At 39.9% G+C, this 72,089-nt stretch overlaps 2 long non-coding RNA genes across 2 annotated transcripts; one reads left to right on the top strand and one right to left on the bottom strand.

Annotated features, from left to right (window-relative positions):
• The first annotated feature begins 31,797 nt into the window (after positions 1-31,797).
• On the top strand, positions 31,798-44,947 carry LOC127535919 (uncharacterized). The gene is made up of 2 exons (XR_007944851.1): positions 31,798-32,196; positions 40,941-44,947. It is a non-coding gene; the product is annotated as an uncharacterized LOC127535919 (long non-coding RNA).
• Positions 39,548-41,077, bottom strand: LOC127535918 (uncharacterized). The gene is made up of 2 exons (XR_007944850.1): positions 40,961-41,077; positions 39,548-40,223 (listed from the first exon to the last, which is right to left on the bottom strand). It is a non-coding gene; the product is annotated as an uncharacterized LOC127535918 (long non-coding RNA).
• Positions 44,948-72,089: the final 27,142 nt, after the last annotated feature.

The raw sequence follows: 72,089 nt of genomic DNA, 5'->3' as shown, positions 1-72,089 counted from the left end.
CTTTTTAGGCATTTACGGATCATGGAAGGACAGTCTGGCATCTTATCAGTCTGAGGTGTCTGCTGCAAAGGCTGCATATTATTCCAACTTTATTACGGAAAACAAGCACAATTCTAGACTGCTATTTGACACGGTTTCTCAACTCACCTAAAACCACCAAGTTATTAGCAGCTCTGATCTGTCTGCCCATGATTTTCTGTTGTATTTTAATGACAAGGTAGAGGATATTAGAACTAAAATTCCTCAGTCTGTAACTGACAATGTTGAAGGCTTAGCTACCTTTCCTGTCTGTGGTGGCGTTGGTTTCCTGAATTTTGAGCCTGTTTCTTTAGAAAGCCTCACCAAGGTTGTCATGGCGGCTCAGTGTACAACCTGCTCTCTTGATCCTCTGCCAGCGTGGGTTATTAAAGAACTTTGGTCCACATTAGGCCCGTATGTGTTATATATCCTCAATATATCACTTTCCACTGGAGTTTTCCCAGCTTGTTTTAAATCTGCAATTGTTAAACCCTTATTGAAGAAACCTGGCCTGGACGCTGACTCCCTTACTAATTATAGGCCCGTGTCAAACCTGTCTTTTTTGTCAAAAGTTTTTGAGAAAGTGGTTTCCACTCAGCTATTGAAATATTTGTCATTAAATAGTCTTTTTGAGCCTCTTCAGTCAGCTTTTAGGGGAAATCATTCCACAGAAACAGCGCTGTCTAAAGTGGTGAATGATTTGCTTCTAGCTGCTGACTCAAAGGCATCATCTGTTCTGTTGTTGTTGGATCTCAGCTCAGCTTTTGATACGGTGGATCATGGCATCTTACTGAACAGACTGGAGAATTTTTTTGGCATCTCAGGCCAGGTGCTGAAATGGTTGAGGTTTTAACTGTCAGAAAGATCTCACAGTGTTTTCTTTAACAACGTGCACTCTGAGTCCTGTGCTGTTAGGCATGGCGTACCACAGGGGTCTGTACTAGGACCCCTGTTGTTTTCTCTTTATCTGACACCTTTGGGTTAAATTTTGTGCTCCTTTGGGATTTCTTTTCATTGCTATGCAGATGACCTACAAATATACATGCCTGTGGTCCCTCAAAGTGTTTTTGACACTGATAAACTCCAGGCCTGTCTCTCAGCTGTTAGGAGCTGGCTATCAACGAATTTCATGCTCCTGAATTCTGCCAAGACTGAAATGATGGTGATTGGACCTGAAAGTGTTAATCCTCTGCTTGATGACTTTACTCTGTCTTTGGATGACTGTGCTATTCATTGTAAAGACAGAGTTAAGAATCTTGGTGTACTCTTTGATAAAACCCTCTCATTTAAATTCCATATTAAAGAGGTGACCAGATTGGCCTTATTCCACCTCAGAAATATCTCTAAAATCAGACCAAGTCTGTCATTTCAGGATGCTGAGGTCGTAATTCATGCTTTTGTTTCCTCACGGTTGGACTATTGCAATGTCCTTCTATCAGGTCTGCCAATGAAGAGCCTTCATGGTCTGCAGATGGTCCAGAATGCAGCGGCTCGCGTTCTGACCAGAACAAGTAAATACGAACATATTACTCCAGTGCTGGTCTCTCTGCATTGGCTACCAGTTCATGTTAGAGCAGACTTTAAGGTGCTGCTACTAACCTATAAAATTGTTAATGGAATTGCCCCGTCTTATTTATCCAGCCTGCTGAATCTGTATGTCCCTGCTCGGGGTCTCCGTTCTCAGGGGACTGGACTTCTGAATATCCAGAAGGTCTGTAAAAAGACGGTGGGGGAACGAGCTTTTTCTTTCCGGGCACCTACATTGTGGAACAGTCTGCCTGCTGAAATCAGGCAGGCATCGTCCATTAATGTATTTAAAACTAAGCTGAAGACCCAACTCTTTTCTTTTGTATAGGAATCTTAAATTGTTTAACTGATGTCATTTTTATTGTTCTGTTTTTATTTTTATCTGTTTTTATTTATCTGTTTTTATTTCTCTGTACAGCACTTTGACAGAAAGCGCTTTATAAACAAAGTTATTATTATTATTATTATTATTGTTATTTACAGATCTTTGTACAGATCTTTGGGATTTTTGTATGGATCTTTTTCCACATTTACGGACCTTAGGATACATTTATGGATCCTTGTACGGATTTTTTTCCACAAAGTTATGTGTCTTTGTACTGATGTACAAGTCTTCGTATGTATGTACAGATCTCATCACAAATTTGAAAACATATTAGTAGATTTTTTTTCCACATTTGGAAATATATTTACAGACGCACAATTTTTTAAAAGACATTTGCAGATTTGCATCCACAAATCTCAGTGCGCATTTACAGATTCTTTTACACATTCACAGATGTCGTGACAGACACACAACTTTGCACACACATTTCCAGGTAGTTTTACTACAATAGTAGACCGGCAGCTTCCCAGAGCTCCAGCAGTGGAAACCCTCTGAGCTGGCTCTGGTAGTAGCTGATACTGCCTCCGAATAAAAGCTGTGACCGTAAAAGTACGACCACAGATGGTGGTGATGTTTAGGACTAAAAACTGCTTTTCTGTTCTTCAGTATGAGTCGCATAAAGAAACAAAGTGTTGTTTTGATAGAAAATCTCTAAATTATCATCCAGCCTGCAAGCACACCAGAGACTAAAACCTTCCAAAAAAAATGTCATGGAGCTGAGATCAACAAGCAGCAGGGGGGGAAAGTTCAGCAGAAAAAGTTCCATCAATGCTCTTTAGTTTTTACATCCGCTGCTGCTGACACGCCAAGGACACGAGGAATCAGTCTGAGGCTGCAGAAAAACATCTTCCTGCAGACAAACCTGGTTTTTAGGACTCACTGGTAGAAACGTCTCTGCAGAGGGGTTCATGAACTCACTCTGGATGAATTTTAAATAATTTTGGACATTTTTAGCTCATATCAGATGAATTTTTACTCATTTTGGACAATTTATACCTTTTAAGACAAGTTTTTAGTCATTTTGGACAATTTTTAGCTCGTATCAGACAATTATTAATCATTTTGGACCATGTTTTTAATCTCATATCAGACAAATTTCAACTAATTTTAGATTTTTTAGCTCATAGACAAATTTTGAGTCATTTTTGGCCATTTTAGCTCTTTTTAGACATTTTTAGCTCATATCAGACAATTATTAATCATTCTGGTAAATTTTGTGTCATTTGGAACAATTCTTATCTTAAATCAGACAAATTTAAACTAATTTTGAACTATATTTAGCTCATACCAGACAAGTTTTGAGTCATTTTGAACAATTTTTAGCTCATATCAGAAAAAAATTAACTAATTTTCGACAATTTTTTTTAGCTCATTTCAGACAATTATTAATCATTTTGGACAATTTTGTGTCATTTTGAACAGTTTTTATCCCTTATCAGACAAATTTAAACTAGTTTTTGACAATTTTTATCTCGTATCAGGCAAATTTACACTAATTTTGGGCAATTTTTTGGTTCATATCAGACCAATTTCAGTCATTTTGGACAATTTTAACAATGTGCTGTCTGAGTCCTGTGCTGATAGGCATGGCGTACCACAGGGGTCAGTACTCGGACCCCTGTTGTTTTCTCTTTATCTGACACCTTTGGGTCAAATTTTGCGCTCCTTTGGGATTTCTTTTCATTCCTATGCAGATGACTTACAACTATACATGCCCTTGGTCCCTCAAAGTGTTTTTGACATTGATAAACTCAATTTTGTGTCATTTAGAACAGTTTGTATCCCTTATCAAACAAATTTAAACTAGTTTTTGACAATTTTTATCTAGTATCAGGCAAATTCACACTAATTTTAGATAATTTTTTGGCTCACATCAGACCAATTTCAGTGATTTTGGACAATTTTTACCTCGTAAGACAAATGTTTAGTTATTTTGGACAATTTTTATCTCATATCAGACAGATTTCAACTCATTTTGGTCAATTTTTTATCTCATATCAGACACATTTCACCTCATTTTGGTCAGTTTTTATCTCATATCAGACACATTTCACCTCATTTTGGTCAGTTTTTATCTCATATCAGACACATTTCACCTCATTTTGGTCAGTTTTTATCTCATATCAGACACATTTCACCTCATTTTGGTCAGTTTTTAGCTTGTGTCAGACTCGCTGGTAGAAGCGTCTCTGCGGAGAAGAGACTCCGGCCTCATCCATATGCATGCATACGTAGGTAGTATGAAGCACAGAACATGCGGGTCGTGAACACGCAGACACGCATGGAGCACATCGGCATGATGGTGCATTAGCATGCGGTTTACAGCTGAGCCACTCAGACGTGTCAGTCTCCCCTCCGAGCTTTTCAAGCCGCTTCAATTTCGTCTGATCTCAAAGATTTATGAATTTGGAAGTCAGCAGATAACACATCCCCTCATATCAGTGCTAAACCAGTGACAGCAGAGGGGGGGGGTGTTTTCCTGCCTTCACGAGCGTGGATAAGCCGTCAGCCAATCGGAAGCCACTGACTCTCTGGCTGAAGGCCGCCGATTCTCTCAGCTTCACATCCTTCTCCCCAAAGCAGCGAGTCAAACACGATTGATAAAGTGTAAAAAATCCAGAGAAGACATAAACTGTAGATTGTACATTTGTAAAATGGTAATTTTTGTCCTTTTATGTCTCGTTTTTGTCATTTTGTGTCTCGTTTTTGTCATTTTTGTAAAATTTTGTTTTGTTGTTGTTGTTGTTTTGTTTTTGTTGTTAGTCGATTTTTTGTCCCTTTGCCACTTTTTTGTCAGTTTTTGTCTCTGTGGTTTTTATTTGTGGCATTTGTCTCATTTTTTGTCATTTTATTTCTAATTTGTGACATTTTGTGTCTCATTTTTGTTATTTTGTGTATCATTTGTCATTTTGAGTTAAATTTTTGTCATTTTATGTCTCATTTTCATCATTTTTTGTCTCATTTTTCATTTTGAGGTAAATTTTTGTCATTTTGGGTCTCATTTTCATCATCTTGTGTCTCATTTTTCATGTTGAGGTAAATTTTTGTCATTTTGGGTCTCATTTTGTCATTTTGTGTCCTGTTTTTGTCATTTTTGCCATTTCAAGTCTCATTTTTGTCATTTTGTGTCTAATTTTTGTTACATTTTGTCTTGTTTTTGTTATTTTTTTGTCTTTTTTGCCTGACATTTGTCGTTCGTCTCATGTTTTTGTCATTTTGTGTTTCCTTTTTTGTCTCGCTTGTGTTTTTTGTCTCATGTTTTTGTCGTTTTGTGTTTCATTTTTGTCTCGCTTGTGTTTTTTGTCTCATTTTTGTCGCCTTGTGTTGCGGTGTCCACTTGCCACCGAAGGAGCAGTGGAAAAAAAAAATATCAGAATGTCTGGCCGAGCGATTGAAGCGAAAGTGAAAAACATAAATTTTCTGGTTTAAATAAAAGCAATCCAATCTGGCCTGGCTGACATTTCGCCGGGCGCTCTGGGGAAAGGACAAACAGAGATCGGAGGCTGCTATCAGATCCACAGAGGAACTTTACAGAGACAGTTCAGGGGATTCAGCATTTGAATTTCACTGAACACACACACACAGATTCTTGTGCGGTTATTTATTTCCCTTTATGGATTTATGCAGAGCTGGCCAAAGGCATAAAGAAAGTGTATGCCAGGACCCAGCAGACAGCAGTATGGCTCTGAACCAGCACGGAAACCAAAGCACAACCTCTTCTGGCCCTTTTCAGAAGTATAAATACAAATAAATTAGATGCTTGACCAGCTGTTTGTCTGAATAATATCACATTTCCATGAAAAGCTGAATTCCTTGTGTGGCATTTGATCTCAGACTCTATTCTTGAACCGCATTCATCACACGTCTTTATGGATTCACAGAATTCTTTCTGCTGATTGAAGCTCGCCTTAAGATGCTTTTCTCCACATAACAGATTCATATAAACTAACAAGAATCCACTTCAAATGGGCGATATGAGCAGAGCAGTCAATCACACCGACTGCTAGCACAAATGTACTGACAAAAGAGAATGTACTGAAAGGGTTCTTTCTTTGCATTTTTCAGACTTTTTGCAGCTTTGTAGGAAGACTCTTGACAAAGTTTACTCTTTGAAACATCACATGTAGGTTCAAAAGACATGTTTTCTTTTAAAAATGCCCCTAATCACACCATTTATTAGAACCACACACTGTAAAAAGAGCAAGAATAATCAAATTTTCTGTGCTCCAACACTCAAGCTAAGTCTTGTTTAAAAATTTGACAGAAAATACAAAAATGAGACACAAAATGACAAAAAAAGATGTAAAATAACAGAAATGAGAACAAAATGATGAAAATGAGACACAAAATGAAAAAAAGATACATAAATGAGAAAAACGCAGACAGAATGACAAAAATGAGACATAAAATGCCAAGAATGAGACAAAAAATGACAAATGCGAGGCACAAAATGACACAAATGAGACACAAAATGAGATAAAATGAGACACAAAATAGCAAAAATGAGACAAGAAATGACAAAAAGATACATAAAATGAGAAAAGTGAGACACAAAATGACAAAATAAGACTCAAAATGATGAAAATGAGACAAAATGATGAAAATGAGAGAATGACAAAAATGAGACATAAAATCCCAAAAATGAAGCAAATTGGTAAAAATGACACATAAACTGAGAAAAAGTAGACACAGAATGACAAAAATGAGACATAACATGATAAAAATGAGACAAAATGACAAGAATGAGACACAAAATGACACACAAAATGACACAAATGAGACACAATATGACACAAATGAGACAAAAATGAGACAAACTGACAAAAAGCAGACAGAATGACAAAAATGAGACATAACATGATAAAAATGAGACAAAATGACAAAAATGAGACACAAAATGACACACAAAATGACACAAATGAGACACAATATGACACAAATGAGACAAAAATGAGACAAACTGACAAAAAGCAGACAGAATGACAAAAATGAGACATAACATGATAAAAATGAGACAAAATGACAAGAATGAGACACAAAATGAGACACAAAATGACACACAAATGAGACACAATATGACACAAATGAGACAAAAATGAGACATAAACTGACAAAAAGCAAACACAGAATGACAAAAATGAGACATAATATGATAAAAATAAGACAAAATGACAAAAATAAGACACAAAATGACACAAATGGGACACAAAGTAGACACAGAATGACAAAAAGTAGACACAGAATGACAAAAATGAGACATAACATGATAAAAATGGGACAGAATGACAAAAATGAGACACAAAATGACACAAATGAGACAAAATGACACAAAATGACAAAAACAAGATTTAAAATAACAGAAATGAGACAAAATTAGACATAAAATGACAAAAATGAGACAAAAAATTAAAACAACAACAACTGAAAACAGAGACAGTTAGAGAGACAGAGCTAACTTTGAAGCTACTGGATGAACAAATAAATGAAACAGTGAACAGAGGAGCAGGTTGTTGGAGATCCATCCAGCACGGTGAAACGTCTTTCTGGACTAAGCAGTAAAATACCTTCAGCATGGAAAGCCTCCATTTTTTCCCAATTTTGGTCACAAAATAATGCAGTTTTTGCAATGAATCATTTTAAGTATCCGTTTATTCTGATTTCCGTCATTCAAACTGAGACGTCTCCGAGTTCTCTCTTATCATGTCGTTCTCTTTAGAGCTGCAGTACTTTAAAAATGAACCACGGCAAAGAAGAAGAGCCGCTAAAATACCTGCTGGGCTTCAGAGGAAGTTGGCAGTGACACTGAGCGCTGATAAAACCCGTCTGTGATATATTAGATAAAAGCAGAGTGGCAGACATCAGGATCAGTGGTACTACAGCAGCTCTGTCAGCCTCCCAGGCTTTTACATCAGATTCCTGTTGACGAGTGACTGATAACAGCAACAGGAAGTAGAAACCTGATGATGTTATTACAATTCCTCCTTAAATGTGCACCGATAAAATAAAAGAATGATCATCTAGTAGCTCTGTCAGTAATATGATCACATTTTTGCACCAAGAATATCTCAGATTTCACCTTTTACTGACACCAGATCACCACAAAAAGGGAAATGATAACAAAAAGATGCAAAATTGCCACAGAAACAATGAAAAATCAAAACAAAAAACACACAAAATCTGTACAAAAATAAGTGAAATTATGGGAAATGTTGCAAGATCAGAAGAAAAAGATGCAAAATGATCACAAAGGGAAAAGAAATCACTGCAAAAAAAAGAAAGATTACCACTAAATGATGCAGAATTACAAATCACCACATGAAGATGCAAAACCGCAACTAAAATACACAAAATTATCACAAGAAGAAGCAAAGACACCACAAAAAACATACAAAATAACAACAGAGGGACAGAAAATCACCTTAAAAAGATGCAAAATCACTGCTAAAAGGTACAAAATCCTCACAAAAATACAAAAGCATAAAAAAAAGGCCATAAAAGGTCCAAAATCACCACAAAAAGGTGCAAAATCATCACAAAAAATACAAAATCACCACAAAAAGGTGCAAAATCGCCATAAAAAGATGCTAAATTGCCAAAAAAATGCAGAATCACCGCAAAAATATGCAAAATCACCACAAAAAGTTACAAAATCTCTACAGAATGGTGCTAAATTGCCACAAAAAAAATACAGAATCCCCACAAAAGGGACAAAATCACCACAAAATCATGCAAAAAATCACAATGAAAACATGCTAAATTGCCACAAAATGGGCAAAAACACCACAAAAAGGTGAAAAATTGCTAAAAAAATAATCAAAATCACAACAAAAACCAAAGTACAACAAAGACAAGCAAAATTACCACAAAACAATAAAGAGTCACAATAAAAACACACAAAATGAGTACAAAAGCAATCAAATTATGGCAAAAGTTGCAAAAGTCACGCTAAAAAGATGCAAAATGACCACAGAGTGACAAAAAGTCACTGGAAAATCAACAGGAAATGATACAAAATCACCACAAAAAGAAGCAAAGTCACCACAAAAACATATAAAATCACAACAGAGGGACAGAAAATCAGCATAAAAAGGTGCAAAATCACGACAAAAAGATGCAAAACCACCGCAAAAAGTACAAAGTCACCACAAAAAGTTTCAGAATTACTACAGAGGGATAAATCACCACATGAGGACGCAGAATCCAAACAAAAACACACAAAACGAACACAAAGAGAGGCTAAATTACCACAAAATGTGTAAAATGTAAGGCTGCAGACGAGACATTAAAGCAGAAAGTTCCTCTCCTCTGTGGGAATACTTTCTGCAGCTCCGACTCTCCAGAGCTTCTTCTGAAGGACCTTCACATCCAGCTGCCGGTGTCCTGATCTGATCCTCAGCCTCCAAAAGATGAAATGAGGAACGAGGAAAAGCCGTTACCTGCTGGAGCTTCTTCCTCCTCGCTCACATTGTACTTCCAGCATCTCTGCTTTCACTTTCTGCCACCATTTCTCATTTTTCTTGTCATTTTTCTTGGATCGTTTCTGTGGTTCTTCTTGTGCTGGTAAAATACTGATTGGTTCCCAAACATTACGTTCCAATACAACCAAACAGCATCTTCAATTACGCTCTGAAAGAAACCCATTTTCTCCCCGAGAGGCGACGGTGTGACACGAACTCCAAGTAAAGCTGAGGTAGAAGTCAGGAATCAGACGGGTTATTCTTTGTTTGAACTCACCGTTTGGTTGACTTTAAGAGAATGTCAGGATTTAGGTTAAAATTCAGACCAGATTATTTTAAGTTTAATTAAAATCGCACCTGAGTTCTGATAAAAACTGACACCAGATCACCACAAAAAGGGAAATGACCTCAAAAAGATGCAAAATCACAACAAAAACACAATAGCGCCACAAAAAGATGCAAAATCACAACAAAAACACACAGTATCACCACAAAAAGATGCAAAATCACAACAAAACACACAATATCACCACAAAAAGATGCAAAATCACAACAAAAACACAATATCACCACAAAAAGATGCAAAATCACAACAAAAGCACACAAAATCGTCACAAAAAGATGCAAAATCACAACAAAAACACACATCACCACAAAAAGATGCAAAATCACAACAATATCACCACAAAAAGATGCAAAATCACAACAAAACCACACATCACCACAAAAAGATGCAAAATCACAACAAAACACACAATATCACCACAAAAAGATGCAAAATCACAACAAAAACACACAATATCACCACAAAAAGATGCAAAATCACAACAAAAACACAATATCACCACAAAAAGATGCAAAATCACAACAAAAGCACACAAAATCGTCACAAAAAGATGCAAAATCACAACAAAAACACACATCACCACAAAAAGATGCAAAATCACAACAATATCACCACAAAAAGATGCAAAATCACAACAAAAACACACATCACCACAAAAAGATGCAAAATCACAACAATATCACCACAAAAAGATGCAAAATCACAACAAAAACACACATCACCACAAAAAGATGCAAAATCACAACAATATCACCACAAAAAGATGCAAAATCACAACAAAAACACACAATATCACCACAAAAAGATGCAAAATCACAACAAAAACACAATATCACCACAAAAAGATGCAAAATCACAACAAAAACACACAAAATCGTCACAAAAAGATGCAAAATCACAACAAAAACACACATCACCACAAGAAGATGCAAAATCACAACAATATCACCACAAAAAGATGCAAAATCACAACAAAAACACACATCACCACAAAAAGATGCAAAATCACAACAAAAACACAATATCACCACAAAAAGATGCAAAATCACAACAAAAACACACATCACCACAAAAAGATGCAAAATCACAACAATATCACCACAAAAAGATGCAAAATCACAACAAAAACACACATCACCACAAAAAGATGCAAAATCACAACAATATCACCACAAAAAGATGCAAAATCACAACAAAAACACACAATATCACCACAAAAAGATGCAAAATCACAACAAAAACACAATATCACCACAAAAAGATGCAAAATCACAACAAAAACACACAAAATCGTCACAAAAAGATGCAAAATCACAACAAAAGCACACAATATCGTCACAAAAAGATGCAAAATCACAACAAAAACACAATATCACCACAAAAGGATGCAAAAGCACAACAAAAACACACAAAAAGATGCCAAATCACAACAAAAACACACAATATCACCACAAAAAGATGCAAAATCACAACAAAAACACACAATATCGTCACAAAAAGATGCAGAATCACAACTAAAGCACACAATATCGTCACAAAAAGATGCAAAATCACAACAAAAACACAATATCACCACAAAAGGATGCAAAAGCACAACAAAAACACACAAAAAGATGCCAAATCACAACAAAAACACACAATATCACCACAAAAAGATGCAAAATCACAACAAAAACACACAATATCGTCACAAAAAGATGCAGAATCACAACTAAAGCACACAATATCACCACAAAAAGATGCAAAATCACAACAAAAACACAATATCGTCACAAAAAGATGCAGAATCACAACAAAAGCATACAATATCACCACAAAAAGATGCAAAATCACAACAAAAACACAATATCACCACAAAAGGATGCAAAATCACAACAAAAACACCACAAAAAGATGCCAAATCACAACAAAAACACACAATATCACCACAAAAAGATGCAAAATCACAACAAAAACACACGAAAAGATGCCAAATCACAACAAAAACACACAATATCACCACAAAAAGATGCCAAATCACAACAAAAACACACAATATCACCACAAAAGGACGCAAAAGCACAACCAAAACACACAAAAAGATGCAAAATCACAACAAAAACACACAATATCACCACAAAAAAGCAAAATCACAACAAAAACACACAAAAGATGCAAAATCACAACAAAAACACACAATATCACCACAAAAGGATGCAAAAGCACAACAAAAACACACAAAAAGATGCAAAATCACAACAAAAACACACAATATCACCACAAAAAGATGCAAAATCACAACAAAAACACACAATATCACCACAAAAAGATGCAACATCACAAGAAAAACACAATATCACCACAAAAAGATGCAAAATCACAACAAAAACACACAAAAGTACCACAAAGAGAAGCAAAAATGAGCAGAAAGTAATGAAAAATCACAACACAAGCAAACAAAATCTGTGCAAAAATAGATGAAATTATGGCACAAGTTGAAAAAATCGCCATAAAAAGATGCAAAATTCCTGCATAAAGATGCTGACTTAAGACAGAGAGAGAAATCAACACGAGGATGCAAAAAAAAAAAAGCTAAATTACCCCAGAAAGAGTGGAGGACTGGATTGGACCCTCTGGAGGGCTGGTTTTGGCCCACGGACCACATGTTGGACACCCCTGCTGTAAAGATTCGACATAAGAACCCAGAATTAGCGTCAGATGCTCCAGAGCTGATATAAACTTGGATTTCATGGGGTCAGACCGTGAAGCACCCAAACAGCTCAGGGCTCGGCTGTGCCTTTTCTTCTCTGAGACCTCGCTCTGCTGTGAAACTCTCCAACCCGACGCTAAAAAATAAAATAAACCAGGAGACTCAAGGTTTCCGCTGTTGACACACTCGATGCAACAAACAGCCGTGTGATGGTGAAGGATAAGCGTGAGGAGCTGTGGAGTGGAGTGAAGAAACTGTCAGAGCCGCCGAGCTGCAGCAGGAAGCTCGATGGCGGTGGAGTTTATCCGGCGCTCTGACTGATGTTTCGACAGGAAGACGCTCCGCTCTACAATGGCTGTTGACAAAGCAGCTGTTTGACCGGCCTCTGTTTTGACAGCGCTCGCTGCTTTCAAAGAACGCTTCTTCCTTCACTTTCTGCGGCGGCGGCGGCTGTGTTTCTGCCGCGTCCTTCACCTTCTCCCCTCAGGTTTCCTTTGATTCCTGTGGCAGCGAGTGTTCGGATTACGGCTCCTCGACACGTCCACGCCCAAGGCAGCGTCCTGTTGTCTAAAGAGCCTGAGAAACTCTGAGCAACGTGCAGGTCCAGTCGGAGCGCAGCATTAAATATATAAAACCCAGAGGTTCAAGGGGAGTTCAGGCCGATACGAGGCTGTTCAAACAGCTCGGCTGTGAAAAATATATGATTGTTTACCTCCACAAAGGTTATTACGGCTCATTTGATGGCTGAGAGTTAAAGGCCGCATTGTTTTTTTTCTCCAGAAGCTGGTACCTGCTGCTTTCACTCGCATAGAATCATGTCTTTGTCAGACTGTTTGAACAAAAAATCCCTGCAAAAAGATGCTAAGTCAACAGAAAAAGATGTGAAATTACCACAAAACAAAGCATTGTCAGCACAAAAACGTGCAAAATCACAACAGAGGGGCAGAGAGTCGCCACGAAAAGACGCAAAATCATCACATAAAGGTGCTAAATGGCCACAAAAAGATTGAAAATCACTACAAAAGATGCGAAATTGCCTCAAAATTATGAAAAATCCTCATAAAATGGTGCAAAGTCATCACAAAAAGGTGCTAAATTGCCACAAAAAGGTGCAAGATCACCACAAAAAGGTGCAAAATGGCCACAAAAAGGTGCAAAATCACCATAAAAAGGTGCAAAATGGCCACAAAAAGGTGCAAAATCACCATAAAAAGAATTAAATTGCCACAAAAAGGTGCAAAATCACCACAAAAAGGTGCTAAATGGCCACAAAAAGGTGCTAAATCACCACAAAAAGGTGCAAAATGGCCACAAAAATGTGCAAGATCACCACAAAAAGGTGCAAAATCACCATAAAAAGTATTAAATGGCCACAAAAAGGTGCAAAATCACCACAAAAAGGTGCTAAATTGCCACAAAAATGTGCAAAATCACCACAAAAAAGTGCTAAATGGTCATAAAAATGTGCAAAATCCCCACAAAAATCACTACAAAAGATGTGAAATTGCCTTAAAATATGCAAAACCCCCACAAAATGCTGCAAAGTCATCACAAAAAGGTGCTAAATGGCCACAAAAAGATAGAAAATTACTACCAAAGATGTGAAATTGCCTCAAAAATATGCAAAATCCCCATAAAGTGATGCAAAGTCATCGCAAAAAGGTGCTAAATTGCAACAAAAAGGTGCAAAATCACAACAAAAAGGTGCAGAATCACCACAAAAAGGTGCAAAATCAATACAAAAGAATGCTAAATTGCCACAAAAATAAGCCAAATCATCACAAAAAGTGCAAAATCACTAAAAACAGATTCAAAATTGCTACAAAATATGCAAACTCACCATAAAACTGTGCAAAATCACCACACAAAATGCAAAATCACCACAAAAAGATGCAAATTCACCATATAAAAAATATAAAGCAGAACAATCTAAGAAAATATGATTGTTTACCTCCAGAAAGGTTACTACGGCTCATTGGACGGCTGAGAGTTGTTTTTTCTGCAGAAGCTGAAACCTGCTGCTTTCACTTAAACAGAATTATTTGAGTGTAGAAAAAAGACACCAGAACAGATGAAGCTCTCTGTTTCTTTGCAGGAAAAAAGAATCCCATAAAGAAGTCGACAAACAGCAGCGAATCAATCCTCCTGTTTCCCAGAGCGAGCTGTGGATGTTTCATCGACCACAGACAGAAACTCGCCTGAATATTCCAAACAGGGATCAGCGTTATTATTACTGCAGAAACACTCATTAAACCATCACTTATGATCACTATCAGCTTAGTTTTCTGTATTCACACTGTTTCAGCTTTGGTTTAGGACTGGTTTCAGACCGTATTCTGACTGATGTAGACCATTCTAGGACTGGTTGAGGTGTGATTTCAGTCCTGGTTGTGGACCTTTGTAGGACTGGTTTCAGACCATATTCTGACTGGTTTTGAACATCTTTTTAAACTGGTTTAGGTTTGAGTTTGGTCCTGGTTTTAGACCTTTTTAGGACTGGTTTAGGACTGTTTTCAGACTATCTTGGGTGACTCTTGGACTTAACTTTAAGAGTAGTTTAGGCTTGGTTTTGGTCCAGATTTTGCACAGTTTTTTTTTTTAAAACTTTTTTAGGACTGGTTTCAGACTGTTGTGGGTGGGTCTTTTTTTTTAACCCCAAGAACGCCAAACTACCATCGAGCATGGTGGTGGCAGTATCATGCTGTAGGTCTTTCTAGAGGTGCTTCTGGGCTGGTTTCAGACTGTATTCTGGACTGATTGTGGACTTTCTAGGAACTGGTTTATGTTTGGTTTCAGTCTTGGTTCTCCTGGTTTTTGACTGTATGTTGGACTGGTTTTGGACTGTTTTTATTTCTGGTTTCAGTTTTGGTTTTGGACTGTTCTCTGACTGGTTCTCAACCATTTTTTTGGACTTGTTTAGGTTTGGTTTTGGTCCTCTTTTTAGACCTTGGTAGGACTGGTTTTGGACTGGTTTCAGACTGTATTTGGAGTAGTTTTGAACATCTTTCTGGACTGGTCTCGGTATGAGTTTGGTCTTGGTTTTAGACCTTTTTAGAACTGGTTTAGGACTGGTTTGAGACTTTTTTAGGACTGATTTCAGACTGTTTTCTGAACATCTTTTTGGACTGGTCTCGGTATGAGTTTGGTCCTAATTTTAGACCGATTTAGGACTGATTTAGAACTGGTCTAGGACTGATTTAGAACTAGTCTAGGACTGGTTTAGAACTGGTCTAGGACTGGTTTCAGACTGTCTTGGGCAGAAAATCATCTTAAAGGTGCATCACTATCACGTACCAGACTGGACAATGGAATGACCCCAAAACACCAAACCTGAAGAATGATCCTTTAAGTTCTGTATCTTAAGTTGATGGACGTGCTTCTTGATTCGAGGTTTGATTAATCTTCTTACATTATTTTTGATTTATTAACAATTTATATCCAATATTTGCATTTTTTAGTGAGTTTCTTTGTCTTCGTGTCATGACTACAGATGTTAAGATCAGGTGTTTTTGCCTCTCATCTTATCTGAGCTCCAAACCATCGACTATTTTAAGGTTATTAAACTCAACACAGCGTTTATGATTCATAACTGAACGTCTCTGCAATGCATTATGAAAAAAGAAACTGCATTCTCTCCCGCAGTGATGTATTCTGTTTCCCTCTCTGTGATCTTTTTGGCCTTGTTGCTATCTGGAGGAAATTTCTCTCTTTTAAAAAATATCCCTCAGTGTTTTGTTTTGCTGCAGCCTTTGCTTCGGTTACCTGAGTGAACCCGCCGCTGTGGGTTTGCTTTTTAGATGCACTTTCGAACTGATATAACTGAATGCAGGTTTCTTCTGCAAGTAGCTGTTGGATTGACTTCTCTTTTAAACTTTTTCTATTCTGCAGATATTTAAGGCTTGTCCTGCCAAAAGTTGTGTCTCCTTCCACTGTCCAGCCTGGTAGGTGGTGGTGATGCACCTTTAGGATGATTTTCTGCCAAAGATCAGTCCTAAACCAGTCCTAAAAAGGTCTTAAACCAGGACCAAAAACAATCTTAAACTAGAATGTTTAGAACCGGTCAAAATGCACTCTGAAACCAGTCCAAAACTGACACCAGTTTCAGAAACAGTCTCAAACCAGTCACATCACATCCCAAACCAGTCCCAATAAAGTCCAAAACCAGTCCAGAATACAGTCTGATATCAGCCCAGAAGCACTTCTGGAAAGCTCCAGAACATGATACTGCCACCTCCATGCTTGATGGTAGGTTTGGTTTGGTGTTCTTGGGTTAAAAAAGATCCACCCAAGACGGTCTGAAACCAGTCCAAATAAGGTCTAGAACCAGGACCAAAACCAAACCTAAACCAGAGGCCAGCCAGAATACAGTCTGAAACCAGTCCAAAAAAGGTCTAAAACCAGGACCAAAATCAAACCTAAACCAGAGACCAGCCAAACTACAGTCTGGAACAGTTCTAAGAAACTCAAACCAGTACAGTGTCGAGACCAAAACCAAACCTAAACTACTCCTAAAAAAATCAAAGATGGTCTGAAACCAGTCCTAAAAGGTCTAAATCCAGGACCAAAATCAAACCTAAACCAGTTTAAAAATGTTCAGATACAGTCAGAATACAGTCTGAAACAGTCCTAAAAAGGTCTAAAACCAGGACCAAAATCAAACTCAAACCAGTTTAAAAATGTTCAGAACCAGTCAGAATACAGTCTGAAACCAAAACCGAAACCAGTTTTTGAGCAGTCTGACACTGGTCCTAACAGTCAAAATCTAGTACAAAATCGAGACAAAACCAAACCTAAACCAGAGACCAGCCAGAATACAGTCTGAAACCAGTCCAAAAAAGTTCTAAAACCAGGACCAAAATCAAACCTAAACCAGAGACCAGCCAGAATACAGTCTGAAACCAGTCCAAAAAAGTTCTAAAACCAGGACCAAAATCAAACCTAAACCAGTTTAAAAATGTTCAGAAACAGTCAGAATACAGTCTGAAACCAATGAGACCAGTTTTAGAGCAGTCTGACACTGGTCCTAACAGTCAAAAACTAGTACAAAATCGAGACAAAACCAAACCTAAACTGCTCCTAAAAACAGTTCATGACCTGCCCAACACTGTCTGAAACCAGACCTCATCCAGGACCAGATCCAGAGTAAAATAAAGCCTGAACCAACTTTAAATCACATCCAAAACCCGGAGAACCAAGACTGAAACCAAACACAAACCAGTCCCAAGAAAGTCCACGATTTTCCAGCTGCCAAATAAATAAAGAAGAAAAACAGGAAGAATTGTGCTTTTCACTCAAATCAACCAGATTGAGCTCAAGAAAAAGCCATTGTCTCATCTTTTTCTAGTTTTAATCACCTTTGCACTTGAATTTAACTCCTTTAGTTGAGTTTCCAGTCGTTCCTGAGCTTTCTTCAACTGTGTGGAGGGCATCGTGTGTGTGTTTCAAATCCATAATATCAGCTGCTCGGTTTAGTTTCTCAGCGGGTTGTTTTCTGCACCGCGAGATACGATTTCTCATCATTCTCTGTAATCTGACCGACGGCGGCGGTGGCGACGGCGGCCTCGGATTTCATAACTTCAGTGTTCGTATAATTGCGTTTTTGTTCTCAGGTCTCTCTCGCAAATGAGATCTCGATCCTCGCCGAGACTTTGTGATTAAATAGATAAAAACGAGGCGAAAACACCGGACTCACGTCGCGTCGCCGAAACCGCACGGCTAATTGCTCCTACACATATATGCGAGGGCGTTCCTTATTTTCTGACACGCTTTCACTTCAAGGGATCGCCTCGATAATGAGCGTTGATGAGCGAATAATTTGGGACAGAGACACAGGAAGCAGGAAACAAAAGGACGGCCTGTTGTTCGCCGCCTCGCCTAATGGTTTCACTGCTGAATAATTAGAGGCCAACCCTGCAGCCGCTAATGGATGCTAGCATGCAAACACACACACACATGTAGGCAATTACACAAAGACAAGACGTAAATGTGATGTCTGCCACACACACACACACACACACACACACACACAAATAAATAAATAACACATACAATTACAAAAAGACGGGACGTAAATGAGTTTTCACACACACTTGTATTTAGATGCAGGCAAACACATCTCAATAAAAGGCAGGCTTAGATGAGATTCACACACACACACACACACACACACACACACACACACACACACACACACACACACACACACACACACACACACCGGCTTCTTCCTGTTGGTGAGTGAAGTGTCAGGTTAAGCAGAATGAATGGACTCGCTCTGAAAACACAAATTGCAAAGTAAACAGATTAGAGTGAAAGCAGACTCCTCCACTCGTCCTCCCCCTCCGACCAGCCACTCCGCCTCTCCATCACTCCGTCATCCATCTCCTCTCCCCTCGTACGAGCTCGCAGCCTCACGTCTCAGGCTGCAATCAACTAATTTTAATGCCACCGGCGGATTTATCGGCGGAGATGCGGGCAGTAAATGCGGCGGTTGAATGAAACGTCTGCTGACTGGAACCCACACCTGGACAAACGCACCTCTGTGTCGGTTTAGAGGGAATCCAACAGCTGTAAAACAGAGGAATCCAATTAACTGCAACTATGCGTTATAAAAACGTTGATATAGGGGCTAAAACTGGACCCTTTAAATGAAAGAAACACCCGTTTGTAGTATTGATTGGTGAATAAATGCACTTCTGGTTGGATGATAAACTGCATTTCACTACCGGTACACCTGTAAGGACAACAAAGTCCGTCCGTCCGTCCGTCCGTCCTTCTATCTATCTATCTATCTATCTATCTATCTATCTATCTATCTATCTATCTATCTATCTATCTATCTATCTATCTATCTATCTATCTATCCATCTATCCATCTATCCATCCATCCATCCATCTATTCATCCATCCATCCATCCATCATCCAACATTTGGAAGATGTTTAACTCTTTTCGTCTCTCTAGAGAACTTTGTCCTACCACATCCAACATCCAGTGAACATTCTGAGAACTTTAAGACAACTTCCTGTTAAATATATGACTAGAACTTTGGAGTATTTTCTCAGAACATTTTTAGAACAAAAGTTCTACCACCAGCTGGGTGAGGAAGAACATTTGGTGAAAACAACCTGAGCTTTTTCTAGTTTTTTGACCACAACGACTTCGTTCTCTCCCCCAGAATTAATTTCAGGTTGTAGGTTTGCTGTTCGAGGAGCTTCAGCTCATCAGATGGATCTTGACATGTTTGCAGAGCAGAACCTCCGGGGAATGTTGAAGGTGTTGCAGGAGCTCCGGGAGCAGAGCAGCACTGGAGGCACTTCAACAGTTGGCATCCACATTTAAGCCAGACGTGACGTTTTGTTTTCAGAACCAAACTCTCACGACTTTTCCGTCAGCCCTCGTATGCGCTGGAGCTGGAACCGGTCCAGACACGATCCAACCACGAGGCAGATGTTTGTCCAGCTGTTTTAGTGGTAGTAAAATCCTGGAAATCAAGCTGAGGGGCTCAACATCTGCTGGAATCACTGGAGCATCTTCTCACTTTAAAAACCTGCATTTACAAACCGGTTTATAGCCTCTGCTCTGCTTCAGCTCGTACTTTATCTCCTGTTTCTAGCGTGTTGGATGTCAGACTAGATCAGAACATCGAAATAAACCCTGACAGAACGCAATAATCTAAACACCGGACAGCATTTCTGCAGTTCACCATATAAAGTCTCAGTTCTAACAGAGTATCCTTGAATAATGTAATAATAAAATCCAAATATCAGGCATTAAAATGAAATTAGACTGTTGGGAGTGAGTAATATAACCTTCATCACCACATTCATCAGCAAACCTTCAAGTTAATTTCAGTTTCCCTCATAGGTTACTTGGTAGAGAGACATTATTTGGCAGTTTTAAATCCTGTTTTGGACAAACAAAATGCCAAAAATTAGTAACTTTCTTCTAGAAAGCCTAAACTCTAACAGGGCTTTGGAGTCATTTAGCTCTTTACAAGACAATAACGTTAAATATTAGAATTTCTGTGTTGCTGGTTGTTATTTGGAAATATTTTGAGGCATCAAATCAACTTATTTTGTACAAATTGTACTCAGAGTAAAATGTAATTTGCATTATTTCTTGGTTCCTTCTATTAGAACACATTTAATAACTTGGATTTTGTGGATTAACCAATTTTGGACAAATTCTGAGTCATTATGGGCTAGTTTTTGTCATTTAGGAGAGGTTTTGTGAGACTTTGGACACATTTTGAACCGCTTTGGAGAAGTTTCTGGTCGGGTTGAAGGTTTTGGAGTAATTTTGTTTATCATTTTATGCAAAGACCCACCTGGTTCTATTTTGATAACAAGACTTTACAATCACTTAATTCTTACAAAAAAGCTAAGTGAAACGTAAGAATTTGTAGCATTTCTTGGTTTCTTCCATTAGAACACATTTTATTACTTGGATTTTGTGGATTAACCAATTTTGGATCAATTCTGAGTCATTATGGGCTAGTTTTAGGAGAGATTTTGTGTCACTTTGTCATAGTAGATAAGTTTTAGGTCATTTTAAACCATTTTTAAGTTCTTTTGTCCAAGTTATGGGCCGTTTTGGACACATTTGTTGACCCACCTGGTTCTATTTTGATTAAAAAGATTTTATAATCTCTTAATCTTTACAAAACAACAAAGTAAAATATGAGAAGTGACAGCTTTTCTTGGTTCCTTCCATTAGAACACATGTAATATTTTGGGTTCTGGACTGTTGGTCAGACAGAACATCATGTTATAAGCTACGACACTGAGTTTTGGGAAACTGTGATGAACATTTATCACTGTTTTCTGATTAATTGAGAAAATATTACGTGGATTCATTGATTTTGGACAAATTCTGAGTCATTGTGTGCAATTTTTTGTCATTTAGGAGAGATTTTGTGTCACTTTAGCCAAATTTTGAGTCATTTTGAACAATTATTTAGCTTTTGTATCCAAATTAGGAGACATTTTGGTCAACCTTTTCTTATTTTGGACACATTTGGAGTTACTTTTGTCAAGTTTCTAGTCATGCTGAAAGGTTTTTGGGTCATTTTGAACATTTAGTTTGTCATTTTGGACACATTTGTTGACTCGCCTGGTTCTATTTTGCTAACGGGACTTTATAATCACTTAATTTGTACAAAACAACAAAGTCAAATGTAAGAATTTGCAGCCTTATTTGGCAGTTCCACGTCTCTGTTTGCTTCTGCTGATTTCCTCCAAGCTAAAATCCCGACTCTGATGATACCCTCAGAGTTTCAGACCGAACCTCCTGCTCTCTGTCTGGCGTTTCCAGTCTGTCGTCCTTCCTTCTGCGTTTTCAGACTCTCTTCTTTTTGGCTTGTCATCAGACCTGGCAACCCGCAGCAATCACACACCAGTAAACACACACACACTCACAAAACACGCACAGATTGCAATCAATATGCAATTTCCCCTCCGTGTATAAAAGATGGACCTACTTGGAGGCCGTCCCGCCGCTTTTGAGTAACGGCGGGTCTACATGAAGTGCTGCTATAATTCTCCTAACTGCGCCGCTCGCTCCCTAAATCGTGATAAAAAGGATTTCATCTCGCGGGCAGCTGAAGACACGCACGGCCGCTGATTTATCCCCGACCTCCTGTTTCGTCTCTTCTCCCTCCACAGCGAGGAAACATGAAAGCGCTGAAACGGATTATTTGATGGTGAACAAAAAGATGGTGGCGGCCCCCGACGCTTCGGAGCTTCTTCCTGGAACAAAACTCTCCCCTGCTTCCCCCCTCTCATCTTGCTTTAGAGTTTTGAAGTAAAGACTCAGGGGTTCGACTCCTTTTCTCATTAGTCTCCAGGTTTGAAGTCAGGATCTTCAGCGGAGGGAAAAGAGCTGCTCGACTGCTTTCTGAATGCAGATGGATTTTTATCGTTTTAAGACCAAGATATTCTTATTTCTTTAAGTTTTTTCTTGAATATATGAAGTCCTTGAGTCAGAAACTGTTTGCAAAAGGAAGCTAGTCAACAGGTGGACAGGAAGTCAGCCAATAAGTGGAGAGGAAGTGAGCGAATAGGTAGACAGGAAGTCAGAGAACATTTAGACAGGAAGTCATTGAACAGGTGGACAGGAAGTCAACCAACAGGTAGACAGGAAGTCAGAGAACACTTAGACAGGAAGTCAGGCAACAGGTGGATAGATTGAAGTCATCGAGCAGGTAGACAGGAAGTCAGAGAACAGGTGGACATGAAGTCAACCTCTAGGTGGACAGGAAGTCAGCAAAGAGGTTTACAGGAAGTCAGAAACAAGTGGACAGAAAGTCAACCAACAGGTGGTCAGGAAGTCAGGCAACAGGTGGAGAGATTGGCTGTGTCCGAAATTGCATACTAACGTACTACTCATACAAAGTGTGATGTCAAAGTAAGTATGTAGTGTGTTCACATTAGATAGTATGAAAAGATTGAGTACGCGAGAAATACCCGGATGTATACTATATCCGGAAAATTTTTAAGTATGCGCGGTGACCTCACTAGTCATACTCAACCGCCCCATAATGCTTTGCAAGCTACCCACTGAAATGGAAGCCTCCGCGGGATCTGTGGCCGGATCGGGGCGATTTCTATTTTATTTTATGTGGTTAAGTAGTCATCCTAATCACCCCACAGATTTGAGAAATAGGCATTTTCTGACCAACGTTTTAAATTTGTCAGACGCCTCACAACGTGCTACTGAATGCTAGCAGCTCGTTGCAGCAGCTCGCTTTGCATACAGAACAAGTAGCAGCTACCTCCAGTAGCCTGCAGCTACAACTGAAATGGTTCACATAATCTGGCTAATAACTGCATGAGGAGTGCCGGCTTGAAATTGCCACATTAATTATGCAACTGTTTGTTAGCGTAAAATCGACCTGAAGCCGGCATTCAGCCGAGATATTTGATAGCCGTACTTCCGGTTTTTGTCGTTGGAGGTTTGAAATACATTTTGGGAAACGTAGTAGTATACTACAGTGTGAACGGTCGGCATTCTAATCATACTTATAGTACGTAGTATACAGTATATACTCATTGAGTATGTAGTATGTAGTACGTTAGTATGCGATTTCGGACACAGCCATTGACAGGAAGTCATCGAACAGGTTGACAGGAAGTTGGTAAATGTAGTTTTATAGAGGGTAAATGTAGTATTATAGAGGGTAAATGTAGTACCAGAGGGTAGATGTAGTTTTATAGAAGGTAGATGTAGTTTTATAAAGGGTAAATGTAGTGTTTGATAGTAAATGTAGGATCAGATGGTAAATGTAGTGTTAGAGGACTGCTTATTTGTGTTTTTTACATCTTATTTTCTGATTTTGTTCCTACTTGTGGAGGTGTGTCAGTGAAGGCAACGCTCTGCTCCAATCACAAGAGGCACTGATTGCTAATTATCCTGGAGCCGGTGGGAGGAGGCTGCAGAAGGTATGAAGAGGTTTTTGGATTCAAGAGGAACTTGTGATGTCTTCTCTCAGCAGCAGCAGCATCCGAACCAGTCCAAGCGTTTTAAACGAGACAATCGAAACAGCGGCGAGTCGCTCGTTTGTGAGCCGCCCACAAGTGACAACGATTCAATTAAAGCGAGCCGCCCGACGCTTCCTGGCAACGGGACGGGCCTCCGGGGCCGAGCTTTAGGAGCCCAAAGTCCGGCGCATTACATAATGGACCCGACCGGCGGGAACGGCTCATTCTCATCGCCGCGGCAACAGGTGGATTTCAACAATGCACATTGGAGAGGCTCACAGATTTCCTGGAATACAAAGCCTGCTGCGGCTGCCAAGCATTTATGGTAATGCTGCATTCAGGGGAAGAATGGAGGATTAGTGAAGCCACCGAGCTGGAAGGGCTCCACGCCGTCCTGCTGCTGGAGAAACCGCCGGAGGCCCCCAGGAGCCCAAACGTGGCCCCCAGGAGCTGCCAAGGACCACCAGAGGCCCAGCTATAGCCCCCAGGAACCCACTCGTGGCCCCCTTTAGCCCAGCCGTGGCCCTTTTGAGCAAAGCTGTGGCCCCCAAGAGCCCAGCTGCCCCTAGGAGCCTGGCTGCAGCCCCCAGAAGCCCTGCCGTGGCCCCTGGGAGCTCAGCTGGGGCCTCCAAGATCCCAGCTGTGGCCCCTATGAGTCCAGTCGTGGCCTTCAGTAGCCCAGCCATGACCCCGATGAACCCAGCCATGACCCCCAAGAGCTTCCAGGGGCCGCCAGGAGTCTAGCTGTGACCCCTAAGAGCCCAGCCGTGACTCCCAGGAGCCCTGCTGTGGCCCCCAGGAGCCGCTGCAGGGTCTGCAACGTTTCATTTAGAAGAAGTTTCTCCATTTCCTTCCCAGAATTCTTTTGTTTTCCTCCTGAAAGTGGTGGTTTAATGCTTCTCTGAGTGGATTATGAAGTAAAACCGCATTTTCTTCTTGTTTAAATATGCTTCTAATGTATTTCCACTCTGGTATCGCTCACCCGTACATCTCTCTCAGCGTCCTTCAGCAATTTGAGCAAATTTTTAATTATTTTGGACAAATTCTGAATCCTTTTCTTTCATCAGATTGTTTTGTTGGACTTTATTCACCTCACACTCACAGAATCCATTTTATTTATTTATTTTTCTGTTTAACTGCGTTTTAAATGTGTTTCTATTCTGGCAACGCGCTCCTGTACGTCTCACTCAGTGTCCTTCATGCATTATGGAGAGCTTATTGAAGCTTCTCCAGACATTAAAGCTGAACATAGAAGCTTTATGAAGACCTTGGATCAGGCTGAAAAACTACATTTATACCAGAATACAGTGAAAGCACATTTCTGCAGCTGCACAAAGACGCTAAAAGTTTGATCTCAACCAACATAAACATTCAAAATCCATAAAAACTGAGATAAGGTAACATTATTTTACAGCAAACCCAAGAAAGTCCAGAAAACTTTAGCAGGAAAAACCTTCAGATGGTTCTTTGGTTCTATTTTAATTAGAGAACTCAATGATTTTTTTTAAAAGCTCAATGGGCAAATATAATGAGCCAGTCTGGGATTTGGGAAACAGATGATTAACTGAGAAAATAATCTGTGGATTAATACATTTTGGACAAATTCTAGGGCGTTACAGACATGTTTTTGCCATTTAGGGAACATTTTGTGCACTTTAGTATAGAATTTTAAGTCATTTTGGATAGCTTTGAGGTCATTTTAAACATTTTTTTAACTTTTTTTTAACTTTTTGGGACATTTGGGGAAACTGTTTTTATCATTTGAAAAATGACATTTTAGTCATTTTATTTTGTCATTTTGAACAATTTGTTTATTTTTACCACACTTTATAGACCTGCCTGGCTCTGATTTTTTTTTTTTTTTAAAAGACTTTCCAATCATTTATTTTTAAAGAATTTCTGTGTTTCTTCCATTAGAACACATTTAATGTTTTAGGCTCTGAGGCATGATGGACGTGTTTTTGTCAATTCTGAGAGATTTTTATGTCACTTTCGGCACATTTTATGTCATTTTTGACACATTTTGGGTCAATTTTGAAAAGTTTTGTCACATTTAGTGGGAAAAATGGAGTGATTTTGTAAGTTTTTTTTGTCATTTTATTATTAGAATAAAAGATATATTCAGAATATGTCCCCTTTGCAGCTCACAAGTCGTGTCCTTTTGCACGGGGTCAGCTGATCCGTCCTCTAACACACAGTCTGAATATTCAGATTTTGTCCTGGTGAAGGAAAATGTGTAGTTTTTACCACTTTAATGCAGTTTCAAATTGATAAATGTGGGCGTTTGAGTTTAAATTTCTCTCAATATTACGTTGATGCAGCATTATTATGTGAAAACACAGCTCATCAGACAGTATTTCCCTTTGCAATCTCACATGTAATGAAGTTGTGGGAATATAAACTTGAATTTAATTTAAATCTACAGTCACCTGAGATGACGCTTCAGGAGCTGCAGGGACAGGAAAGGGTAAAAATAATGTCAGATGGGGTTACCTAGACGACAGAGAAACACTTTATTTCATGGTTTTTACTTGCTTGATTGCGCTGAAGAAAGGAAAAAGCTCACTTGGACTTTATGATCGTTCATCAAGGACAAACAGAGCAGAGAATTATCAGCGAGACGTCTTCATACTTTCATGGAAATGTCTTCCTGGACTCGTCTGTTTGTCCTGGGGACTTTAGGAGGGACGTTTCCACGACAATCTGGTGCATAAAAATCCACCAGAATGAAGGAATTTAGGCGTCTGCTGTTCAGATTTAGGAATATGTGCAGATTTAACAAGTCTGGGTTGAGTATGGGGGCGAGCATGGGGCAAGTCTGGGTTGAGTATGGGGGCGAGCATGGGGCAAGTCTGGGTTGATTATGGCGGCGAGCATGGGGCAAGTCTGGGTTGATTATGGGGGCGAGCATGGGGCAAGTCTGGGTTGATTATGGGGGCGAGCATGGGGCAAGTCTGGGTTGAGTATGGGGGCGAGCATGGGGCAAGTCTGGGTTGAGTATGGGGGCGAGCATGGGGCAAGTCTGGGTTGAGTATGGGGGCAAGCATGGGGCAAGTCTGGGTTGATTATGGGGGCGAGCATGGGGCAAGTCTGGGTTGATTATGGGGCAAGCATGGGGCAAGTCTGGGTTGAGTACGGGGGCGAGCATAGGTTGAGTATGGGAGCGAGCATGGGGCGAGCATGGGTTGAGTACAGGGGCGAGCATGGGGCGAGCATGGGTTGAGTATGGGGCGAGCATGGGGCGAGCATGGGTTGAGTACGGGGGCGAGCATGGGGCGAGCATAGGTTGAGTATGCTTAAAAACAGCCACCAGAAGTTGTTGTGTTCCGGTGTTTGCAGAAATGAATGCAGATTTAGTACGAGGGAATCTTCTAATTCGTGTTAATCCTGCAGAAATGACCTGATTGTGTTTGTAGGAAACAGTCTAGCAATGGGCTTCTGCACAGTCTGCTGCACAGATACTAATACAGAAGCTTCTCTGGTGTCTCTCGGGTTTAACGTTAACTAAATGTGATTAAAGTGACCCGGAGCAGGCGGTAAATAAGCAGCCGGCTCTTATTTACAGTCGGCAGCTCGGTATTTGCAGCTTTTTGTTTGGTAAAACTCACAGAAAGTGAAACTTCTGTCAGCCATCTGCAGTGCTTTCCCCATTTCTTTTTGCTGTTTTTGTTTTGCCATATTGCGGTGCCCTTGGTATTTACTGTAGATGGATTTTGTCTATCAGAGCCGCTGAGTGATGGACCAGACTTTTAACAAGTTAGCTTTCTGCTGTTATTGCTGGCGGGCAGGCGGCTCGGTCCTGGGAGAGCTAAAGCTGCTATCTGGAGCGCTGCGTCAGACGCCAAATAAACACATCAACCAGACTGTGAGCGTTCACGACTCTGCTCCGTCTGACTGCAACACGGAGACCCACCTGTCTGGAGCCTCACCTGGTGACCAGACACGGCGAGACGATCCCAGACTGTTCACAGATCTGCTCAGTGGAGAACTCTTCTGACAAGAGTGTGGGGTGAGAATCTGATGAGTCTGATGAAATATATTGGTGAATATGGGGCGAGTATGAGGGGGGACTATGGAGTGACTTTGGGGGGCTATGGGAGTGAGTATGGGGTGAGTGTGAGGTGAGTATGTGGGCGAATATGGGGGCGCGTATGGGGTGAGTAGGGACACATATGGGGTGCATATGGGGTGAGTTCAGGAAGCATATAGAGTGAGTATTTGATGAGTATGTTGGTGAATATGGGGCTAGTATGAGGGGTGAGTATGGAGTGACTTTGGGGGAGTATGCGGCAAGTGTGGGGTGGGTGATTGTGGGGGCAAGTATTGGGGCGAGTAAGGGGTGAGTATGGGGTGAGCATGGGGTGAGTATGGGGCAATTATGGGGTGAGTATGGGGCAAGTATTGGGTGAGTATGGGGCGAGCATTGGGGTGAGTATGGGGTGAGTGGGGGCAAGTGTGGGAGCAAGTATGGGGTGAATATGAGGGCAAGTATGGGGCGAGTATGGGGCGAATATAGGGCAGATATGGGGATGAGTATGGGATGAATATGGGGTGAGGAGAGGGGCGAGTATGTTAATGAGCATGGGGCAAGTATGGACTGATTTGAGGGGAGTATGGGGGTGAATATGGGGTGAGCATGGGCAAGTATGGGACAAGTATGGGGTGAGCATGGGGTGAGCATGGGGCAAGTATGGGGCAAGTATGAGGCAAGTATGGAGGTGAGCATGGGGCAAGAATGGGGTGAGTAGGGGGTGAGTATGGGGCAAGTATGGAATGACTTTGGGGGAGTATGGGACAAGTATGGGGTGAGCATGGGGCAAGTATGGGGTGAGTATGGGGCAAATATGGGGCAAGTATGGGGTGAGTATGGGGGCGAGCATGGGGCAAGCATGCGGTGAGTATGGGGGTGAGTATGCGGCAAGTATGGGGCAAGTATGGAGGCGAGCATGGGGGTGAGTATGGGGTGAGTGGGGCAAGTGTGGGAGCAAGTATGGGGTGAATATAGGGGCGAGTATGGGGCAAGTATGGGGTGAGTATTGGGGCAAATATAGGGCAGATATGGGGGTGAGTATGGGACGAGTATAGGGATGAGCATGGGGCAAGTATGGAGTGATTTTGGGGGAGTATGGGGGTGAATATGGGGTGAGTATGGAAAACGTATAGAGTGAGTATTTGATGAGTATGTTGGTGAATATGGGGTGAGGATGGAGTGACTTTGGGGGGGTATGAAGGTGAGAATGAGGATGAGGATGAGCTCTGTTCTGTCTGACTGGAAGATATTAACTCAGCTGTCTGGATCCTCACCTGGTGACCAGACACGACGAGCCGATCCCAGATGCCTCCTCGCTCCCGTTGAATCTGCTAAACGAGTTTCCTGAAAGATGTCCGTACGCAGACTAAATCCACTCCAGAGCCCCGCAGAGCTCCGCACAAAGAAGATGGAGAAGCTGCTTGTGGCTGGAAAACATTAAAACCAATTTCAGGAGGTGATGGGAGAGAAAATAGTGTTGGATCAAAAAGCATTACCAGACAAATTTATGTGTTTTTGTGATATCTTCCCTCCCGTTGCTGACCAAACTTTTTATCTGTTCATTTTCCTTTGTTTAGTTTTGTGTTTTATTTTCTCCCACATCAATCTTAGAAATAATTCCCCGGAAGCTCTTTCTCCTTTTTTTTTAAAAACTGTTTTTCGGCTGAGCTCCTGCAGTTTCGGAGTTTGATGCAAGCCTTGCATCAGTTCCCGTTCAGATCTCCGGGGAAAGTCGGTGTCAAGTCTCCGGTGAGTTGACGAGCATCGAGTTCAAGCCACGAGTCAACAGCTCTGCTCATAAATGCAAAGATTTCTGCAGAAAAACCATGAAAACTAAACACGCTGCCACTGAGTTGGATCTGTACCACGGAAATCTGTCATTTAATTAGTCAGGGAGAACATTTCAGACACACACATCATCAATTATATCGCTTTTATTGTTCAGGTTTATTGAAAATCTCGCTGCAGATATTCACAGTTCATGCTGGTAGCAACGACTACATTAAGATGATGATGTTAACTCCAGTTTCAAGCAATGACAGTTTATAAAATCATCACAAAATGACCAGAGAGAGATTCAAACCAACAAATATTTTACGTAAAACTAGCACCAACACATGATCACAGACACAGAATGACCAGAAACGAGAGACAGAATAAACAAATGCATGATGCAAAATGAAACAGAACAAAAAAAGATGTAAAATCTGAAAGACAAGAGACATTTCTTACTTATTTTATCTTTTAAAAAAATTAGGCTGCTTTTGTAACTCTGAATACATCTTTCATACAGAGGGTCAGAGTTTCGTTCGTTAAACAAAGCGTGCATCACGATATCGATCAGTTCTTCATTAAAGTCATGAATACCAACGACTTTCATGCATGAATGAATCATTTTACAAGAAGATAACAGAATATGTTGACCTGTTTTTACAGCTTGATCTAATAATGCTGATGTTTGTGGCGTTTCTCCCTGCACGGTAACACCCGGTAACACGGTAGCACCCAACAATTGATTACCGATCGATGAGTCAGTTAAGAAAATAACTTTAAAATCTCTACCTCCAGTACATATGCAGATCAAGAATATCCCAATAAAGTCATCAATAACAACCTAACTTGAGCAAATTTCTGTTTCCTGTTTTTACAACTTCATCTAATGTTGCCGATGTTCGTCAGTGTTTCCAGCGTTTTATTAAATCTAATCTCACTTCCATGGAGACGGCTTTCCTTTTCTTCCAAGCATCAGAAGAGTCTGACTTACACTTGGAAGCCATAATGAAGGACAAATAATGAGTGAATGTAGCCCAATCCAAGGTGGAGTACAATCGGAGAAAGGAAACAAAGCCGTCCGATAGCGACGCATGACGGTGTATTCATCCACTTCCCTCGCCAACTAGTTCCATGTAACCAGTTCTGACGTAACGACGAAACGCCATAGGTCGAGGACGTCATAAATGGAGGACCTCCTGTATATTGTTATTGTGATTAAGATAGTTTTGCCAAGTTTAGATTATTTCAGACAAATAACACTACAGGGGGTGGTTGATTTACGCTGGAGTTCTGATTTCTGAAGTCGGAACTCCGGTGAAAATGTAAACAAAGCCGTAACGTGCATTACGATATTGATCAGTACTTTGGAAAATCCGTGAATACCAAACACCGGCTGATGTTGGTCGGTGTTCCCAGCGTTTTATTAAATCTAATTCCACTTCCATGGAGACGGTTTTCCTTTTCTTTCAGGCATCAGAAGAGTCTGACTGACGCCTGGCAGCCATATTGAAGGACAAAAAGTTAGTGAATGTAGCACAATCCAAGATGGCGTACAACCGGAGAATGTAAAGAAAGCTGTCTGATAGCGCTGCATAACGGCGTATTCATCCGATCCCCGTGCCAATTCGTTCCACGTAACCAGTTCTGTCGTAAACCGAGGACCTCCTGTATCAATATTCATCCTTTATCATATCCTTTTTACTGAATGACACGACTTAACTGGACTATTTTGTCTTGGTTTTGATCTTATTTATAAGTTATTTGTTTATATTACTTTTTGTTATCATTATTATTTAACATGTTTTTATCATAAATCAGTTTGCGATTTAGTTTTTTTTAAAGATACCGTACAAATGAAGATATTACTCTTATTAAAAAGTAACAAAAATACACATAATCATGTAAAAATAGGGCTTGAAAATGTCTTGTAATTACAGAAAACTAGCATATTTGTTATGATGTGGTCATTTTGTGTTGTTTTACGGCATGTTTTTTGACAGAATAGTGTTGTTAACGCGTGTAATTGTAATTCTGGACAGTCAGACCCGTCTATTAAACAGCTGCAGTCGGTGCCAGATATTAATTCCGTTCTGTCAGTATTAACTCCTGGCAGAGAGTCCGTCTGCTGCTGAATATCTGGCGGCTGTCAGACGCTCGGCTCTGCTGCTGTCACCTCCGCTCTGTACAGGAAACTATCAGTGACAGCTGCCACGCTGCTCCTCCTCCTCCTCCTTCATCCTCCTTCATCCTGCAGCTGACACCGTCCTGAACATCCTCCTCACCCGCCAAGACGACGCCGGTGCACCGAGCTCACACGCAGAAGGAAGGTTTTCTCTTCTTGGAGGTGTAAACGGCGAAAAGCTGCAGATTCAGGCGAGATTTTTCACGTCAGGCTTCAGGGTGGAGGTGTCACCGCCGACGGAAAACTAGCTCTGCTGTCAGCTGCTGCCAAACGTCTCCCATCAGAGGGTGAGGATGGGGGGAAGATGGAGGTGAGGAGGGGTTGAGGAGGGTGTGAGAATGAGAAGAGTCTGAGAAGAGTATGGGATGAGCGTGGAGGTCAATCAGGGATGGGAATGGGGGGAGTTTTTGATCAATATGGGGTGAGGATGGGGTTGAATATGTTTGTGAGTATGCTGGGAGGGGTGGTGAGTATGGGGGTGAGTTTGTTCGTAAGTTTGTTGGTGAGTATTGGCTAAGAGTAGGATGAGTATGTTGGTGAGTATGGGGTTGAGTATAGGAAAAGGATGGGGTGAGGATGGGGTGAGTACCGTATTTTTCAGACCATAAGTCGCCCCGTAGTGTAACTCGCACCAGTCCAAAGAATGCATCATGAAAAAGAAAGACATATTTAGGTCGCACTGGACTATAGGTTGCTTTTTTCTTTCTTTTTTTTTACAAAATCCATGGCCATCTTGACAGGCAAATTATAATAATAACAGAATAAAGAACAACAGGCTGAATAGATGTATGGTATGTTAACGTAACACATTAATGCTTGTTCGGCTACACGAAGCACAAACAACAAACTGAATAGGTGTCTGTATGTTAACATATTAACAGTTATTCAGATACTCTGTAGCATAAAGAACATAACAGGGAGGATGAATAGGAGGAATAAAAAACAACAAGTCCAAAAAGCAAGATACCGTTAATAAATGATCGCATTACTTTAAACCGACAACTCAGTAATAAAAGTAACGCAATCCAAAATGAACATAATCCAAAGATACCGTTAAGTAAATTTACCAAACTCCCGATCTCACTCCAAATCACTAAATCCATTGCATTCATCGCTCTTCTGCGTGGCTGTCGTCAGACTCGGGATCAGTTCTAGTTCCAGCTAATCCGGCCTTTCTGGACGGTTTCGGTTGCCACTGAAGTCCACGCTTTGTCGACCCATCCGATGACTTACAGGAAAGTTGCATGGCGCATCCTCCCTGCTGTCGTGAAGTAATGTTTACTCCTTGGTCATGCCAGTCAGTGTGAAATAACATTTAAGGACATGTGAAATGATATATTTTAATATATACAAGTCGCACCCAAGTATAAGTTGCAAGACCAGCCAAACTATGAAAAAAGTGCGACTTATAATCCAGAAAATACAGTATGTTGGTAAGTATGGGGACACTCTCTCTGCTCTCTGAAACATTTATTAATGATTAATCGTCTGTTTATTGAAGTGGACATTTAGACCTTCTGAGCAGATCTGTAGTTCAGAATCTGCTGCAGCCACTTCCTGTGAGGGGTTTCTTTCATAAATATGACCAGTGAGTGTTGGAGAATAACTGCTGTCTGACAGCCACCTGAAAACGCATCATCTCCCGTATTAATGACGGATGCTTTCACCTTTCCTGCCTCTCCGTCGTCTAAACGCCTCTTTACGCTCGTCTCCTCAGAGCCGCTTCAATGAGCCGCCGTCGTATCGCTTCCACCCGACGGGTCAGCTCTGCTTTCAGGGAGAACCTGCCTCCGACGTCCTCATTGTGGGCCGTAATGAACACCGACCTCTCGGAGTGCTTCGAGTGGAGCCGAGCGACGCCCACGTGTAAACATCTAAAAAAAATACCGGCGATACGGCGCACCGGAGGTCAGGAAATCTGAAAGATGTTATCAAAGAAAGCGGAGAAACAGACGCAGTGAGCCACATTCAGGCCTGACCAGAGCAAAAACAAGGAAGGAATCCGAGGAAGAAGAAGTGAAAATCCACAAATAGAAGAACTCTAACAGGAGAGCAAATGTACTCAGTCCATACAGACCGTTAAAACATGTGATTAACCTTTATAAAATGATGTTTTATAGATGCGACATGAAAACAAAAGAAGAAAGAGGCGCTGCTGATTGTCAGTCTGTTTGATGTTTCGTGTCACACTTGCATCAGATTCAATATTTTATCAAACAACTGAATCTGCAGCACTAATAAGTTGGAAAATGTACAAAAAAACACCCACTTGTACCTGTAAATTATGTACTTTGTGTTAAAAGAAAAGGAGTCAATGGTGAATATCAACCTGGAGATAAAAACCAAACCAGCAAACAGACAGAAAACGAGGAAAATAACCAAATAAATACCAACAATCCAGAAGAGTCTGGTTCTTTGGGGGCGTGAAGAATCCTGGAGGAGCTCCACAGACATAGTTTGAAGTTCTCGAGGTCGAGTCAGAGTCCAGACCTCAATCCAGCTGAGGATTAGAAAAGTTCTGTTCACTGAGGATCTCTGAGGAACCCGACAGAGTTTAAGAGTTTATAAAGAAGGAGGTGAAACTTCAGCATCCAGATGTTCAGACTGATGGAGACCTGATGGACAAGTTGGGGGCATTTTGGGCATATATCAAATTATTTTGAACCACTTTTAGTCATTTTTGGAACGTTTTAAGCCATTTTGTTCAAATTTTGTTTCCAGCTGGTTCTACCTCCATCCATGCTGGTTCTACCTCCATCCATGCTGGTTCTACCTCCATCCATGCTGGTTCTACCTCCATCCATGCTGGTTCTATCTCCCTCCATGTTGGTTCTACCTCCATCCATGCTGGTTCTACCTCCATCCATGTTGGTTCTACCTCCATCCATGCCGGTTCTACCTCTATCCATGCTGGTTCTACCTCCCTCCATGCTGGTTCTACCTCCCTCCATGCTGGTTCTACCTCCATCCATGCCGGTTCTACCTCTATCCATGCTGGTTCTACCTCCCTCCATGCTGGTTCTACCTCCCTCCATGCTGGTTCTACCTCTATCCATGCTGGTTCTACCGTCATGCTGGTTGTACCTCCATCCATGCTGGTTCTACTTCCATGCTGAAGTTCTTCCATGCTCTGATCCACCTGCAGCTCCAGTTCTTCTGCAGGTTCCTGGTTTCTAAGTCACCAGACGTCATAAATAAACTCTGTTGGCTCGTTTGCTGGGAGCGAAGTGTTCCGACCAGTTAGCGTGAGCATCCTGTCATGTTTACGGCGGCGTTTCAGAGGCTTTATGATGTCAGGGGCAGAGACGGGGAGGGCAGGAGCTGCTTCTCCGGTTTATTTACCAGCGATAACAGACACATCTCAGCCGCCACTCCTCCGGGATAACACATTCATGGATGAGACGCTCGGCTCATTTCACGGGAGAGGTGGATAGATTGCCGCTCTCCCTTCTAACTATCCAATCGCTCTTTGTTAAACAAGGCACAAACCCAATTACAAAGTGCCACATGCTGACAGTTTATTAACATCATCGCCGCCAGAGAGAAGCCGGGCGGAGGCGGAGGGGGAACTCCTCCTGTTTGAAGTGCGGGGATGAAAGATTGTCCTTTTATTCAGAAAAGAAGGTTTGTGTTTGCAGAGGCCGGACAGGTAATCACTTACGCTTCACGCTCGTCTGTTTGTGAGAGAAAACAAGCCGACGCCTCGGGTCAGTGTTTCCTGTTTTCACAGGAAGCTCAGGAAAGGCTAATGGAGTAATATTTCTGGGCTGCGTCTGATCCCAGCCTCTGATCACTTCATTAAACTGATGTTGATGAATGCACAAAGCAGCCGGGCGGCGAGCTCACACTGCAGATGCATCTTAATCACGGCGGGCAGCGGAGGAAGGTGGGATGCATGTAATCGCTCACCGGCTTCCTCCCCACCGCACCGTAATGAACTCATTCATGACTGAGCAGATCTGCCACTTGACGAAAAATGAAGAGGAACAGAGCTGAGACCACCATCACAGAAACCACCACAGAAACTAACACAAAAACCATCACAGAGACCACCGCAAAGCTAACACTGAAACCACTAAAGAAAACCAACGCAAAAACTGACACAAAGACCACCACAGGAAAGGAACAGAGCCTAGACCACCGCTGGCACCACCGCAAAGCTAACACTGAAACCACTAAAGAAAACCAACGCAAAAACTGACACAAAGACCACCACAGGAAAGGAACAGAGCCTAGACCACCGCTGGCACCACCGCAAAGCTAACGCTGAAACCACCAAAGGAAACACCACAAAACATCACAGAAACCACCACAAACACTAACATAGAAACCAGCATAAAAACCAACGCAAAGACCACAGTAAAAAGTCAAAAACCACCAGAAAACACCACAAAATCAAAACAAAACACCTCAAAAAACACCATAAAGACCACCACAAAACCATCAGAAAACATCACAGAAACCACCACAAACACTAACATAGAAACCAGCCCAAAAACCAACGCAAATACCACAGTAAAAAGTCAAAAACCACCAGAAAACACCACAAAATCAAAACAAAACACCTCAAAAAACACCATAAAGAGCACCACAAAACCACCAGAAAACACCACAAAAACCACCACAAAGACCACCACAGAAAACAACACAAAAAAGATGAAGAAAAACACCAAAAACACCACAGAAACCACTACAAAACACTACAAAAACATCATAAAACACCACACAAGCCACTGCAAAAGCACCACCAAATACCACAAAAACCATCACAATAACCACCAAAACAAAATACCACAAAACACCACAAAAACATAAAAAAACACCACAAAAACTAAAACAAAAAAAACACCAAGGAAAATACCACAAAACACAACAAAAACCAACACAAAAACCACCAGAAAAATCACAAAAAGCATCAAAGAAACCAACACAAAAACCAGCACAACACAGCATAATAACCACCAAAGAAAACATCACAAAACCAACACAAAAGCCAATACAAACCACAACAAAACCACCACTAAAGCCACCACAAAACACTCCACTGCTCAACATGTGGAACCTCAATCGGAAACATGAAGGTTCTAACTGGAAGGAAAACTGATTCTGCACAATGATGCCGTTAAAGATCCACTTTTAGCTCCACAAAGATCTATTTAGCACGAGAAAACTGTTAAAAGTTTCATTAAAACCTGAATTACAGTCAGAGTACAAAGGCCTCCTGAGTAAGGAATAAGTTTTATTCTATGTAACTATAAATGTGAGTGGACCGAAACTTGAACCCTGAGGAACTCCAGAAATAAAGCACTGACTTACTTAAAACCCTACAATTTGACAAATATTCTGCAGGTTACTGTCAGAATCTATCGAATATCAGGAGTCATGAGCAAATAGATCAACATCTGCATCATTTTTAACTTTTGAGAATGACTTTTTCTGCATTTTTTACTGACTTCATATTTGCATATATTCATTTTGTGCTGATTAATTCATTTTGTCTTGATTTGCAGGTTAAATTGTTTTGTGTTTTCTTGCATGATATTCCTGTTAATCTCCTTAATTATCAGATTTTTCACACCTGGGCTCTCCAGTTTTATTCTTTTGAGGATAATAATTAGTAGTAATTGTCGATTTTGTGATTGTTTTAATTATTTCTGAGTTTTATTTTACTCTGCAGCTCCTCAGTCTGAACACTGCAGCTCATGTACATGTAGTTTCCATATTAATCAGCATTCAGCAGCGAAAACTCCGCTTTTATTGAGTCATATGAACTTTTTTACGTTGTGTTGATGAGTTGTTTTAACGGAATAATTCTGGTAATTACACGCATTTATTATTTTGTGTAATTTAAACAGAATTTTTCCCATTAATTTATGTTAATTAATTTTGCAAATTCTTCCATTTTTTGTTGAAAAATTCCTTCAACAATCATGAAATCCTGCTGTCAACACATAACCTGGAGGATCCACACATCTGCCTAAAGTGACTTGAAGCTTTTTTTCAAAAATAAATAAAAAAAATGAATCAAACTTTATCCAAAATGCCAAAAACTGGACTCAACATTTGCTGTAAATGGAGAAAAAACGAGCAAAATAACTTGTAAATGTTTAAAAATGGCCAGAAACTTTTACAAAATGACACCAAATTCACCTAAAATCAAGTAATGTTGATCTTAGTTGGGTAAAGGTTGGTTATTCTTAATATCGCAGCTTAATTATTATAATAGTTGTATTTTTCTCCATAAATAATAACACTATGATTTCATATGCATTAATAAGCAGTGTTTAATATAATGTTTGTACATTTTTAACTGCTAACATGTAAATATTTACCATAAATCTCCACCACAAATAACACTCTAGGTTCTTAATTCTAATATTTACACCTGCTAGATTAAATTTATCACACAAATCTTGATCTTTTATGACTGGAAGCTCTAAAGCTTTTGTCTGTTTTGTTTTCTTCTGAAGCCATAAACCTGAATAAAGCATCAAACAGCAGCGTTCCAACTGAAGCTGATCTTTTCCTGAACTGTAAAAATGTCATGTTTTGATGATTCGCTTTTAAGTTTAAGTGTTTTTCTGCTCTAAGTGCTTCAGACTCAGACCGACCAATCAGCTGCTCCCGGTGGGTTCTCCTGGTGGGAGGAACATGAATAATTAATGAGTGGAAAGTAGAAGGAATTACACAACATTGTGTCATCACCCTAACGGACTGTGGCCCGTTTTAACGGCCGGTCCCTTTTTAACGGCCGGGGACCAAACATGGCTTCATTTCAACACCAACACAACATGAAAATACAACAACAACAATAACACAAGGTTACAAAAAGAAAATACAAAAATATCTCCACAAAAAAGATGTAAAATTACCAGAAAAGGTCACAAAATCACCACAAGAAATGAAAAATCACCATAAAAAGATGTAAAATCACCACAAAATGATCTAGAATCTCCACAAAAAGGTACAAAATTACCACAAAAAGACATAAAATCACCACAAAATGATGCAAAATCACCACAAAATGATGAAAAATCACCACAAAAAGACACAAAATCACCACAAAATGATGTAAAATCACCACAAAATGATCTAGAATCTCCACAATAAGTCACAAAATCACCACAAAGACACAAAATCACCAAAAAATGATGCAAAATCACCACAAAAAGACACAAAATCACCACAAAATGATGTAAAATCACCACAAAATGATCTAAAATCTCCACAAAAACACACAAAGCGACACAAAACGACACAATATCAACACAAAAAGACACAAAATCACCACAAAAGGATGTAAAATCACCACAGAAGACAAAATCATCACAAAAAAATCACAAAATCATCACAAAAAGACACAAAATCACCACAAAAAGACACAAAATCACCACAAAGGGACACAAAATCAACAGAAAGAATCACAAAATCATCACAAAAAGACATAAAATCACCACAAAATAATGTAAAATTATCATAAAATGATTTGAAAAAAATCACCACAAAAGAGGTAAAATCACAGAAAAAGACAAAGTCACCACAAAATGATGTAAAATCACCACAAAAAAGACACAAAATCAAAATTTTAAAAATCCCAACATTATCACAAAAATATGCAAAATCACCACAAAAACACATAAAATCACCACAAACTGAGTTAATAACTGTGAAAATGTGGTTTATGTGCAGAAAAAACAGCTAAGCTTAAAGGTCACAGGGTCAGAACTTCAGGATAAACGGAGTTTTTAGGTCAAACCACAGAACTAAATGTACTGTTTGTGGGATTCCTCTGTTCCTCCGGGAAGTTTTTCTTCTCACTTGGGAGGTAAAACGAGAGAAATAAGTCCTGAGAGCGGCGATTGTCTGCAGCTTTCGCCATCCAATCCGGTGATCTGCCGCCGTTTTAAAGACGTCCCTCCGTTTAATCCTCCTGAGAAGCTCCTGAGCGGGCAGGAATGTTCCGGATCAAACGGCCCCGGAACAAGGCGGCTCTGTCCGACGGGGGATTCTCAGGTAACCCGAGACCAGACACCTGAAGCCGGAGCTTGTCCTCCGCTAAACGCATCGATGTAATTAGTCCCAGCGCCACAAAGAGCCGGGCAGCAGACCCACGTCTCCCAGGCTCATTAGGAGACAACAGATTAGATAACGGCCGTCTAGAATGTCCTCCGCCCCGCCGCACACCTGCCTCAGGTGAAGCCCCGCCCCCTCCATGCTACCTGTCGGAGCGGAGGTCCCGACCCCTCCCACGGGACCCTCTAATGGATGTCAGGAGAGGGGAGGCCGGCGTTCAGACGGGAGGTCGGGTTTCTGAGGAGGTGAAGACCCCAGAGATCCCTGGAGATCCCCAAGAGGAAGGAAGGGAGAGGAGGAGAAGAGAGGAAGGAGGAGAGAGGAGAGGAAGGAAGAGAGAGGAGGAGAGAGGAGAGGAAGGAGGAGAGAAGAGATGAAGGAGGAGAGAGGAGATGAAGGAAGAGAGAGGAGGAGGAGGAGAGGAAGGAGGAGATTATATTATATATATATCTGTTATTTGCATTTTTAACTTATTTTTTTTCTTTAACAATGTCTAATTTTCTCAACAGAAAAACGATAAAATGCTCATAATTTCATCTTTTCTTTCTTCTCTTTTTACATTTTTAAATTTCTTTTTGTATTTCAACCTGTTTGAAGCTGTTTGTTGTTGAAAAGTAAAGAACCTTTTCTGGAAATGTAGAAAGACTTCATTAAAATATGGAGACATTGGAGGTATTTATTGAAAATTACTAATTTTATTTTTGTGTTTTTGGTGTCATTGTTGAGTCAAACAAGATTCTAATTTGGTGAAAGTCCCTGAATGTAAAATAAAATAAAACAAAATAAAATTAAGTTAAATTAAAAAGATTTCATGTAGGAATATCTATGATATTGTATGACATTTTTCTTTTGTTTTATTATTATTAATGTTAATATTATTCACTCATTATTTATATAGTTTATTTTTGGGTTAATAATGACTAATTTCCTCCACAGAAGGACAATAAAGTTCTCATCTTTTCCTCTTTTCTGTTCTCTCAGCATCTTCTTTGCAGACTCACCATGAATCCAGCTTTTTATCCTCAGAGTGTTTCTGCAGCTTTATTCCAACGCAGATGTTTGTAGAATAAACCCAGAGAACGGAGGGATTTAAACCGAGAGCAGTACAGAGTTAAACTCCTGACTGACAGCAGCTCGTAGGAGGAATAAACCAGGAGGAAAGAAGAGGAAACGACACTCGGAGGGCTTTGACTTTTCCACGAGTTCTCGGTTCTAAAGTGAACTTTGTGTTTCTCTAAATGAGCCTCTGTGGCCTTTCAGAGCTCCATAATGTATTTTAATGTATGTAAACCGAATCAGTTGGCTCCATCAGCATAAAAAGGAACTTCTGGGCGGCTTTTCCCCTCCGCTGCGTCGCTGACACGAGGCCCGGCTGATGGCTCTGATTTAAAATATGGACTCTGGTCCGTCCAGGTCGACGGGCTCATTTAAAACGAGGACGGCCGATCCCAGGAATAAATGGAGTGACTCGTCAGAAGAGAGACACAAAATGACGAAAACGAGGCGGAATGAGAAAAATGAGACAGAAAATGAAAAAAACGAGACAAAATGATTAAAACAAAACACAAAATGATTAAAACGAGACAGAAAATGAAAAAAACAAGACAGAAAATAAAGAAAATGTGATGAAATGACAAAAACGAGACAACACGGCGAAAATGAGACACAAAATGACAAAAATGAGACAAAATGACAAAAACGAAACAAAACGATTAAAACGAGACACAAAACGATTAAAACAAGACACAAAATGATTAAAACGAGACACAAAATGAAAAAAACGAGGCAGAAAATAAATAAAATGAGACACAAAATGACAAAAATGAGACAAAATGACAAAAACGAAACAAAACAATTAAAACGAGACACAAAACGATTAAAACTAAACACAAAACGATTAAAACAAGACACAAAATGACGAAGATGAGACGAAATGTCAAAAATGACACAAAATGATTAAAACGAGACAGAAAATGAGACGAAATGACAAAAACGAGACACAAAATCATTAAAAAGAGACACAAAACGACGAAAATGAGGCGGAATGACAAAAATTAGACAAGAAATGACAAAAATGAGACACAAAATGACAAAAAATGAGACAGAAAATGAAGAAAATGAGACAAAATGACAAAAACGAGACACAACATGGCGAAAATAAGACACAAAATGACAAAAATGGGACAAAATGACAAAAAAACTGGATAAAAAAACTGGACAAAAAAACGGGACAGAAAACGACGAAAACAAGACACAAAATGACAAAAATGAGAAAAAATGACAAAAACGAGACACAAAATGATAAAAATGAGACACAAAACAACAAAAATAAGACACAAAATGACAAAAATGACACAAAACAACAAAAAGGACAGACAAAACAACAAAAATGAGAGGAAACGACTGAAATGAGACAAAAAATGACAAAAACAAGCCACAGAGCGATAAAAAAATGATAAAAAATTGAGACATAAAATGGCAAAAATAGATAGAAACGACAGAAAATGACAAAAATGGGACATAAAATGAAGAAAAAGAAACACATAACGACAAAAATAAGACCCAAAATGTCACAGAGGTGGCTGGGTGGGGCCGATGAGGAAGACACGAGGCCACGCTGACGGCTTTGGAGGTAAAATATGGAGTGTGGTCCGTCTCCGTCCAGGTCGAGCGGCTCATTTAAAACTTCCTGACTCTGACGGGCTGACGGCTGATCCAGGAATAAATGGAGCGACTCGTCAAACTCGTCAAACTCCGACCGACTGAAGCCCCGACGACGCCGGCTCTGGCTGCAGGCCGCCGAGCTCCGAGAGCAGGAAGGGAGGACCAAATGGGTTTTTGAATATGGAGTGAGTCCTTTTTAAAGCCAATTCCTCCTGGTGCTGCCCCAGAAATACAGATCTGACACGTCGAAGAGGGAAAAAGAAAGAAATCAAGGGCAATCCAATCACTGTCACAGAGACGGCTGGGTGGGGCCGAGCGGGAAGAGCTTCGTTCTAGGACTCCTGTTGACACAAACTAGAGCTGAAACGACACGAAGAGGACAGAATACGACAAAAATTAGATGAAAAGACGACAAAAATGAGACAAAGTGACAGAAAAGAAACAAAACTGCTCCATAGAGACACAAAACTATGAAAACAAAACACAAACATGAGACACAAAACGACAAAAATTAGACACAAAATAATAAAAACCAGACACAAAATGACAAAAATGAGACAGAAAACAATAAAAATGAGACACAGTGTGACCTGTGTTGGGGCTTGGTTAGTGATGTTGGTCTGTTAAAGAAAGGCGATGGATGAACTCTGTGATGGAGGCGGCTGCAGAGCGTCCATGGAAACATCCATATATATGCATTTACAGGAACTTTATGGAGACATGGTGCTTCATTGTTCAGTTTTTCCCGGTAGATAATAGTGCATTTGCCTCTGTTTCGGTCCTTTTTTAACGAAAACGATCTACTCCACCAGACGATGCTGTTCGGTTGTTTACGATTGCAGGCCACAAACATGGTGGGCGCATCCCATAATCCATCGCGGTATGACGTCCATTCCCGAACTCTATCGGACTGTGGCTTCAGTTAGCTAACGCAGCTAGCCACATAGCCTATCCTGGATGGTTTCCGACCTGGAGACGGCGAGAGGGAGACCAGATAGCGCTCTGAGTGACCGGAAAAGCTCAGAGTTCCTCTGGCAACGTGGGAAATAAGAGGAGATCTGTGTCGTAGATCCATCTGCTAAAGGGCTGAGGCTAAAGGACCGGCAGGAGTCACCGGACGTTGACAGTTCGCTGGACAAAGGTACCACTGTTATAGGAGTGTTTCACTGACGTCACACATCCGGGTCAGTAAGTAGCTCAGCGCCATGGTGAGTGGCAAACTTTGATGAGTCCGTTTGTTGGCTATGGCTGCCACTCAGCTAAAAAAGTATTTTGACACACTTGATAGCACTTCAAAAGACCGACATCAGAGGAAGTTGGAGTTAATTGAGTAAGTTTCAGCACTCATAATATGAGGAAGTAGCACTTCAGACACAGATTTTTTTGTCGAGATTTTGAACACAGTTTGGTGTAGAATTCGTCCGAAAACAGCATTAATTCAGGTCGCCGATTTAACTAACAATGAACCTAATGATTGTTTTCTATTAATCAGCGTATCATTGGTCTGTCTAAATTAAATTAACTGGAATAAACAGTGGAGTCTGGCTATGATCACGCTAATGTGAGCTAACCCCCCAGTCCTGTTGGGGCAACGCGAATCCTCGCTTTGAGAAGCAGCTATTTTGAAAGGATCTTTAGCAAATAATAACGGTTAAAACACTTAATTTCCACAATTGTCTAAGTTATACATTTGTTATCTTTCATTCGGCATACATTAAAACTCCCGAACTGTCTGTTTTTGTTTTCAATAAAATAATCAAATTTGAGTAAGACTTTTGGCTGTTTCTGTTTTCAAAGCAATTCATGCCCTAAAAGTTTATTTTACCACAATAAAGTGTATTTATGGAAGACGAACTGAATGATAGAATACAAAGCAAAAGTGAAAATGAGAATTGCTTAATAATACGGGTTAAAAAACAGACACTAATTGCCAAGTGTGGTGCCTCAGCCGGCTGAGTTTCACTTCAAACTACTTATCTTGCTCGCTGACTCCTGACCACAACAATTTCAACACTCGCCACCCAATATGGCGGAGCAGCTAATGTGACGTCATCTGAAACACTCCTACTGCTTTGTTTTGCTCGTTAGTGAGTGAAGGATTGTCGTGGGGTTGTTTTGGTTGAATTGCCGGCTTAGAGACTAATTAATGGTGTGCACATCATAGGTAAAGGGACATTTCAAAGAACATAAAGACTCTTAACCTGATTCTTTATTATTATTATTATGAAGTTGGCTGACTGTCAGACTGACTTGTGACTGTGTTTGTTGTTGATGCACATTTCCTACACATCTGGGGTTTAATTAAAGTGGATTGTTTAGTTTGACTATTTCTGGTGTGGTTATTTATTTTAATGATCAATAAACTAGTTCATTCTTCATTTTGTACTGAATAATTTAGCCCAGGAATGTTTAAATTGGTACATAGATCCAAGAACTAAAGAGAGTCAAGTAAGACTTTTCATATGAGAGTATAACTGTCAAAAGAACTTTTCCTACATAAAACAGGGATAGGTGGGTAACATGAGTCTTTTTAAACTAGTTTTAAGTCAAAATGTGTCTAAAAACTGGAACCTTTTCTGGTCAAACTTCAACACATCAGATTCTACTGACGTTAGAGCCTGAAAAGTTGAAGAAATGTTGACCAAAGACTGGATTTTAGTCATTTCAAGGTCCAATAATTCTCTTTTTGAACTATTTTGAGTCATTTTGGACAGAGGTTCAGTTATTTTTGAATAATTTTGGACGACTTTCAAGCTATTTGGGACATTTTTTTTTACAGATTTCAAATCAAAATATCCAAGAAGCGGAACCCTGACTCTGCTGGACAGGGTGTAATGAGGTTATTTTCAGCCTTAGCGCCTCTTAAAAGGGAGAAAGTGGATGCTAATTAGCTTCATGTGCTAAATACGTGACACGGTAAACATGCTCAGATGCGTTAGAATCGATGTGGAGCGTGTTTATGGATGACGTCTGATGGAACCCGAGGAGATCGCTCCGTAAACGTGTTGGGATCGGTCCTCGGGGAGTCGTGCCTCCTCCAGATTTAACGGTTCGACGGCTCTGTTGGTCAATATCGTGTCAGCCGAACAGCCAGAAATGTTTTAAACGGCCACTTAAAGCCCCTTTGGACAAATTGCTTCATTTTCTTGGAAGCAACAAAGAAGTGGCGCTGCGATAAACAGGCTGGAACCAGAATCAATAGATGGAATAATGGAGCACGCTTCGGTTTAAGGGTTAAGTTTATCTCATCTGCACATTCACTGCCATGAGGGGTTTTTAAAGTCCTGAATGTCGCATTAAAACAGCATTTTTGTTATTAATTCTGCTGAATGAAATGAGCCCAAACTAAAAGCAGACACACTGATTACAGTTAAGGTCGTTTGTCGAGTACCTGAGGTGCTTCAAATGAATATTTTCATTTGTGTTGTGCTATTTTATCCTTCCACATTTATCTCACAGCTGCAGTTTTTTCGGGCTTGTTTTCTTCGTTTTCTCTCATTTTTGTTATTTTGTGTCTTGTTTTTGTCATTTTATGTTGCGTTTTTTTCATTTTATGTCTCGTGTTTGTCATTTTATGTCTGGTTTTAGTCACTCTGTGTCTCCCTTTCGTCATTTTGTGTCTTGTTTTTGTCATTTTATGTCTCTTTTTCATCACTTTGTGTCTCCTTTTTGTCATTTTGTGTCTTGTTTTTGTCGTTTTATGTCTGGTTTTCATCACTTTGTGTCTCCTTTTTGTCATTTTATGTCTTGTTTTTTTCATTTTATATTGCGTTTTATTCATTTTGTCTCTCGTTTTTGTCATTCTGTGTCTCGTTTTTGTCATTTTATGCCTGTTTTGTGTCCCATTTTTTTCATTTTATGTCTCATTTTTGTCACTTTATGTCTCGTTTTTGTCACTTTGTGTCTCCTTTTTGTCATTTTATATGTTGTTTTTGTCATTTTATGTCTTGTTATTGTCACTTTGTGTCTCCTTTTTGTCATTTTGTGTGTTGTTTCTGACATTTTATGTCTTGTTTTTGTCATGTTGTGTCTCCTTTTGTCATTTTGAGTCTTGTTTTTGTCATTTTGTGTCTTGTTTTTGTCATTGTGTCTTGTTTTTGTCACTTTGTGTCTTATTCTTGTCACTTAGTGTCTAGTTTTTGTCATTTTGTGTGTCGTTTTTGTCATTTTATGTCTTGTTTTTGTCACGTTGTGTCTCCTTTTTGTCATTTTGTGTCTTGTTTTTGTCACTTTGTGTCTCCTTTTTGTCATTTTGTGTCTTGTTTTTGTCATTTTGTGTCTTGTTTTTGTCATTGTGTCTTGTTTTTGTCACCTTGTGTCTCCTTTTTGTCATTCTATGTCTGTTTTTTGTCATTGTATGTCTTGTTTTTGTCACTTTGTGTCTCCTTTTTGTGATTTTGTGTCTTGTTTTTGTCTTTTTGTGTCTCCTTTTTGTGATTTTGTCTTGTTTTTGTCATTTTGTGTCTTGTTTTTGTCATTTTCTGTCTCATTTTTGTCATTTTGTGTCTTGTTTTTGTCACTTTGTGTCTCCTTTTTGTCATTTTCCGTCTTGTTTTTGTCACTTTGTGTCTCCTTTTTGTCATTTTGTGTCTTGTTTTTGTCATTTTCTGTCTCATTTTTGTCATTTTGTGTCTTGTTTTTGTCACTTTGTGTCTCCTTTTTGTCATTTTGTGTCTTTCTTTGTCATTTTGTGTCTTGCTTTTTCCATTTTGTGGCATCATTTGTCATTTTTAATCAAAAATTAGTCCAAAAATGAGATGAGTTCAAAATGGTCTAAACTTTTCCAGAATGGCTGAAAAGTGCGAGTCAAAATTTGTCAAAAATAATCATGAGAGGAAAACAAAACCAACTGGATCAATAAAATAAACATAATTTTGGAGTTTAGTGAAAATTCTGTCTTGTATTTTGACTCATGAAAATCTAATTTCTTGGATTCTGTGCTGAAAGTTTGGCATCAAATCGTGACCCGAGGCACAAAATCGCCTCCAGGAGGAAGAATTTACAAAGAGAAGTGATCCTCCCACCCTCTGTGCTGCTCAACAAACTCTAATATATTCCTTTTGTATGAACATAATCCATCCCTCCCTCTCCATCCACTTTGCATTAAATCCACCATTAGATCCGCTTGGTACCACCACAGCTTGTCGGCAATAAAACACATTGTTAAAGTGACATGTAATTACCCAGCCTGTCCTTTGACTAATTAAGTCTCTGCTGCCTATTATGTGGAAATGTATAAGGAAGTCAGGTGATCAATAACAGCGAAGGCGAGAGACAAGCTAATTTCTCAACGCTCGGATGGCTGATTCCTGCTGCAGGCGGCGCCGCTCTGACATCACCGATGAGCTCACAGAGTGATGTCGGCCCGCGATAAAACACCGGGCTTTTAATTTCATGCTGCCATAAACTGCCAGTCAGGTTGATGATGGCGACAGCGGCAGCGGCGGCGGCGGCCGATATACGGTATTTCACGGCTGACGATTAGAACAGGAACATATTTAAAGCTGATCGATGGACGAAGTGAAGCGACTCCACCCCTCTGGTGCTGCCAGCTGAGGAAAACCAACCAACACCAGGACAGGGGACGCTTCCATGTCTTCACACCTGGGAGGTTTGGTGTTTTTATTTTTAGAAAATGCAGATTTAAATGAAGAAATGTGTCCAAAATGTCCCCCCTGTTGTCACAGTGGTTTGAAAAGTGTCTAAAAAGTCTCTGCAATGACTCTAAAATGACTCAAAATGAATTTAAGAAATAATTTAAAAGGTCATTAAGTCATTTAAAAGGTCCTACATTAGTCCAAAAATATGTCCAAAATTAGTCAAAATTTAGTCCAAAACTTCGTCAAAAAAAATGTCCAGCAAATATGTCCAAAATGTGTCCAGAATTTATTCAAAATTTAGTTCAAAAATGAGTCCAAAATGAGTCAAATATTGGTCTAAAAATTTGTCAAAAAAGTATTAGTCAAAAAATTGTCAAAAATGTCCAAAATTTGTCAAAATTTCGCCCAAACGTTAGTCCAAAATTTGGCAAAAAAAATAGTCCAAAGAGTCAAATATGTCCAAAATGTGTCCAGAATTTATTCAAAATTTAGTTCAAAAATGAGTCCAAAATGAGTCAAATATTGGTCTAAAAATTTGTCCAAAAATTGTCAAAAATGTCCAAAATTTGTCAAAATTTGGCCCAAAAGTTAGTCCAAAATTTGGTAAAAAATAGTCCAAGAAAGAGTCAAATATGTCCAAAATGTGTCCATAATTTGTCTAAAAATTTCCAAAATTTTCCCAAAATGAATAAAAAAGTAAAAAATGTCAAATAGTCCAAAAATAGTCAAAAATGTCCAAATTTAATCAAAAATGAGTGCAAGAATAACTTACAGTTCAAACAGTCCAACATTGTCAAGCAAATGTCAAAAGTTTATCCAAAATGAATCAAAAAATTATTGCAAAAATTATTCCAAAACTGAGTCAAAATTTGACAAAAAATAGTTTAAAAAAAAGGGTCCAAAAATAGTCAAAAATGTTCAGAATTCTCCAAAAATCCACGAAAATGACTTGAAATTACAGAGGTGAAAGAAACCCCCAAAAACTCCAAATTTAAGAAGCTAAAACCACAGAAAATGCTTGTTTTTGCAAAAAATAAAATAAAATCACTCAAGCTGATTAACTGAGTCGTTGTTTATTTTGTAAAATGTCAAAAATTGTTGAAAAAATATTCAGTTTGCTGACCAAGTGATGGAAAGAAACCAGAAAACTAGAAAACATTTACATTAAAGAAGCTGGAATTGAGACTTCTAGTTTCTTTTTTAAGGCTTTACATCTAGTATCTACCAGCTGATTAATCAGTTCATTAATTAATGAGTGCAGCTGTATGACGAAGCCTGAATCAACGTCTAACATCCAACAAGAAACGGCAGAATAATGCAGATGTTTTCCATTATTATCATTGTCATGATCTTTCTTTGCATTTAGATGAGATGATTTTCCTCGTTGGAGGTGAAATAAGTTGAGCTTTAATCAGTTTAATGTCCATAAAGTGTGTTCTTTCTCAGCATGTTGTGGCTCCACGCTCATCTCTGATCTGTTTTCTATTCATGCCGGGGAGCCGCAGCTCATTACGGCCAAATGATGGAATTTTAAATGCAGCTGCAGTAATTTATAAGGAAAAAAAGATTTATCAACATATTGGAGTCGTGATCCTCCCGTCTCATCCGAGGAGTCTTTTCAACAAATGAGACAAAAATGTGTTTTTAGGACGATCAAATATGAACTTAGAGCAGAAATGGAGCTGTGAGGTCAGAACATCCTGTTCTTTCAGGAACACCGTCTGCTCCGTCACCATCTTCTCTGCTTCTTCTTCTTCTTCTCCTCCGCCTGGCAGCAAACTGATTCTTTCTCCCGCTTTCTTTTTTTTCTCTCCGAGCCATCAGGAGGAAAATGGAGCTCCTGTCCGAGTCGGGCCGAGAGGAGATAATTCACAGGAGGAGACGGGCCTGAAATGAAGTGAGGAGAGAGAAGAGGAAGGAAAATTGATGGGAGGGAAGGCGGCGTAAACACGACGGGTGCTCCTGGTCCAAATGAAAATCCAATTTCAAAAAAGAAAAAAAATAAACGGGGGAGGCTTGTGGAGTTTATGAGGAGGAAAAGAGGAAAAAAGCAAACAGCGAGAGTCAAATCCTGAGGGCCCCGAGGAGAGACAATGATCTTCAATTACCAGCTGTTCTGTTCGCAATTTTAGACAAGAGCGACGGGAATGAAGGCAAGGAAGGAAGCAGAACGGGTCCAGATAGAGAGGAACAGAGCCGTTCTAATTTTATTCATCGTCTCACATTAGCGGAACACGTCTTCCTCCTCCTCCTCCTCTTCCTCTCAGACCTGAGAGCTTCAAAGCTCCGTTTGTGGATGATAACGTCTGTAAACAGGCAGCACAGTTTCACTACAGCTTCCAAAATTAGTCCAAACTGAGTTTTAAAAAAATGTCCAAAAAAATTTGTGCAGAAATAGTCTAAAGTTTGGCAGAAAAATGGTCCAAAATTAGCTTTAAAAGAAGTGCAAAATGACTCCAAAATGAGTTTAAAAAGTGTCCAATATTTCTCTAAAATGAGTCAAAAATGGGTAAAACACACAAAAAACTAAATGAAGAATCAAAAAAATTCCAAAAATAGTCCAAAATTGATTTAAACTATTTTTGTCCAAACATGAGTCAAAAATGTCCAAAATTAATCAAAAAATGAGTCAGAAAATAATCCCCAAGTAGTCCAAAATCTGTCCAGAAAATTGTCAAAAAGTTAGTCAGGAATTAATAAAAGAGATTAGAGACAAAAAGTATTTTTCAAAATATTAGTAAAAATATTATCAAAAGAAATTGGTCCAAAGTGAGTTCAAAATAAGTCAACAAAATGTGTCCAAAATTAGTTCAAAAATACTCCAAAATTAATCCAAAATTAATTATTAAAAAGTGTCAAAATGAGGCAAAAATGAACAAAAAATATCCAAGAATTTGCCCAAGCAATAATCCAAAATTAATTCTTATATAGTCTCAAACTAGCAAAAAAGATACTAGTCCACAATTAGTAAAGAGCTTAGTCCAAAATTAATTCAAAATGAGTCCAAAAATAGTCCTAGATTTTTCAAAAATTTGTAAAAAAAAAAGACTCCTAAATGTTGAAAAATGTTGATCAGTGTCTCCTACGGACCAAGATGACGACGGGGAAAGAACGTGTCCAGAGAGAGAGGAACAGAGCCGTTCTAATTTTAGTCATGGTCTTAGCGGGACACTTCTTCTTCTTCTTCTTCCTCTTGGACCTGAGAGCTTCATCGCTGCGTTTGCAGATGTTATCGTCTGGAAACAGGCAGCACTGTTTCCCTCCACGTCGTTTGCAATTCAAATTCCCCGGCAGATTTGTGTACTCAGGGCCGAGGCGACAGTAGCGGAGGAGCAGGGAGTGGAGTCGGAGGGGAAACAAACACGAGTCCTGATTCAACATGACTGTCAGGAGAGCAAACAGGAATCGTCTCGCTGCGTCGCTCAGTCGATCAGATAGAAAAACAGAAAAGCAGCTGCTGCTCTTTCCTCACGCCGAGCCGCAGCAGCTTCCTGGTGAGCTCCTGTACTTTTCTTTTCAAAGTAACTGCATCTCAAACAAACGTCAGAATCGTCACGGCAACGTCACCTCTGACCTTCAAGTGGAAGTGAGATGTTGGAGTTAGAAGGTATGAAGGACCTAAAGTCAGAGATTTAGACTCTATTTAAACCTGCTAGATCTCCATGGCAACCAATGCTGCACAGCTAGATCTCCATGGCAACCAATGCTGCACAGCTAGATCTCCATGGCAACCGATGTTGCACTGCTGAGTCTCCATGGTAAGTGATGCTGTGGAGCCAGGTTTCCATGGCAACTGATGCTGTGGAGCAAAGTCTCCATGATAACCGATGATGTACAGCTCGATCTCCATGGCAACCGATGCTGCACAGCTACATCTCCATGGCAACCGATGCTGCACAGCTACATCTCCATGGCAACCGATGCTGCACAGCTACATCTCCATGGTAACCAACGCTCACAGCTACATCTCCATGGCAACCAATGCTCACAGCTGCATCTCCATGGCAACCGATGCTGCACAGCTACATCTCCATGGTAACCAACGCTCACAGCTACAACTCCATGGCAACCAACGCTCACAGCTACATCTCCATGGCAACCAACGCTCACAGCTACATCTCCATGGTAACCAACGCTCACAGCTACATCTCCATGGCAACCAACACTCACAGCTACATCTCCATGGTAACCAATGCTCACAGCTACATCTCCATGGTAACCAACCCTGCACAGCTACATCTCCATGGCAACCAACACTCACAGCTACATCTCCATGGTAACCAACCCTGCACAGCTACATCTCCATGGTAACCAATGCTGCACAACTACATCTCCATGGTAACCAACCCTGCCCGCAAAATTTGGATCTCATAAACACCAAACGTCTGAGAGGATACAAAGCCAGAATTAATCATTTACAATCCAATAAATAACAACTGTTAACTTTAAGTACCTTTTTTCTGCATACTTCATATTTGTATTTCTCAGGTATCATGTTTCAGTTTCAGTATTTCACATTTCATTTTCATCTCATTTTGCTGTGTAATATTTCATTATTGTGTCTAAATGACTTTTTACGCTCCTACTGTAACCGAATTTCACTTTAGTTCTCCTATTTTATATCGGTGTTGTCTCAGAAATTAATGAAAGATTAATGCAGTTTTGTCTCTTCTCTGTAAGAATCTGTGTGATATCTGAGTTTCTACACATTACAGAATCTGCACATCATCAGGATTTATGAATATTTCCTGTCGTGCCTTTTATTTTCCTCCTAACGTCTTTACATTTCTGCACCTTCTCCTTTGCTGCTGTGGGGTCAGCAAAGCTTTATTTTGTGTTAACTGCAGAGAACGACGGAATAAATGCAGATATGAATACATTACAGAAACATATAATCATGCTCGTCTGTGCCGCGCTGCCCTCCGACCTCCAGACTGAGGAAGTCGTGTGGATGCTGCTGAAGTGCTCTTTGATGCCATTCCTGGTGCGTCGGCTGCATTCAGACCAGACAGAGAATCATGTCGGGAGGTCTGCTTAAAGAGCCGGAGGAGGCGATGGAGAGGCTCCACACAATGCAGACTGAGCCTTGAATTAACTGCTAAAAGCTGACCTCACGCCGAGCAGAAACACTGCTGCAGCACTGAGTCTTTGGCCTCTCCTCTTGGACTGCAGCGGAAAAAAAAATGTCAAAAATGAGTCCAAAAATGAGTCGAAATATAATCTGAAAATTTGTCAAAAACATTAGTTCAAAACTAGTCAAAAAATATCTGAAATTAGTCCAAAATTTGTCTAAAATCAGTAAAACAAAGTTTCAAAAATGTATCCAAAATTAGTCAAAAAAAATCAGTAAGTAATCCAAAAATTAACCAAAATTGTCCAAAATTTGTCAAAAAATTTTTTCCAAAATTTGTCAAAAAATCTTTCCAAAATTTGTCAACAAATCTGTCCAAAATTAGCCAAAAAGTCTTTCCAAAATTAGTCAAACAATTTGTCCAAAATTAATTCAAAAATAGTCCAAAATTTGTAAAAAATTTTCAAAAATTTTTAAGAGTCCAAAAATAGTTTAAAAAAAATCAAAAATGCCCAAAATGTATTCAAAATTCATACCAAAAGTTGGTGCAAAATGAGTCCAAAATTTGTGAAAAATGAATGAATGAAGTAAAAACTGAGTCCAAAATTTGTCTAAAATTAGTCCAATAATAATAAAGTTCAAAATTAGTCTAAAATTTGTCCAAACAATTGTCAAAAAATTGGTCCAAAATTTTGTCAGCAATGAGTCAAAATTTTCCAAAATTAATGACAAAAAATGAGTCCAAAAATAGTCCAACATTAAAAAAAAAGTTAAATAATGTGTCCATAATTTGTCAAAAAAAGATCCAAAATGAGTCAAAAATGTTGGCTAGAAGTTGATCAGTGTCTCCCAAAGACCAACAAACACATTCTTTCCATTTCTACACCTTTTCCTGCTGCTGTGGGGTCAGTAAAGCTTTATTTTTATGTTAAGTGCAAAGAACAACAGAATAAAAGCAGATATGAATACATTATGAATGGTACATAGCATCATGTCGGGAGGTCTGCTTAAAGAGCCGGAGGAGGCGATGCAGAGGCTCCACACAGTGCAGACTGAGCCTTGAATGAACTGCTAAAAGCTGACCTCACGCCGAGCAGAAACACGACTGCAGCGCTGAGTCTTTGGCCTCTCCTTCTGGGCTGCAGCGAACTTTTCCCGCCGCCGTAACCTTCCGCTTTGTGTCTTTCTGAAGAGGATCTGTGTTTATTCTGACGGCAGCAAATGAAAAGGAAAAAGCCTCGGTGCAATAAGCTGCAGGTCCTCTGAGAATCAGGACAAAGAGCCGGGAGGCAGCAGAGACCGGCGGCGGCTTTATTACCGACTGGTCAACATTCAGCCGCTGTGAAACTCCTCCCCGCTGAACCCATCTGCCGACCCTCAAACTGAAACTGACCCGAAGCCCCGCGTGGTTTAGATCCGACAAGAACTAATTAATAGCCTGTGACAGCAGGAGACAGGCAGAGCACTGAAGGTACACCATTAGCAGGATGAAAAAAACACCAATAAAGAGCCGAACAGACTTTTAAAAATCAAAACAGACACATTTTGCAGTTCGCTGTTGTCTCAGATAAAGCAAATAGTGGAAAAAAAGATGAAAGTTGAAGGCAGAATCCACTCATTTCAGACAGCTTTCTCTTCATCTTCTAGTTTCTATAAACTAGAAACCCTTAAATTACTTTTGCAGGTGGATTTTTAACTGTTTCAAACCTTTAAATTACCTTTGTATGTGGATTTTCACGTTCTACATCTTTAAATTACTTTTGTAGAGAGATTTTCACCTGTTTTAAACCTTTCAATTACCGTCGTAGGCGGATTTTCATCTTTAAATTACATTTGTATGTGTATTTTTAATTGTTTCAAACCTTTAAATTACCTTTGTAGGTGTATTTTCACCTCTGTCAGACCTTTAAATTACCGTTGTAGGTGGATTTTTAACTGCACCATGTGTTTTGTATCCTGAAAATATCCCAGATCTCAGTTTGGATGTTTTTCTGGACCTTCTACATTCAGAACTGCAGATTATTGTGCAGCTCTGATGAGGAAGAAAAGCTGTTTTCTTTGTCTTTTAATGTGACAAACCTTCAGAGATTCAGATTTAAATGAACTGATTGGTTCCTTGGTGTTGAACAAGTTGTTTGTAGTTTACTTCCTGTTTCGTCTTTTCAATGACTTCACCATCGGTCTGGAGCTAGCGTTAGGGTTAGGGTTAATTGATGGCAGAAAAATGGTGACTTTGCCCTTCCTTTCTGTCCCTTCCTGTGGTTAAACCTTTGTATGTGGATTTTCACCTGTTTTAAACCTTTAAATTCGCCTTGTACTTCCTGTTTTGTCTTGACGATGACTTCACTGACGGTCCGGAGCTCGGGTTAGGGTTGATAAGGTTAGCATTTGGGTTGGTGTAAGTAGGGTTATCAGGCTTAGAGTTAGTAGGGTTAGTGGGATTAGGGTTTGTAGGATTAATAAGGTTTGGGTTTGGGGTGAGGTTATGGGTAGATCAAAGACCACCTTCATCTCAGAATGAGCTCTGGGGCAGAACTTAGAAGTGTGGAGGACTTTAAGTACCGAGGATCGTGGGTCGAATCCACAGAAAAAGACCTGAAAATCAGAAAGGCACTCGCTTGGCAGGCGCTCAACAAGATGAGAAGCATCTGGAAGTCTAAGATGTTGGGGGATACCAAAGTCCGCCTCTTTTGGGCGACCGTGGAATCAGTTCTTCTCTACGGATGCGAGGCTTGGACAATGACTCCGGCCTTAGACAAATCCCTTAATGGTTGCTACACCCATATGTTGAGGGCAGTCCTCGATATAAAGTGGTTTCATCATGTGCCAAACAGCGAGCTATATAAGGGAATGAACAAAGTTGGAGACACGGTGGTGGGCGGAGAATGCAGCTAGCAGGGCATTGCTTTCGTCACAAGGAATTACCTGCCAGTGACCTCATCCTCTGGGCACCAATGCATGGGAATAGGACAAGAGGGCGGAGAAGAATAAATTACATCGATATATTGAAGAGGGATACTGAAGTTGAGAGTGAAGGGGAGCTGGCCACGTGTATGATGGACCGCGATGTCTGGAGGATCCATGTTGGAGCCCGGCTGAGGCCGCCATAGTAGTAGTAGTAGTAGTTATGGGTTTGGGTGAGGGTTTGTAGGGTTAGAGTTAAGGTTAATTTCTGACAGATAAACACTGACTCTTCCTTTCTGTTACTTCCTGTTGTTTAAGCGACTTCGCCTGCTTCGTTGCCTGAAAGACGGCGGCTCGGCTTCCCGACAACAAAAGCCAGGAGGCATGAAAGCGGCTGTTTACCCCCCGGAAGCCGGCCGGGGTCATCGGCGGCCTAATTAAACCGCAAAGTATTTTTAGATTCCTGAGATCCTGTCAGACTCGCTGCCTCTGTGTGTTTATCTGGAACAAACAGAAGTGTTTTAAGATTTATTGCCAACTGTCATGTTAGCTCTCCTCCTGTCCGCGGCGTGAAAGCGAGTCCTGCTGGGAAGCTTTACATCAAACGGCCTCCTCAGAAACACCTTTAATTACTCTCCGTCTCTCAAGTCCTCGCTGTGCTTCTGGCTGTTTCCGCCTGGATCCCATTCAAGCCTCTTCCTCGTCCTGCACATCCCTGAGCTCCTCATCCCTCCGTCTCTCAAATTCAAATGAGCTTTAACTGGCAGGACGGCGAGGACGGTTTGTTTACGTGGAACCTTCTGTGGAGAGAACGTCGCCGAGTTCCTCACAAGTCGGCGGAAACAAAGCGGAAAGATCACAAACGAAAGTCGGCTTTAAACACTTTCTGGAGACTCACTTTACTTTCCTGAAACTTCACAGTTCTGCAGTTAATGACCTGAAGTTGAACCTGCAAACGTCAGGGTCTCACGAGTACATTTTCCTCTTTTTTTAAGCATTTCATTACTTTTTCATGGAGATTTTCACCTGTTTTAAACCTTTAAATTACCTTTGTATGTAGATTTTTAACCATTTTAGACCTTTAAATTACTTTTGTAGTTGGATTTTCAACTGGTTTAAAGCTTGAAATTACTGTTATAGGTAGATTTTTAATCATTTTAAGCCTTTAAATTACCTTTGTAGGTGGTTTTCGCCTGTTTTTAGACCTTTAAATTATTTTTATGGCTTTATTTTTGCCTGTTTTAGACCCTTAAATTACTTTTGTGGCTTTATTTTTGTCTGTTTTAGACCTTTAAATTATTTTTGTGGCTTTATTTTTGCCTGTTTTAGACCTTTAAGTTACTTTTGTGGCTTTTTGCACAATCTGTTATTTCAGTCTGGAGCTTCAACAGTTTCCTCATGATATTCATTTTCTGTTTGCTCAGTTTTTCTTTAATCCCTTTACATATCCTTTATTTCTTGTATTCTTTGTACCATCGCTTGCTTTTATTTTATTTAATACCATAATTTGACGCTTCCATTCCAACAATTTCTCTCCCGACGCTGTTTTTTAAACCAAAGAAAAGGTTGTCAAGCCGTTTTCTCTTTATTACTTTTATCACATCCCTCCCAGCTCTTGGGGAATATTCTCTTGGTTAAATGTTTTTTCTCTCTTTTTTTTCTCCTCATTAAATTATTTTGAATTTCTTCCACTTGCAGATAAATGTTACAGATCATTTGAATACATCAGAGCTAATTAAGTGTTTTCTGCACATTTTATTTTCCTCTTATTTCCTGTGAACACGGCAGGCGTTGCTGCTATTCACCTTTAAATTATCGTTCTGGGTGGATTTTTAACTGTTTTAACCCTCTAAGTCACCTTTGTAGGTGGATGTTAACTGCTGTAAGCCCTTAAATTTCCTTAGTAGTTGGATTTTTAACACGTTTAGACCTTTTAATCACCTTTGTAGGTGTAGTTTCACCTGTTTTAGACCTTCAAAATACCTTGGTAGGTGAACTAATAACTGTTTTAACCTTTTAAAGTACCTTAGTAGGTGGATTTTTAACTGTTTAAAGCCTTTAAATGACTTTTGTAGGTAGAATTATACCTTTAAATTCCCTTTATAGGTGGCTTTCCACCTCTAAATTGCCTTTGTAGGTGGATTTTTACCTTTTAATTGGCCTTGTAGGTGGATTTTTAACTGTTTTAACCCTTTAAATTACCTTGGTTGGTAGATTTTTACCTTTAAATTCCTTTTGTAGGTGGCTTTCCACCTCTAAATTACCTTTGTAGGTCGATTTTCACCTTTAAATTGGCCTTGTAGGTGGCTTTTTACCCTAAAATTACCATTGTAGGTGGATTTTTAACTGTTTCAACCCTTTAAATTACCTTTGTAGGTGGATTTTCACCTTTAAATTCCTTTTGTAGGTGGCTTTCTACCTCTAAATTACCTTTGTAGGTGGATTTTCACCTTTAAATTCCTTTTGTAGATGGCTTTCTACCTCTAAATTACTTTTGTAGGTGGATTTTCACCTTTAAATTCCTTTTGTAGGTGGCTTTCTACCTCTAAATTACCTTTGTAGGTGGATTTTCACCTTTAAATTCCTTTTGTAGGTGGCTTTCTACCTCTAAATTACCTTTGTAGGTGGATTTTCACCTTTAAATTCCTTTTGTAGGTGGCTTTCCACCTCTAAATTACCTTTGTAGGTGGCTTTTCACCTTTAAATTGGCCTTGTAGGTGGCTTTTTACCCTAAAATTACCATTGTAGGTGGATTTTTAACTGTTTTAACCCTTTAAATTACCTTTGTAACTTATTTTTTCCTGTTTTTGTGACCTTTAAATCAGCTTTGTAGTTGGATTTTTTGCCTTTTTTTAAACCTTTCAAACGCTGGTTTTCAGACCAAAGAAGAAGAGGTTGTCAAACCGTTTTCTCTGTTGTTTTTCTCCTCATTAAACTATTTTGAATTTCTTCCACTTGCTGATAAATGTTACAGATCATTTGAACAAATCAGAGCTAATTAAGTGTTTCCTGCACATTTTATTTTCCTCTTGTTTCCTGCGAACACGGCAGGCGTTGCTGCTGCTGTAATAATAATCATGATTTCTCTCTGTTCTCTTGTCTTTCTCATCTCCATCCCCTCCGTTATTTCCGGTGCCGCTCCTCCAGGTGACCCCGGGGGACGCAGCCGCTTTAAATTGATTCTTTCTCTCTGACGTCGGGGCATTAAATTGAAACCAATCCCCAAATGCTTAACAGCTCAAACTGCAGCCCGTCGTCCCCCCCTCCGTCTCCGTGGACGGGGGAAGGCGAGGCGAGGCGAGGCGAGGCGTTCGTTCCCACACAATGAAGCGACAGGGTTCGTTTCGTCTTTGGAGGATTTGGTAAATCCGGAACTGTGTCGAGCAGCTTTAGACGGGAAAAGGAAAAGGGGGCCGCCAGAGCAGAACCGCCGAGCATGACAACCGGCTTTATTTTATGTCATTGTATTCAAATTTACTACATCCCCGACACTTATCGGCCTCCTCGGCGCACACAGGCCCACTTTGAAGACGGATCACCGTGGAGAAAGAACACATTTTCCCCCTTTTTCCCAAAGTCAGATTGGCACAAATGGAAGCAGAGGAAGTTTTTATGCGTGTCGGCGTCGCACAATGGAGAGCACACTGTAAAAAATGGACACCTTAAGAGTTCGCTGTGCAGCGCTTTTTATTCAGCTGCGAACAATATGGACAAGAGAGCTGGAAGTCCATTAATTAAAGGAGAATTCCCACTAAAGCTGCACAGGAAGACCAGTTCACTGTCATGCTTAGTGTCACTGAGGCTGCAAAAAAGTCATGCAGTATTAAAGCTACTGGACACAAAATGACAAAAATGAGAGTCAAAATGGCAAAAATGATGCACAGAATGAGACAAAAAAAATGAGACTCAAAATGAGACAAAAGATGAGAAAAATGAGACATCAAATTACAAAAATTAGACACAAAATGCCAAAAATGAGACACAAAATGGTAAAAATGAGACACAAAATGAGAAAAATAAGACAAGGAAACACAAAATGGGAAAAATGAGACACACAATGATAAAAATGAGAGTCAAAATGGCAAAAATGATACACAAATTGAGACAAAAAAATGAGACTCAAAATGAAGTTGAAAATGAGACAAAGGATGAGAAAAATGAGACATAAAATTACAAAAATTAGACACAAAATGCCAAAAATGAGACACAAAATGAGAAAAATGACCTCCAAAAACATCCCAAAAACAGACTCAAAATGGTAAAAATGAGACACAATATGAGAAAAATGAGACAAAAAACACAAAATGGAAAAAATGAGATACAAAATACCAAAAATGAGACACAAAATGACACAAATGACAGAAAACACAGACGACTAGAGAGACTGAGAGCAAATTCAAAGACACCACAAAATCAAGACACAAAATAACAACAAAAAATGTAAACATACTACAATAATACACAAAAAGTGGTTAAAAACAGTGAACAGAGGAGCAAGTTGTTGGAGATCCATTCAGTAAAATGTGAGCGAAGCTTTCAGGAGTTAATATAAACCGATCAATTGTGTTTGTTTGGAACGTGAAAATGTTTCCTGAGAGCTTATTTCTTCTCTAAATACTGATTTTGCTTTGACTGTAACTGCACTGAAAGCAGGTAAAACCCTCCACAGCGGGTGTTTTTCTGTTTTCAGAGCTAAATATACCGTTACATCTGCCCACACAGCCGTGATTCATACGTGTTCAAAACATGTTCTCCTGCAGCCGGACACAAAAGCCGTACGAGATGCTCCCACCTCCTCCATCCTCCGAGACGAAGGCCAGAACTTTTAATTAAAACATCCAGCATCCCCGTCGGCCTCGCCGGGCCGACAACAATAAAAGTGTCCAATAAAATCAGAGCACGGTGACGGCGCTCAGATCCACTCTGAGACTTTCTCTGCAAACATCCGAATGAGAGTCTTGATTTTCCGAGAGGCTGGAGTGATGAGGATGACCCTGCAGGAATGCTTTTAGCTGCTCGCTCCTCTCTTGTCGCCACCCTCTAAACTGGGCCGAGGACGCTGCCGGACACTCAGAGGAGGCGTTTGGATCTGAAGGGAGAGAGAAACCGCCTCAACAACACCTCTCGGTAAAAGCGCCCTTCGTGCTTTCCGTCGGCGAGGACTGAACACCCTGTAATCTAAAAAAAGCTGCGCTCCAGATTACAGTGTTTGGGTGGTGGCGGTGGAAGTTCCCCGCTGAGGTGCAGCTCGGCCCGATGTTTAAGTCCAGCTGGGAGGAGGCGACCCGTCACCTCCGACCCGAGGGATCAGCAAACACTTCAGACGTCCGTCCTCCTCTTTGTCCTCACGTCGACCTGCAGAGAGTCCAGATGAAAGTGAAACTACACATCAGGACCCATGGACAGTTTTTCTCCACAAACTGACACACAAAATGTCTCGTTTTTGTTGTTTTGTGACTTGAAATTGTCATTTCTTGTCTAGTCTCTTGTTGTTTTTTGTCTTTTTTGTCATTTTCGTCTCATTTTTGTTGTTTTGTCTCTTTTTTGTCATATTTCGTGTTGTTTTGTGTCTTGTTTTTGTTATTTTGTGTCCCATATTTGGCAGTTTTTACTGAATTTTTGTCATTTTGTGTGTTGTTTTTGTCGTTTTGTGTCTCATTGTTGCCATTTTGTGTCTCTTTTTGTCATTTTCATCTCATTTTTGTTGTTTTGTCTCTTTTTTGTCATTTTTTCTCATTTCATGCTGTTTTGTGTCTCTTTTTCATCACTTTGTCTTGTTTTTGTTGTTTTATGTCATTTTTGTCACTTTGTGTCCCATATTCGGCAGTTTTTATTGAATTTTTGTCGTTTTGTGTCGTTTTTGTCACTTTGTCTCATTTTTGTCATTTTGTGCCGTTTTTGTTATTTTGTGACTCGTTTTTGTCAATTTTTAGCAGATTTTTGTCGTTTTATGACTTGTTTTGCCGTTTTGTGTCTCATTTTTTATCCAGTTTTTGTCATTTTGTGTCTTGTTTTTGCTGTCCTGTGTCTCTTTTTCACATTGTCTCTTTCTTGTTGTTTTGTGTCTCATTTTTGTCATTTTGTCTCGTTTTTGTCAGTTTTTTAGTGAATTTTTGTCATTTTATGACTCGTTTTTGCCATTTTGTGTCTCGTTTTTGCCAGTTTTTACTGAGACACAGAATATCTCAGTCATGTCTTTAAACAAACAATATCAACCGGAAGTTGTAAGGTCTAGCAAAAAATTAAATAAACCTCATAAGCCAGACGATAAACCACAATGTTTGTGGGCTAAATCCAGCACACATCCAGATCTTCACCTCCAACCTTACTCAAACACGGCAAATAAACCAAAACTGGCTCTAATTTGGACCATTAAATGACACGATGAATCAAAGAATCCAAAAAGAAAGACGAGAATTTCATCCAAAATAATACAACTGATGATTTGATCAAAATAGCCAGAAAGGAAACCCACTAATAAAAGAGCAGCGCAGTCAGAAACAATCAGATGATGAGTTGTAGCTCGATATTAACCGATAAAAGCCTCAGTATCTGTAAACGTAGCATAGATCACCTGTAGTACCTGGATGTACCACCAGGTTGTACTGTTTAATACTGTAGAGACCAGAGGAGGCAGGAAGCATCTTTTGGAGGTTTAGCGACCAACAGGCACCATGACAAAGACTTCTGTGGAGATTACTGACCTCTAAGACCTCAGAAGACAAGTCAACAAGCACTACAACCCAATAATCCACCACCGAATGATAAATCTGCTGTCGGTTAAGAAAATAACTTATAATCTGGATCTCCAGTAGACATAAAGTTAAGCAGATCAAGAATATCCCAATAAAGATGTCAATAAGCACCAATCCCGAGCACACAGGTGTTAAATTTGTAATAAACCTCGGTGGTGTGCACATTGTAGGTCGGTATGCTTTTATAGGACCACAACAAAGACAGAGGTGGTGCCAACAAGACTCTTTTTGGTTATCCTCCAGCTTTACGTGTATCATCTCTGTCGTGAAATTTACTCTGTTTTGAATCCTCTCCTTCGCTTTCTCAGTAGGCCCATGCACTTCGTCCAGTCCGGTATTAACTTTTAACATTTCTGCTCCTAATTGTTCTTTGTTTTCTTGGTGAAAGCCTCGTAATTCTTGGAGGACGACTTTCCATTTTCCAATCTTTTCTTCACGGGGGATTACGTCTTGTGTCTCGTTTGTTGTTAGTTAGCTTTAGCCGCTAATTGCTTGTGTTGCTGTGGTTCTAAACTCTTGCTGACCTCTGGTGGTTTGTGCTCGTCCATGTGTTGGTAGACTTCACATCTCCTTTCCTTACACCATTAGTCTCGTATGATTCTTCAGTTTGTACGAGGGTGTTTCTCTAAATATTTTGCTTCTGTCAGGAGCTCTCTCGGCGATGTTCCAACCGGAAGTCACCACCAGACTCTTTCTGGTCTTGTTTTCACCTTTTTAACACTGCTTCAGTCAAAATACCTTTGTAGGTGGATTTTTACCTTTAAATTACCTTTGCAGGTGGACTTTTAACTGTTTCAGACCTTTAAATTACCATTGTAGGTGGATTTTCACCTTCAAATTGCCTTTGTAGTTGAATTTTTGACTGTTTTAAACCTTTCGATTACCATTGTAGGTGTATTTTCACCTTTGACATTGCCTTTGTAGGTGGACTTTTAACTGTTTAAACTTTCCCTTTCTATAATTGTTAAAGCCTCCTTCCCTAAAAGAACATTCAGAATACCACACTTTGACTTTTAAAGGCGCGCTCTCCCAAAACGCCATCGATGCTTTTACCTCAAGGATTTAAATTCTTCCTCCACCTTTTTGCTCCTTATTACCGGCACCGTTTCAGCAGCTCCGCCGGGCCGACCGGGAAATCTCCACGGGTCGGATCTCTGTGTGAGGCGGAGCTTTAATGATCCCCGCCGGGAATTAAGGAGGCGAGAGGAAGAGTCGATCCAGAGGTCGGGGATTTAACCCGGACGCTTCTTTACGGAGGTTGTCGGTTCAATACTGGGAGGCGGCACGGTGCCCACCGGCCTGCCGGGACGTGGAGGCGTGTCAGGTTTTGGACGGCTCGGCCTTTGTGTGGAATTCACAAGGAGTTCACAGTTTCCTTGTTTGAGTAGTCCAAATAAAGCCACGCTAATCTCCCACCGCCGAGTGTTGACTGATGTCTGAATCACCAGCAAGCTTCCTAAGCCGTCCTGTCAGCAGCCGAGAAACAAGGCGGGAGGAAGTCTTTTATTCTGGAGAGAGAGAGAGAGTGTGTGTGTGTGTGTGTGTGTGTGTGTGTGTGTGTGTGTGTGTGTTTGATACACTCCGTTAAGCTCCGGCACTTTGTTTTATCGAGGGTTCAGCAAATACGCCCGGGTGAAAACACAAACACGTCACCCGTTAATTGTGCACGGATCGCACACACGTGTTGGTGTGAAGAGAGGAAACGGCAACACGCGTGCTGACCCATGAACACATGACAAAACACAAACATTCACCATCTGTGCTAATAGGAAGGTTTCACCCAGCCAGAGTGCACCTTTCTCCCATCTTTTTCCTCACGTCATGGACCTAAGACAGATTTTTGACTGTTTTTTAACCTTTAAATCACATTTGCAGGTGGATTTTCACCAGTTTTGAGCCTTTAAATTATCTTTGTAAGTGGATTTTTAACTGTTTTAGACCTTTGAATTACCCTTGTAGGTGGATTTTTGACTGGCTTAATCTTTTAAATTACATTTTCAGGTGGATTTTCACCTTTAATTACCTTTGCCATTGGATTTTCACCCGTTTTAGACCTTTAAATTACCTTTGTAGGTCGATTTTTAACTTTTTCCCCCCTTTAAATTACCTTTTGTAAGTAGATTTTTACGTTTTATTACTTTTCTAGGTAGATTTTTAACAGTTTTTAACCTTTAAATGACTTTTGTAGGTGGATTTTTGACTTTTGCAGACCTTTAAATTAGCTTTGTAAGTGGATTTTCACCTTTGTATGTGTATTTTTTTACCTGTTTAGACCTTCAAATTGTCTTTATAGGTGGATTTTTAACTGTTTTAGACCACAATATTACTTTTGTAGGTAGATTTTCACCTGTAAATTACATTTGTGTGTGTATTTGTAACGGTTTTAAATCTTTAAATTACCTTTGCAGTTTCTAGTTTACAATGCACAGCAGCAGATTTGGAGTTAAACTCTTCAGACCAACATTCTTCTCTTTCTAGAATCTAACGGCTCTGAGTGCTGGAGCTTAACGTGAATAAATTTGTGTAGGAACCGTTGGTATCAGCCTTTAGAAACCTGGACAGCATGAGGGAGAACTCCTGGTGTCCGAAGAGATACCGCTAATGGAGCCGGGCTGTTGGACGGACAGGACGGGATAATGGTTCGATAAAGATTACAGAGAGGAGGGGAGTCAGAGGGATATTTGGCTGAGAGTAATTACTGAAGCCTCCAGACAGTGGCAAAGGGTCCAAACTCTGCTGGATCTTTATTATCTCTGAGGGGCAATTTGTTGTACGGCTGCTGGTCAGTTAATTTCAAAACCCACAAATACAGGAAACAAAGAGGTTCAGTCTTGTTTTTGTCATTTTGAGTCTCATTTTTGTCATTTTGAGTCTCATTTTTGTCATTTTGAGTGTTATTCTTTTCATTTTATGTCTCATTTTTAATATTTGTCTCATTTTTGTCGTTTTGTCATTTAGAGTCTCATTTTGTTGTCTTATGCCTTATTTTTGTTATTTTGAGTCACGTTTGTGTCATTTTATGCCTCATTTTTGTCATTTTGTCTAATTGTTTGTCATTTTGTGTCTCATTCTTGTCATTTTGTGTCTCGTTTGTACCATTTTGAGTCTCATTTTTGTCGTTTTATGCCTCATTTTTGTCATTTTGTCTCATTTTTGTCTTTTTGCTATTTAGTCTCATTTTTGTTGTTCTATGTCTCATTTTTGTCATTTTGAGTCACGTTTGTGTCATTTTGAGTCACGTTTGTGTCATTTAATGCCCCATTTTTGTCATTTTGAGTCACGTTTGTGTCTTTGTGTCATTTTGTGCCTCATTCTTGTCCTTTTTTGTCTCATTTTGTCATTTTATGTCTCATTTTTACCATTTTGAGTCTCATTTTTGTCATTTTGAGTCTCATTCTTGTCATTTTATGCCTCATTTTTAATCTTTTGTCTCATTTTTGTCTTTTTGTCATTTAGAGTCTCATTTTTGTTGTGTTATGCCTCATTTTGTCATTTTGAGTCACGTTTGTGTCATTTTTTGCCTCATTTTTGTCATTTTGTCTAACTTTAGCCATTTTGTGCCTCATTCTTGTCCTTTTTCTCTCATTTTGTCATTTTGAGTCACGTTTGTGTCATTTTATGCCTCATTTGTGTCATTTTGTCTAACTTTTGCCATTTTGTGCCTCATTCTTGTCCTTTTTTTCTCATTTTGGCTTTTTTGTCTCATTTTTACCATTTTGAGTCTCATTCTTGTCATTTTGAGTCTCATTCTTGTCATTTTATGTCTCTGTTTTCATGTTATGCCTAATTTTTATCATATTTTATCTTTTAGTTGCTTTTTTGTCTTTTTCTGTCTGACTTTTACAGCTTGTCTCACATCTTTGTCTCTTGTTTTTGTCTCGCTTGTGTTTTTTTGTCTTATTTTTGTCATCTTGTGTTTTGCTCCATTCGTCGTTTTGCATCTCATTTTTGTTGTTTTGTCACTTTGCTTTACAGACTCTCCCTCCTGTGTGCAGTTTTAATGTACAGCCATTTTCCATCAGAAACTCTCCAAAGTGCCACTTCAGAGAGGCGATAACACTTGATTACATTAACGTTTGTGTACATCCAGCACTGATCCTCCTCTGTTCTCTGTTTGTCTACTGTCCTGCTGATTTTCTGCATCGAGACTATTTTCATTTATTCCTCTGCTTTGTCATTTCATGCATGCCCAAGCCTCCTCCACTTTTCCACCACGCTGCGTTCTCTTGTCATTTAGCTTCCTTATCAGCTTCGCCGCCGCCGCCGTCGCTTGTCATCACAGTTTTGAAGTTTTCCTCGCTTTCATTTCGGTGCCGGGCGTGCCGATGTTTTCATATCTCCGCTGCACAAATTTGTAATTTTCTTCTCTCAGTTTGTCATCGCATTTCATCACCGTGGGTCTTTTTTTTTTCTTTATCACTTTACAAATCAACTCGAGCAATTTCAAATGGATCAGTGGGATTTTTTATTTTCATTTTCCCTCACCTGGATGAGAAAGAAGTTTTCTGGGTTGGACCGACGGCCTCGGCCGTTACTGCAGCCAAGCTTAAACGTGCCGATTGCTGGAAAACATCTCAAGAAGACACTTTAAACAGAACAACACTCATTGTTTCATTTATTCACTCTACATGTGTGGAAGCTTCACCTGAAATAGGAGTTACTGTCTTCAAAATGCACGGTTTCGTGTTCATTTCTGATAAAAACATTGACGTTGCTGCATCCGCTCTGAATTTAAACGCTCTCAACACGTCCTCTCCAGCCTGATCTAATCTTTTTTTGGATAGATATAAAGAAAGTCCTGTTGAGAGACCGAAGAAAAATCCATCTTTACTGTGTTTTTTGGAATGAAATGTTCTTAAAATCCGGTTGTGAATAAACCCTTCTGTAGAAACCTTCAGAACATTTATGTAAATATAGAAAAACCTCTTTTTCAAAAACATCCTTCAAAGACAGATGCTTTGAAAATGACTGCATTGCTTTTTATGAGATAAAAGATTCAGCTTCCCCATTGGATTAGTAACATTTTGACAAATATTTTTTGCAATGTAAAAAGTGTTCTGAAATGTTTAATTATGCAAATTAGGATTTATCTCAATAAATATTCAACGTGTGCTGAACATTTATGTGTATATTTGATGTTTTCTGTCAAGAAAATCCTGTAATAGAAGCAAAATATCCCAAAGTCTCAAATTTAACGAGTTTATTAAAACATTATGTCATGTGTCACCCCAAAAATACCAATTTCAAGTTTTGTTTTTGTTTCACTTATCTGCTTGTTTATGGTTTGGTTGTTGAGTTGTTTGGTTGTTTGTTGTTGTGTTGTTTGGTTATTAGATCATTGGATTGTTTGGTTGTTGAGTTGTTTATTGTTGGGTTGTTCATTGTTATGGCTGTTGGGTTGTTGTGTTTGGTTGTTGTGTTGTTTGGTTGTTTTGTTCCTTGTTTGGTTGTTGTGTTGCATTGTTTGGTTGTTAGATTGTTGGTTTGGTTGGTTCTTCTGTTGTTGTGTTGTTTGGTTGTTAAATTGTTGTGTTTGATTGTGTGATCGTTGGGTTGTTTGGTTGGTTATTGTGTTGTTGGGTTGTTAGATCCTTGGTTTGTTTGGTTGTGTTGTTTGGTTGGTTGTTAGATTGTTGTGTTTGTGTGGTTGTTGGGTTGTTCATTGTTTGGTTTGTTGTTTGTTGTGTTGCGTTGTTTGTTTGTTAGATTGTTGGTTTGGTTGGTTCTTGTGTTGTGTTGTTTGGTTGATTGGTTGTTAAATTGTTGTGTTTGATTGTGTGGTTGTTGGTTTGCTGGGTTGTTCATTGTTGGGTTGTTGTGTTGTTTGTTTGGTTGTCGGGTTGTTGTGTTGTGTTGTTTGGTTGATTGGTTGTTAAATTGTTGTGTTTGATTGTGTGGTTGTTGGTTTGCTGGGTTGTTCATTGTTGGGTTGTTGGGTTGTTTGTTTGGTTGTTGGTTCTTGTGTTGTGTTGTTTGGTTGATTGGTTGTTAAATTGTTGTGTTTGATTATGTGATTGTTGGTTTGTTGGGTTGTTCGTTGTTGGGTTGTTGTGTTGTTGTGTTGTTTGGTTTCTGTTGCTCTTTGGTCCTTAAACATGCCCTTTTTATTTCTCATTCTCTGTTTCCTTCATGCTCTTTTCCTCTTTTCAGAAAATATAATTCAGTTTTTTAAAAATTTGAACAGAAATGTCCGGTCACCGTGCTGAAACAGGAGATTCATCTCGTGCTCCTCGACCGAGCAGATTACTGCTTAGAGTGTAACGTAATCAGTGATCATATATGAGTGTCGCTGGTTCATGTTTTTGTCCTCATGCTGCAGCTTTTCAACATGCTGGTGCTCGAAACCGTTACAAAAACAAGTCTTTCACTCATAAAATGAAGCAGTTTTGTCAGTTTCCAGTTAAAACATCATGCTCAGATTTCCATCAGAAGCTCAGGGTTCAGTTGTGGAGCTGCACAGACGCTCTCCGTGTGACATTTCAGACGTGACGGCTTCAGTTTCTGCTTTTCTTGAGCAGCAACATGTGAAACTGGAGGAATGAAAAGATCCACGTGAGGAAGCCTGGAGAGGGGAAAGAAAACGGCGAGGAGATAAGCGGATTCCTGAGAAGAAAGGAGTAACACGAGGCTGCCGGCCCGACGCAGACACAAAGAGGACCGCCTCATTTAGGACGTTTAACAAAGTCATCCGGGCCGGTTGCCACGGCGACGCCTTTGTCAGCGCCGGTCCATCTCCGTCTGCTTGGCTCAGATAGGCCGTCATGTCGTCTCACGTCTTGCTCCTTTTTTTTTTCTTATTTACAGCTCTGTCGGTTTTCTCTCAGCTCTGCTTTTTACGAGGTCGTCCGTGAACGCATCACAGCAGGTGGTTCTGGGATATTTTAGGGATGTGTTGGTACATCGACCCCCCGGAGGCCTCCAGAGGTCGCCGTAAAGAAGCACCAGGGAGCCGAGTTTCCTGCCGTCCTGCCGTCCGTCCTCCAGTGTCCCCGATAGAAGCGGTGTCCTGCTGCAAGGACGTCGTTTTGGTGGAAACTTCTAAAAACGTCCAGCTTTTGTCCCCTCGACTTCTAAAAATGAAGTTCAGGAAGCTGAAATCTCTCGGCGGTGACCTCCCACAGTGCTGCTGCTGGAACCCTCCACTGATAAACCACAAAGCAGTTTGTCTTCAATTAAATCTAAAGTCTATATTATAAAAAGCATCTTTCTCAGTGTCTTCCAACCTCATTTCTATATTTATTACGACTCTTTGAGCACTAAAATAATCATTTACGATCATACAGGAACAGCTAGAAACAGGTTTCACTCTGAATATGTGCAGCTAAAATGTCTATTTAAAGATTTGTTCTCATTTTTTCAGAATGTAGGAGACTCCCAGCTGCAGATTTAATGTTCATCTTCAGTTTAAACCGTTAACAGTGGTTCTGTTCTGTTTATTTTAGAACTTACTGAGGATTAAAGCAGGTGAAAGCGAAGCAGCAGCAACAGAAACAGGTATATAGGAGATAATTCAGCTCGTCTCCACAACAACAAAGGCTGTATTTGCTTTTCTTTTGCACGTTTCTGTCCTTAAAAAGCAGATTTTCCGTCCAGTCACTTGACTGCAGGAGGAGAGTGTCGCTTTTCTGTAATGGACTCGACGACTTCTGAAGTTCTCCGTCTCAAGCTGCTCGTGGAAAGTCGTGCGACGGATAATGATCAGTTTTCACTCTCTGAAAGCGCCGCTCGGTTCCTCGGAGCAGCAAACCTCCTTCAGCTGTGGAGAACCTGCCTCCACCTTCCCGCTGAGCTCACGTCCGTCCGTCAGCGCTCAAATTTACACGGCTTTCCTCCAGATAAGACTGAGAGGAGCTCATTCAGAGGACAGTTTGTATTTTAAATGTAAAGAAAATCATGATGTAAAAGAAAATAAAATCTCAAATTTAACAAGTTTCTTACAATACTATGTTTCGTGTCACCTTGAAAATACAAACTTAGAGCTTTAGTGTGGTTCAATTTCTCTGCTTGTTTGCTGTCTGATTGTTGGGTGGTCTGGTTGTTGTATTGTTTGGATGTTTATTGTTGAGTTGTCTGGTTGCTTAGTTGTTTGGTTGTTTGTTTGTGGAGTGGTCTGATTGTTGGGTTGTTGGGATGATGGGTTGTTGGGTTATTTGGTTGTTGGGTTGTTGGGTTATTTGGTTGTTTGGTTGTTGGGTTATTTGGTTGCTGGATTGTTTGGTTGTTGGGTTATTTGGTTGCTGGGTTGTTTGGTTGTTGGGTTATTTGGTTGTTGGGTTATTTGGTTGTTGGGTTGTTTGGTTATTTGGTTGTTTGGTTATTTGGTTGTTGGGTTATTTGGTTGTTGGGTTGTTGGGTTGTTTGGTTATTTGGTTGTTGGGTCATTTGGTTGTTGGGTTGTTGGTTATTTGGTTGCTGGATTGTTTGGTTGTTGGGTTATTTGGTTGCTGGGTTGTTTGGTTGTTGGGTTACTGAATTGTTTCATTGTATGTTGTTGTTGGGTTGTTGGGTTGTTGGGATGATGGGTTGTTGGGTTATTTGGTTGTTGGGTTATTTGGTTGTTGGGTTGTTGGGTTATTTGGTTGTTGGGTTGTTGGGTTATTTGGTTGTTGGGTTGTTTGGTTGTTGGGTTGTTTGGTTGTTGGGTTATTTGGTTGTTGGGTTATTGAATTGTTTCATTGTATGTTGTTGTTGGGTTGTTGGGTTGTTGGGATGATGGGTTGTTGGGTTATTTGGTTGTTGGGTTATTTGGTTGTTGGGTTGTTGGGTTATTTGGTTGTTGGGTTGTTGGGTTATTTGGTTGTTGGGTTGTTTGGTTGTTGGGTTGTTTGGTTGTTGGGTTGTTTGGTTGTTGGGTTATTTGGTTGTTGGATTGTTGGGTTATTTGGTTGTTGGGCTGTTGGGTTATTTGGTTGTTGGGTTGTCTGGTTGTTTGATTGTTGGGATGATGGGTTGTTGGGTTATTTGGTTGTTGGGTTGTTTGGTTGTTGGGATGATGGGTTGTTGGGTTATTTGGTTGTTGGGTTGTTTGGTTGTTGGGTTGTTTGGTTGTTGGGATGATGGGTTGTTGGGTTATTTGGTTGTTGGGTTGTTTGGTTGTGAAGTGGTCTGATTGTTGGGCTGTTTGGTTGCTGGTTGT

This window comes from Acanthochromis polyacanthus, chromosome 10, assembly GCF_021347895.1.
Source record: "Acanthochromis polyacanthus isolate Apoly-LR-REF ecotype Palm Island chromosome 10, KAUST_Apoly_ChrSc, whole genome shotgun sequence".
In the NCBI taxonomy this organism is placed as follows: Eukaryota; Metazoa; Chordata; class Actinopteri; family Pomacentridae; genus Acanthochromis; species Acanthochromis polyacanthus.
Note: the sequence above shows the minus strand (reverse complement) of the source record. Positions and strands in the feature narration are given on the sequence as shown.